The 71,042-nt window shown below is 41.6% G+C and overlaps 3 protein-coding genes across 6 annotated transcripts; 2 read left to right on the plus strand and 1 right to left on the minus strand.

Moving 5' to 3' along the window:
* Positions 1-799: 799 nt before the first annotated feature.
* Positions 800-5,171, minus strand: LOC144090674 (MOB kinase activator 1B). 2 transcript variants are annotated; one of them, XM_077622386.1, is made up of 7 exons: positions 5,034-5,171; positions 4,763-4,936; positions 3,417-3,583; positions 3,079-3,172; positions 2,807-2,940; positions 2,123-2,286; positions 800-2,054 (listed from the first exon to the last, which is right to left on the minus strand). In XM_077622386.1, the coding sequence occupies exons 1-7, from the start codon at positions 5,096-5,098 to the stop codon at positions 1,977-1,979; spliced, it is 876 nt and encodes a 291-aa protein (XP_077478512.1). In that variant the 5' UTR covers positions 5,099-5,171; the 3' UTR covers positions 800-1,976. The 2 variants fall into 2 exon arrangements, with proteins under 2 accessions (XP_077478512.1, XP_077478513.1); XM_077622387.1 differs by having other exon boundaries at positions 4,763-5,099.
* An 816-nt stretch (positions 5,172-5,987) lies between these two features.
* On the plus strand, positions 5,988-21,791 carry tnpo1 (transportin 1). The gene is made up of 24 exons (XM_077622388.1): positions 5,988-6,484; positions 7,642-7,717; positions 8,362-8,511; positions 8,592-8,698; positions 10,397-10,530; positions 11,218-11,299; positions 11,368-11,490; positions 11,558-11,676; positions 11,831-11,891; positions 12,120-12,294; positions 12,364-12,516; positions 12,689-12,914; positions 12,991-13,162; positions 13,299-13,385; positions 13,456-13,563; positions 13,705-13,863; positions 13,941-14,028; positions 14,115-14,213; positions 14,544-14,639; positions 16,758-16,833; positions 17,797-17,896; positions 17,971-18,045; positions 18,224-18,341; positions 20,002-21,791. Exons 1-23 carry the CDS (start codon positions 6,380-6,382, stop codon positions 18,329-18,331), a joined length of 2,679 nt encoding a protein of 892 aa, XP_077478514.1. The 5' UTR covers positions 5,988-6,379; the 3' UTR covers positions 18,332-18,341; positions 20,002-21,791.
* A 1,293-nt stretch (positions 21,792-23,084) lies between these two features.
* fcho2 (FCH and mu domain containing endocytic adaptor 2) lies at positions 23,085-48,039 on the plus strand. Of its 3 annotated transcripts, XM_077622693.1 has the most exons (28): positions 23,085-23,481; positions 26,126-26,217; positions 26,282-26,356; positions 26,425-26,566; positions 26,641-26,793; positions 26,867-26,971; positions 27,420-27,518; positions 28,831-28,927; positions 33,434-33,478; positions 33,555-33,624; positions 34,200-34,221; positions 34,459-34,515; positions 34,738-34,795; positions 35,406-35,581; positions 38,989-39,013; positions 39,571-39,610; positions 40,738-40,823; positions 41,644-42,033; positions 42,663-42,772; positions 42,844-42,973; positions 43,316-43,375; positions 43,834-43,945; positions 44,211-44,366; positions 45,201-45,333; positions 45,410-45,609; positions 45,808-45,872; positions 45,976-46,140; positions 46,837-48,039. In XM_077622693.1, exons 1-28 carry the CDS (start codon positions 23,449-23,451, stop codon positions 46,857-46,859), a joined length of 2,919 nt encoding a protein of 972 aa, XP_077478819.1. In that variant the 5' UTR covers positions 23,085-23,448; the 3' UTR covers positions 46,860-48,039. The 3 variants fall into 3 exon arrangements, with proteins under 3 accessions (XP_077478819.1, XP_077478817.1, XP_077478818.1); XM_077622691.1 differs by lacking the exon at positions 43,316-43,375; XM_077622692.1 differs by lacking the exons at positions 41,644-42,033; positions 43,316-43,375.
* Positions 48,040-71,042: the final 23,003 nt, after the last annotated feature.

Consider the following 71,042-nt stretch of genomic DNA (forward strand, 5'->3'; position numbering starts at 1 on the left):
ATAACACAAATAAAACCAGGCGGCCCAGTGGAGTGAGTGGTTAGCACATTGGCCTCATGATTCTGGGGTCCTGGGTTCAAATCCAGGTCACGTCCACCTGTGTGGAGTTTACATGCTCTCCTCGGGCCTGGGTGGGTTTCCTCTGGGTACTCTGGTTTCCTCCCACATACCAAAGACATGACTGGTAGGCTGATTGGACACTAAATTGCCCCTAGCTATGGGTGTGAGCTGGGAGTCAGCTGGGATAGGCTCCAGCACCCCCTGTGACCCGAATGAGGATAAAGTGGTTCAGTAAATGAGATGAGACACAGAAAAAAAACCTTGAAAAGAATTCAAAAGAGTCAACGCCACCTTTATTTGCCTCGTAAACAGCGTAATTCCTTTCAGCAGCATTGGAACATCCATACCGAGCTATTATGTACATACAATTCCTCAATAATACAGCCAACAAAGGAACAGGAGAGGAAAAGAAGGCAGCAAGGAGCCGGCCGGGCTGGGCTGGGCCATTCTTGAAACCACATTTTGCAAATTGTATGACTGAACACATTCATATTCAAGATCTAAGATAACAATGGGATGAAACCAAGACAAATTGAAGATCTGAAAATAGGGGAAATGAAGCTGCATCTTTAAACAAACAAACAACTCCATGCTTATAGAAAGTTTGAGCAAATAACGAAAGAGTATTATTTGGCAGTAAAGAAATAAAAGGTGTGGTATTGCAAAAAAAAAAAAGTACGTAATACGCTCATAGGTGACCAAGAAAAAGAACAAGCTTCAAATTTGGATAGTTTTTTGCTGTTGTTGTAATTTTGAAATAGAAAAAGACTGACACTAAAACTCGGTTATTTTTATGTGTAGGGAAAAAATACAGTATTTTGGCTACAGTCTATTTATATTAAATTCGTTTTAAATCACTTTTTAATGTATTTAAAAATACTTTTATAGTTGTAATCTTAAAATATTGCAGTGTATTAAAGGAAGGGAAAATATCAATGTATCTCAGCTTTAAATTATATTCAAAAAGACAAACCCCAGTGTAAAGTTAATTAAAGTGTAAATAGGAAAAAAAAATTCTCTTGGTATCCTTTCCTTTCCCTAATACTCCTTCGTAGAGCTCATTATATATTTACATGTTGTGCATTTTAGTATATCTTCAGGCAAACGAAAAAAAAAAAGCGCTTTAAACACTAATTCCAAGCTGAAGCAAAGCTATTCTTTTTTTAAAACCTGAATGTCGAACTAAAAACGATTCAGCATGAACGCGACCGCGGAATGACGCTCCTATTTGATATCTCACGCGATCCTTTGACAGTTAAGAAAGCTTAATTGCGTCAATTCGTATTGCATAGAAGACTTTTAGAGAGCGCGACATGTGCATGCAAAATAACAAGAGAGAAATATCTGGGTAATGCCTCGTGAGCAGAGCAGGCCGACATTCAGTTTTTGAGGAAGGAAAGAAAAAGCAAACCATCGCGTGACAAAGCACGAGTCGACATTCAGGCAAAGGGTCGGTCGGGAGAACTGATCGATCGCTAATATACGCGCTAGCTCGCTGTCTGAAAACGTTTTTTTTTGGGTTCGGTAATAACCTTTAATTGTCCGTAAATCAAAATCGAGTGAAATATTTGCAAAAGTTCTCGTTGCGGATGCCGGGTCAGGCACTTGGGATGCGGAGAAAAAGCAGCAAACCAAGAAAATACTGGAAATATTTTCAGCTCTTGGAACGGCACTATTTTTGTACGTAGCGACCACGACGACCGTCGCCCGAATAGAGTAGGTACGTAACGTTAACGAGAGTCCCGGTGCGTTTAAAACCCATCCAGACCCGCTCCGGCGTACCGGGTCTCGTTTAGAAACATTTCCCCAAATGGAAATATAGTTTATACTGCATACGTACAGCCAAGGAGGGACATAGGGGAGAAAAAGGGGGGTTTTCTGTGCAAAACTAGATGGTGACAAAAGGACGATGGCGTTTATCTGTCCTTCGTGGTCAGCTTTTCGATCAGCTCCTGAAGCGGCGCCAACTCTTTTCTGTCGATCAGGTTGAACTCCTGAGGGAAGACGGATGGAGTCAGGGGGGAGAGAAACGGGGGGCAAATGGGGGCGTGTCTTTTTCTACCTGGACGAAAAAGATGAAGTGTTTGAAGGACGTGTTGAGGTGGGCCTCCTCCTGCAGCTGCATGACGGAGTCAAAGTGCTGGTGGTAGATGTGGGCGTAGACGCGGAACAGACGCTTCAGGATGGTCTTGGCCACAGACATGAAGTTGCGCTTAAATGGGACGCCTTGACAAAAGACACAAGAACAGACGTTTTGTGGAATGGTCGATGTTTAAACAGTTTGTGTCAGGGGTGTCCAAAATAGCGCTAATTATAACCAGCGCGAAAAGCTTGAGTCTGGGCTACATTCAGTTGCAGTGCACAGCTTCACCAATAGAGGGAGCTAGTCGGGTTTTCACATCTGCCCTGTTTGGTCCAGGCTAAACTTCAAAAAGGGACATCCCTAGCACATTCTGAAAGCGGTCATTGGAGAAAACTAAAAGTTTGGACACCCCTGGTTTATGCCAATCCGAAAGGAAATGCGCAGTCATTTTTAGTTTGCACTGACACTGCCAAAGAGGCTCTTTTGAGTTACGAAAGCGCCGTTGCGCCATCGGAAAGCCGCCTTCTCGTCACCTACGACTTCTTCAAATGCGATAATGAACACGGTACTTTTGTCTGAGCTGGATGGCGTCCAGCTGCGACGGGTTCACACCCGTCTGAACAAGACTCGGCGGGTTTGTCTCGCTGCTTTTTAAACGCGTACCAATCTTGGAGGGGAAAAGCGTCTCGTCGTCCAGCTGGTCTTGGACCCACGTCATCAAGTAATCGATGTACTTGGGCGCGGAGCACTTGATGGGCTTTTTGATGTTGGTCCCGTCGGCCCAGTGGTATTCGTATCTGCAAGGCGAGAAGACGGATACATGCAACGGGAATCAAGCATTTCCACCCTGAGGCTGTTGGCAAACGACGTGTCAGAGCGCATCCAATGAAACAATAAAGCACAAGTGCGCTCCGAGCGTTTGGCCGCTGACTCACTTTGGACCGGCAGACATGACGGGGCAGCTCTCCTCCGTGCAGAAATCTGTGATGGTTCCGTACAGCATGTTGATCTGGTTGAAGAAGTCCACGGCTGGGAAATAAAAATGTGTTGCTCTTGGTATTTTAGTGGGAAATTCGCATTGCAACCCCACATAAGTCATATGTATTCATCATCCCTGCCCATATAGGCGCAGCGCTATATGCTATCCCAGCTAAATATGGGCAGTTAGTTGGCAAGGTACATCTGAATACCATAAAAAAAACAGGACTTGAACACGTTTGTGTGTCCCGGAATAAATAAACGGGATAAAAAGCAGATGGCGTCGGTGGCTTACTGTTGACAGCCACCCACTCGTTGAGGTCTTCGCCCTCGGGCAACATGACGGCCATGCGCAGGTTTCCGCTTCCCAGCGTGGCCTCGGCGTGTTTCAACAGCTCGTACTGGTGCGAGCCCTCGGGGATGTTTTTCTTGGGTTTAAACGTCTTGGACGAGCGACTTCCACTAGACGGAGAGAAAAATGGTCATTGTAAGTTGAAAGAAAAGTCGTATTCCGGTGACATTCAATGCTGTTCAGGGGACAATAAGTCATCATAAATGTTGGTTAACAAAAAGTGCTGACGAAAGAATTGATAGGACGGTCTGGCCGAGCAGAACAAAGTGTCTCTGTGTGACTAATGAGGCCGCTTGGAGTGTTCAACATCTCCCGTGGCCCCCACTAAACAAGAACTCGTTGCGTGAGTCATGGCAGAACGGAAGGACACGAGGATGGAGCTTGACAATTTCCAAAATGATGAAATTGCTCCAAACTCAAAAGCAGCTGAATGATGTGACTTTGCAAATGATTATTTTTGTAAATAATCACAGCTAACTTTTCTTAGCGTTTCACAACTATCATTTAAATCCCGCCGACACGTGATTAAAAACGGTCCTAAACTCAAATTAACTCGCTTCCTCACCCACAAAAAAAAGCAATAAAACCACCCACACACCAAACGAACTTCTCAAACAAAGTAGTAAAAGTAGCAAGGTCTTAAATTGACCAACCTGAAATTCCATTTCATGCAATGTTTGCACCTTTATTACTAAAAAATGTCTTCAGGGCATTGCTTAAAAAATAAGTATTTATTTAAATAATATTATAACAACCATTCCGATATTTTTGGCACCGATACGTCCCATTTAACTACTAACTGCTAAATTGCCATTTGTTTTGTCGGCTCAATAGTCACAAACGCACAGTGCAATTTTGCCTGTGTAAAAAAAACAACAAAATATGTCTCGTTCTGGAGTTACACTTGAATAATTGAGAAATAATAGTGAAAATACTCACAGAAACGCGCACACGCGCACGCACACACACACGCACAAAAACAACAACAAAAAACAACTATGAGGCTAACTGGCAACCGTACGTAACATTTTTTTCCCTTTTAAAGGTCTGATGTTTCTTGTAATGTGACATTTAGACAAATACACTATTCTGAAACATGGTTTTGACCTGACATACTATTTTGCAGTAGCCAGAAACAACGTTGATATGAAAGAGTCACTAGTCTTGCTAACCTGCTAGAGCTAGCATAACGGCTATCCTCGAGACGCTGTCCAAGTATGAAAACTAAAAGCGCAAAACGAGGCTTCGGCAGGTCACAGACGAACCAACGAGTAGTTAAAACAACTTACAATAGAAAACTCATGTTTCCCCAGGCGGTGCTTCTTTGTCTTGCTCTCGGGAAGTAATAAGAATGATAGCAGCAGCAGCAGAGGAGGAGGAAATGCGAGGAGGAGGCGGGAGGGATTGTTTGTCCAAGTCTCACAAGTCCTCGTCGTGACTTCTCGGCCTTTCTCGCGGTCCTCCTTCAGGCAAATTACGTGCAAGACCAAAGCAGATTGCAGAGATATACGTGTTATATCCACACTTAAAAAAGCTAGAATTAAATATGGGGTCTTTTACCAGAGAGCTGCTGGTCCACTGTATAATGTGCTGTGGCGACCGAGGAACCAGGACAACACTACCATAGATACCGCATATATATATGACTAGTCGGAGTAGTGTGGTAAATGAATGGCGGCCATACTTTGTCAGAAAACCTCGATGTGAGCTTTAATGAAGCGGTTATATGGTGATTTATTTATTTTCAGTCTAAAATTCTCTTAACTTGGTGAATTTTGACGCATTATAAATTGGTTTCTTGATAACAAACCGAGTAATCCTGGCCGTAATCAAGGGTGGGTATTGAATAAAAATATAAGTAAACTGTTAGTTTACTCCATCTTTTATATCAAGGGTGTGAAACTCGGGTTGGATTAAAAAAACTGTATCAAAAGCCCCAAATAGTCCATTTTTATAGACCTAAAGCAATGTTTATTTGAGCCTTTGACACCTGTGTTTTATATTGATTTAAAAATCATGTTTGCAAATGAGTTGAAAATCAACAAATGTATGTATTTTGATATTGACCACGTTGTGTCATACTTAAATTGCCCCGACGCAAAGCGGCCAGCAAGTGACGATTCCCAATCCCGTTAGTTCACAAGAGGCATCAGATATCTAGTTTTATATACACCATTTCTAGGAAAGCACCTGCCAAATCCAAGCTCGACTTCTTCGCGGGACCATGATCACCAAATTCTCTTTTGTGCTGACACCTAGTGGCTAATAATGTTACCTATAATCCAGGAGGTACCATCGTGTTAAAAATGAGAGGTGGAACAGAATGGAAGATAAACTCAAGTTTGAACTCCTTGTTCTATCAATGTTCACAATATTTTGCAATAAAATACGAAAACATAATTATTTGCGTAGTATAAAAATGAATTACTCTCGTTATCCTAGTAATTCTGCTGACCAGGTGACATTTTATTACAATTTCAGGAAGAAACCAAGGAATTCTTAAAGGTCATCTAGCACTTTATGTGTAAAGGGCGGGTGTTAGGACCGCGCAGCCACCCGTCATCTGCCCCCTTGAGCCAGTTAAAAGCGGCTGCAGCGCGCCCTTTCTCGGCCTGCCTGTCAAACCACCCTCATCCAGAACGGTTCTAATTTGACAGGCCCATGTCTGACACTCCAGTCACTCTTTCCCCCGTTCTTCAGCAGATATAAAAATAATAATAATAATTTGAATAGCTCACCTAAGCGAGAGAACCGAGAAAATTGAACCCCCCTCCCCGCCCTTTTCACTGGTCCTTCCGGGGGTTTCGTCGAGCGTGTTGTCCCCGCCTCTTGTGTCGTTCATGTGGGGTAAACCTCCCGTTAGCTCGGCGCGGTGTATTTTTTAAATAGGCGCAGTCACAACAAAGATGGAGTGTGCGTGGAAGCCGGACGAGCAAGGTCTCCAGCAGGTTCTACAGCTGCTTAAAGAGTCCCAATCCCCGGATACGTCCACGCAGAGATCGGTCCAGCAAGTATCCTTTTTTTGCCTTCATGTTGGGGTCGGCTAGCATTAGCCGTTGCTAATCTTTTTAACGTTAAACCGTGTTTACAAAATATACACAAATGTCGACTTTTTTCTTCTCAATAACGTTCATTTTAAAGCATAGGCGATATGGTAGTTGCGTACTTTACATATTTGAGAATATGCAACAATGGGAATATGACCCTGAAAATGTATGTTTTCAACGTGACACAGCCAAATTGCAGCCTTTCTTTTTATTTGATGGCTTTAGGCAATCAAAGTCACGGGGCCCTCCACAGCTTTGAATTGCAAAGATTTCATCAACATGAATTTTCGAAGATTCCACTACTTGCTAAGCTTATAATATCCAGTTTTGATGGACATGAGCTAATAAGTGAATAATCTTAACATTTTAGTAGAATTGGTGAGAACACGAATGAAAATAGATGCAGTGTGACACTAATACTTCAATCTTGACGTCATTAGCGTCAATTCATCCCTACTGGTTTAGTGGTGTCCAAATTACAACCTGGAACAAAATATGAAAATATTGTTGAATATGGCTTGCACAAGAAGTTTCAATTTAGCCTACATTCTTTTGCACTTTTCAGCTTTGACACTAGATGGAGCTACTCGCTTAAACAGTACCAGTCAATCTCTGTTCATTAGTTGTGTATGTATTATTGGATTGGATAACTTTATTCATCCCATATTGATTGCAAATATGTGGTTATTGGGACTATGGCTGACAAAATATATGGCCCAAAATATGACTAAAGTGAAAATCCCAAAATAGTCATGTAAGTTAAATTTCCAGACATTCTGAAGTTCTGTTATTGCTTTGTCGCTCAGTCGTTGTCATAGCTTGGTTGCGCTCGAGGGGATAATAACTTGAATATCTCCAGCAAACCTTTGCCGGCTCTCCGGGGCGAAAGGATATTAGATTTTGTGTATGTGTCTGAGAGGTTGGAGGAGGCGTGAAGACACAATTACCACCCCTGGGGTGTCCAAACTTTTTTTTTTTTTAATAAAAAAAAGGGCATCTGACTTTGGATTGAATGCACAACTAAATATCTTTTTAAATCCAATATACATACATGTACTATTTGCTGACACATGCCCTCCATTTTGTGCCGCTGCTGTGTTCCTCAACCAATTACTCCACAGAGACTGGAGCAGCTGAATCAGTTTCCCGACTTTAACAACTACTTGATATTTGTTTTGACCAAGTTCAAAACAGAAGGTAAGTTTTATTATTTTTTGTTCCTTGATCACCAAACGATGCTTTCTTCTTCCATTTTGTGTAAAAGCCCCGACGAGCGTGACTCCTGCACTGACCCGTCGACCGCAGATGAGGCGCTGGGGGAATATGGGTCGCGGTAATTTTAAACCCGATTCTTGGCAGCGCTCGGCTCGCCACGCCATGCCGCCGTCTGCACGGCGGATGACCTACATGCCCGTGGCTTCGTGACATTTGCTGCCATTTTGCCTGAAAATATTGTCGAAAAATAATCTTTCGCGTTCGTTAGTCGCAAAGCTTGAATAAATAATAAGCCTCCGCAAAACAGCTGTTTAAATGTAAACAAAAGTTCGGATTGACATTTTACTGGCTTTTTTTTCAAGAAAAAATATTCATGATAAATACAAAAAAGCTAATATTGGGATATTGGGTTGGGAAATGGTCATTAGATGATTAAATTCTGCAAAAGAAGGAATACAAAAAAGCTAATATTGGTATATTGGGTTGGGAAATGGTCATAAGATGATTAAATTCTGCAAAAGAAGGAAATGAAACTTTTGTTATTAGTAAAATGCAATTTTTCGCAGGCATAAACCGGGCAGCTAAAGGGTTAATTGCACTTTTTGTCCCCCCCTCTCCTCCCCAAGATGAGCCAACACGCTCCCTGAGTGGCTTGATACTGAAGAACAATGTGAAAGCTCACTATCAGAACTTCCCTCATGGCGTGTCTGATTTCATCAAGGACGAGTGCCTCCAAAGCATCGGCGATTCCTCGTCGTTCATCCGCGCCACCCTCGGTAGGTTTTTTTTCTTTTTAACTACCTACTCCATTTGCTGGAGCTCCCATGTCCAATCTTTCCCTTTCCTCCCCAAACAGGTATCTTGATCACCACAATTGCGTCGAAGGGAGAACTGCAAAATTGGCCTGAGCTTTTACCCAAACTGTGCCAGCTGCTGGATTCTGAAGATTACAACACGTGCGAGGTACGAGCAAGATGGGGCGCGTTATTGTGACCTGTGGGCGGAGCTTACCCGCAGAATTGGATGATTGGCAATGAAATAGAAAAGTAATAACTCAGCTGCACAAGGTTGGAGCGTGACCTCCCGTACGTCTTGTGCGTGATGAAGGTCTCGCCCTTGAGATTTAAAGGTCGCTACTATGACTATTTCTCATCGCGCAATGGCCTCATTTGACACCTGTGTCCTATGAAAATGAAAATACAGTCATACCTGGACACTTTTTTTCAATACATTGTGTCTTGGATCCGCCAAATATGTATAAATTATTGACTAAGGAATAATAAGACTACAAACATGAAACAAACACTATCCCTACATTGCGGTTGTTCACCTATCGGGGCAGGTTTTGGACGGCCATTGCCGTCATCGACGTGACTGGTCAGTGCCAGCCCTTTCAACTTCAAACGGATTGGACGGTCGTCACCACAGAAAAATGTCTCCTTCAAAGCGCCACGTTCTGCCTCGCCGGCGAAGCTTATTGGCGAGCGGAGATTTAGGTCAGGGCTAAGAATCGCAGCGTGCGCAAGGTTCGTAATGCGGCGGCAAATGTGGCAACTTCTCATAAGACTTCCTTGATTTTGAAAAGCAGCTTGGACGCGTTAAAGCCTCTTAGTTGGAACTAAAATGTCTGCTAACACGTTTTGATATTTCGTTTTGCATGAATAAACTTTACTCAATGTGGATTTTTTTTCTTCTTCCCGAGGTCGCTGACATTTTTCCCAGTCAAAATTGCCTGTCACTTGCTTGGGTTATTTCTTTTCCTAATCCCCCATGAGGAACATAGCTGGGCATTTTTCCCCATCTTTTATGTGTTACTTATTTTAAAATGTTCCTTGGTGGGGGGCTTGAAACAGAGAAATAAATTCCTTGCGTGTTCCCAATATACTTGGCCAATAAACCTCATTCTATTTCTCATTGGTTCCTTTTTTGTTTTAATCAAAACCCCATGTTCGATGCTGCTCAATATAAGCACATCTGTAGAATGGGAGTGCACAAAAGCCCTCAATAGTCAATTTTACTCGTCTAATTCCTTGTGAAATCCTGACCTAGTGGGTTTAAAGGGTTAAGCCATCCCCGAGGCAACACTTGAACGCTGCCTGGCTGGCATTCATCGCTATAAAAAGCGCCGAGCAGGTGACGCTGGTTTACTTTATTTAGATTGTCGGTTACGATGAAGACGGCGATCCGTCTCGGCGCTTGTTTCTTAACTCCTGTTACACATGATTGCCAGATGAGTCGACTTTCTGTGGATGAGAAAAAGCAGATGAAGTCAAGCACCCCGGGGTGCTTGACACTCAATCTTGTCGCTGGGCATTTTCTCTTTCTTTGCAAAGTTTGTTTCAGTATCGGAAATTTGAATTAAAATGTGCTTTTATTTATTTTTACAATATATCCATGGATTATATCGACCGCAATGGCGGCGAGCCATTCAGTTGGTTCATTTGTTTTCCGTTCCGCTTATCGTCAACGGTCGGGGGGTGCTGGAGCCCAGCCCATTGCAGGGCACAATGAGAAAACCATTTGTACTCGTACCGAATGGCAATTGAGTTCAACTCGCCTACCACCTAGAAAGTTGGGAAACATTGAAACTCCATACTGGAAGCCTAAAAAGCATGTAGCTCAAAATGGTGGCTGTCTCATGTGGTTTTTCTTGCTATACAGGGGGCTTTTGGAGCCCTACAGAAGATCTGCGAGGACTCTGCCGAGATCCTGGACAGCGACATTTTGGATCGCCCCCTCAACATCATGATCCCCAAGTTCTTGCAGTTTTTCAAGCATAGCAGCCCCAAAATCAGGTATACTCTTAACATCCAATCAAATCATTGTTCTTCCGCTAGGCCAAGGGTGTCAGACTCGGGGTGGTTCGCGGGCCGCTTTAACGTCAACTTGATTTCACGTGGGCCGGACCATTTTAGATACAATATTTAGATTTTTTTATAAATGGATTAAAAGAACTGGATTAAAAGCCCTGAATATTCTGTTTTTATAGATCTAAAACAATGTTTATTTGAGCTTTTAAAAAAAATATTTTTAGATTTTAAAAAATGATTTCTGAACTAAAAACACAGAAAAAATGGATTAGAAAATTACAATTATTGATTTAAAAGGGGGAAAATCAGGAAATTTAAAAAAACATCTATACTCTTCATTTTAATTTGATCCTAAAACAGAAAGTCGGCACTCATGATTTACTTTCCCGGGCCACACAAAATGATGTGGTGGGCCAGATTTGGCCCCCGGGCCGCCACTTTGACACATGTACGCTAGGCCAAACTACAGCCCATGGTGGGTCATATTTTAAAAACCCAACTTTTTTTTTGTACCCATTTTGAGAATGACTTCAAGTTGCCTCCTTGGATTTTTCTGAAAGCGGCCTTTTGAGCAAATGTCTGGACACCCCATCACACTGGCTGCTTTCAGCAGCCATTTAGCCTCCAGTGAGACACATGGCTCACAATTTGCTGGGCTTTGTGCATTTGTAGGTCCCACGCCATTGCCTGCGTCAACCAGTTCATCATCAGCCGGACTCAGGCGCTCATGCTGCACATCGATGCATTTATCGAGGCAAGCGCAAACCGCCGCGAGACTAAAATGACCGCAACCAGTAAGCAGCGCCTCTTTCCTGTCCGCAGAACCTGTTCGTGCTGGCCGCCGACGAGGAGCCCGAGGTGCGCAAAAACGTGTGCCGAGCGCTCGTCATGTTGCTGGAGGTGCGCTTGGACCGACTGCTGCCGCACATGCATCATATTGTTGAGGTGAGTGAATAAATGAAACTAAAAACGTAATCAAGGCTTAATGAATCAACTTTATTGTTGCATGCAGTACATGCTTCAGAGGACACAAGACCAGGATGAAAACGTGGCCTTGGAGGCCTGCGAATTCTGGCTGACGTTAGCCGAGCAGCCCGTGTGCAAGGAAGTGCTATGCGGCCACCTGTCCAAGTAAGGAGCAATCGCTAGATGGGTCGCGGCCTCGTTCCGCGACCCCGACAGCCGATTAAGACGGCGGCACTTGACCTCGGCCGTCACACCAACCCGCCGTCGTCGCTGAGTAATGAGGCGTCCTCGCCCTTATGTCACTTCCCGTCCCTCCCAGGCTCACGCCGGTGCTCGTCAACGGGATGAAGTACTCCGAGATAGACATCATCATGCTCAAGGTTAGATCGTGCGGCTCTGTTTGAACGGGAGTTGACCCGCCGACATGGGATGTGGCATTGGGCTGGAGCCATTATGTTGGTAAAATGTATGCATTGGTTAAAGGGCTGTTAGCCACCAGGAGAAAACGGACAGGAAAAAAAAAATCAATTATTATGAGGGGAGCTTGGGAACCCATCCCCACAATTGGGGGAAAAATAATAAGGCATAACATTTTTGTTTGTCACCAGGGCGATATCGAGGAGGACGAAGCCATCCCCGATAGCGAGCAAGACATCCGCCCTCGTTTCCACCGCTCCCGCACGGTGGCCCAACAGCACGAGGGCGACGGCATCGAGGATCAGGTCGACGACGACGATCTAGATGACGACGACGACGACGAAACCATTTCGGATTGGAACCTTCGTGAGTACCCGAACGAGGGGCTCTTTGGCGAATTTGGCGAGACTTGAGCTGGCCGTCACCAATTTTCAGGTAAATGTTCGGCAGCGGCCTTGGACATTCTGGCCAACGTGTTTCGGGACGAGCTGTTGCTGCACATTTTGCCGCTTCTCAAGGAGCTGCTCTTCCATCCCGAGTGGATCGTCAAGGAGTCGGGCATCCTCGTGCTGGGAGCCATCGCGGAAGGTCACCATTTTGTCTTAATGAAAATGTTTTCACGTGTAAAAGTTTGGTAAAAAAAAATTGAGTGGACGAGTAGTATTTTTTTCGCCATCAATGGCAGCCATCAAGTTGAAAACAAAACAATGGGTGCATGAAAGGATTAAAGTTAGCAGTCTTTTTCGCCCATTGCCCTTAGGCTGCATGCAGGGAATGATTCCGTACCTCCCCGAGTTGATTCCCCATCTGATCCAGTGTCTGTCGGACAAGAAGGCACTGGTGCGCTCCATCACCTGCTGGACGCTGAGCCGCTACGCCCACTGGGTGGTGAGCCAGCCCCCCGACGTCTATCTGAAGCCTCTCATGACCGAGCTCCTCAAGCGCATTCTGGACAGCAACAAGCGCGTGCAGGAGGCCGCTTGCAGGTAAGCCCTGACATTTTTTAAATTATTTTTTTAAATCATCATTACTGTGGAGAAAAATGTCGCCGTCTCCTTGCAGCGCCTTTGCCACCTTGGAGGAGGAGGCGTGCACAGAGTTGGTGCCCTACCTGGCTTTCATTCTGGACACGCTGGTGTTCGCCTTCCACAAATACCAGCACAAGAACCTTCTCATCCTTTACGACGCCATCGGAACGCTGGCCGACTCGGTGGGACACCACCTCAACAAACCGGTACAACTGGATTCACAACCTAGATAGAGCTTGGCGTCATGACAAAAAATATTACCACGATTTAAAAAAAAAAAAAAAAGATCAGTCAATATCAATAATTATCCCGATTTTTGTTCATCCAATGTTCTTTCGTCAGGAGTACATCCAGATGTTGATGCCACCTCTGATCCAGAAGTGGAACCAGCTCAAGGATGAAGACAAAGACCTTTTCCCTTTGTTAGAAGTGAGTCACGTCCAAGTGGGATTTCTCGTGTGTTCGATTTCTCGGTCCAACCCCGTCTGCTGTCCTTCAGTGCCTTTCGTCCGTAGCGACGGCTTTGCAGAGCGGCTTCTTGCCCTACTGCGAGCCCGTCTACCAACGATGCGTCAACCTCGTCCAGAAGACTCTTGCTCAGGCCATGGTGAGTGAGCACGCTAAATAAACACCAGGGGCAAACAAAACTAGCGCTTTTCCACTTGACACTCAACGCTGGTCTGAAAATTGTGGGTGATGCCGTAAGACTTGAGTGTCCAAAAAACAGGCTGTCTTGTCCATCCTCCAGCTTTACCAATCGCAACCAGAGCAGTACGAAGCACCGGACAAAGACTTCATGATCGTGGCTTTGGATCTTCTCAGCGGTCTGGCCGAAGGTTTGGGAGGCACCATCGAGCAACTGGTCGCCCGGAGCAACATCCTCACCCTGATGTACCAATGCATGCAGGTGAAATTCTGTCCTCCAAGTCAACCTTGCATCGAGTCAACAGCTGAATTGTTGTCCCCCTCCGGCCCTCTCCTTAGGACAAAATGCCTGAAGTACGTCAGAGTTCCTTCGCTTTGTTGGGGGATCTGACCAAGGCATGTTTCCAGCATGTCAAACCGTGCATCGGTATGTTTTTTAGTCCCGGTGAAACATGAAGGCAAGTACGAGCTCAGCTCGGCTGATTGGCTTGTATTTTTTTGTGTTTTTTCTAGCTGACTTTATGCCCATACTGGGTACTAATTTGAACCCAGAGTTTATTTCTGTGTGCAACAATGCAACATGGGCAATAGGAGCGATAGCCATACAAATGGGTGAGTACTTTATTTAATTTTTTTCTCTTCACTGCAGTGGACAACTACAGTAATCCCTCGATTATCGCGACTTCACTTATTGCGAATTCACTTATTGCGAATTCACTACTTTGCAATTTTTTTTCTGCTATTAATCTTTTTTTTTACTTCAGTGCACACACTTGTTGTAAGGATATGTTCACTATTATAGCCTGTCCAAAGCAATTGAAATATTATTTTTTCTTTCTTCGATAAAACGGCAAGAACTCATTGGCTATCATTGTTAGCAACAGATGTCCAATCCGTCTCACTACCCATTTTAAATGTCTTTTTTTGTTTGTTTTTGCCTAGGGCCTGAAATGCAGCCATATGTTGCGGTGGTGCTTCACCAACTAGTGGAAATCATTAACAGGCCCAATACGCCGAAAACACTTCTGGAAAACACAGGTACCACACTGTGGCGGTACTGAGCCGGGCCCACGGCGGCTGCCACACACGCAAACAGAATTGCAAAACACTTATTGGTCCTCTGCCTTCCATTTAGGTATGCTAACAATTTAAGCTAGAAAATTCAGAGCGGCGATTCCCTTAAACACGCCAAATCATTTTTCTAAAGCCAAGCGTCTCCCGAGAATCCACGTCCAATTTGTCTGCCTGCCTAGTTTTTACGTGCCCAAAGCGAAATAGAGGGTGCTGGAGCCTATCCCAGCCAGCAACGAGGAGTAGGCCGATTGTGTACCCTGAATTGGATTACTTCAGTATGTTGTTTTACATAACCGTATATACCGTAAATGACAAAAGTGAAATATTGCTTTTGAGTGCGTCTAGTCATGTTAGCGAACATTTTTGCCCATGCATAGTTGAACAGTATAAAGGAGCGGGCCCATGCATATAATTTGCTTAGTGGAAGCATACTAAGCACATTAGAAAGGTTACACTCTACCTCCATAAAATAGGAATTGCGTACGTGTTCCTGTCTGTTTGCCGTCACTTGATTTATTTAATTTCTTGCTCTCTAAATGTCAGTGCATTTCTTGCAATTGATGTTGTTTGGTGCAGGATGGCCATCAAGAACCAAAATGGTTACCTTCAAATCAGCTATTTTGGCTGGAGTTGAACTTGGAACTCCAAAGTTGAACGTGGTCTATTGTGAAATATTTGGCACTTTGTCAATTTGATCCCAGACTAAAAATATATATAAAAAACATATTTTTGTAGTGCCCCGAGACACTTTTGTTTAGCCCACATAGCATGTAAGATGCAACCATCCCTTCATGTCAAACCTCGCATATCAACATCATCTTTTAGCTATGCAGTTATGTTCAAAATATTTTTTATTCAAGAGCTGACATATTTAGCAGCAAAATTGTCATAAAGGTCAACATTGCTTTGAAATTTTTACTCGCTCAGGTAATGTGTCAAATGTGTAATCAATAATGTTTTAAATCAAATGGAGCCCGACTTTGAAATATCAGCCAATATTATATCAACGTCCAAAGAATTATCATACATTGGTCATTTACACTTGTAATATAAATCCAGATCATCGTTACACCCTAATTGCGCTTTATCATACATTTTCAGTCTCAAAAGACAGTAATGCTAATTATTGCCAAATCAATGTTGGTTCAACTTTGGAGCATCCTTTCTAATTTTTTTAAACAATCCTGCACTGAACTTGTTTAAAAAAAAAAGTTTCAAAAGTGGCATTATCATCTGCTTTCTGCATGTGCCATTTGACTTGTTCCCAAAATGTGCCTGCTCGTTTTAATGAGAATGTTGCATAGTTGTGTGTCTTCTTAAACGTAGGTCTCTTCTCTTCCACCTCCTCTCTACCTGGATAGCTCCTCCCTATCCTCCATGTTGTCGGACTCGTGTATTTTCTATTAAAAAAAAAAACGAGCGACAACGACACCCAAAAAAAAACGCACGCACAAACACACACACTCCTCTTTGTTGTGTACAATTAATATTGGTGAGTTTAAGGGAGAAATGTGCTTATGAGGCATGAGTCACCACATTGGATTCAATGACTCAAAAAAGGAACATTTGATTTAAAAAAAAAAATCTTGCATTGATTACATAATAACTTTGTCCTATTATTATTTACATGAGTGAAACTCAGGCAACATTTCATAAATGAATTCACTGCCATTGACTGCGATAGACGTCAATTTTTTTTTGAGCCCCTATCCGTGCATTTTGTATTAGACGTCTATTTCAGTCAATGGCGCCCAAACACCATCGCTCACTGCCGGGATAAGTCATTTCTTTTGGAAGACTGTCTTATGTCCTACTTGTCAATGTGTTCTCCCTTAAACGTGTTTTGTATGTCTTATTTTTTGCATTCTACCCTCCTCCACCGTAGGGGGCAGTAGCGTGCTAACGACGCCAAAGTGAAATCTTGTGTTTTTTTCAGATCATGGACAGATTTTTGTTGATTTCTATGTCTTGTGTGTTTTTCTTCATTTTTTTTTCTCCTCCCCACTCCCCCCTCCCCCCCTCCTCATTGCTCATGTCTTGGTTGGCGTTTGGTGGTGTGTAACCGTGATTGCGTTACCGTAGCAATAACAATTGGTCGTCTTGGTTACGTTTGTCCTCAAGAGGTGGCACCCATGCTACAGCAGTTTATAAGACCCTGGTGTGTATTATTCAATCTTTTTTTTCTTTTGTTTTTTTAATTCATTCATTTTTTTCTCTGTTACTCTTTTCTCTTCTTGCTGTCGCTTTCCTCTCAAAACAGTCTTTTTGAGTCATTTATTCTTGAGTTTTGTAATCATTGCCAACCATGTGACTAACCCTGTGCTCTTTTAGGTTCTGTTTTTTTTGGGGGGGGGCACTATTTCACCTGTATTTTTTATTTTTGTCTAGTTTTCAATTTTTTGTCGTCGTCCCACGTAGCCGATGCGCTAAAAGATGATATGAGACGGCCACGTGGCAGTCAGTTGCCAATTAACTGTTAATTGGAGTTAACCGTTGACCCACTTTGCAATCCGACTGCCAAGTGGCCACCTCCCTCTAAAGCACCCCTACAATCCACCCCCCCCCCCCAAAAAAAAGGCTAATCATACATTTTTGAGAGCAAAATGATGTAAGCAGACGGATGAGTAGTTTTGATATCAAACGTTTCTTTATTTTTGCATTGTAAGGAAGCCGTTACAGCCAATAATTAGTACTCCCACTACAAAAAATAGTGACTTCAATGAAATTGGTGCATTTATATTTTTTTGCATAGACTAACTAGGATATGGTAATATATTTAGCTTAGTCCTGTCATATTTATTTTGTAGGACAGGTTTCAAATGGAGAGGAAAAGGTTGTTTTTTTGTCATCTTAAAAATGTGGTTCTTTTTGTTGTCTAGGGAATCCAGTTGAACTGAAATTTCCATTTTTTTAAAAGATAGTCATTTTATTAGGTGCAGCATTTCGTATTTCCCTCATTGGCTGAAATGAGCTTCCTAACTAGTCATATACATGCTGGACTTATTTCTGCTTATTTTCCACTTGCCAATAAAAACGGTTAATCTCTGCTAGGACAAAGTTAGCCAAGTGACTATTTTGACTTGGCTGCATATTCAATACGCATTCCCTCCCCCGTCAACAGGTGCACCTCGTTGCGGAATATTCGAGATAACGAGGAGAAAGACTCTGCTTTTCGGGGGATTTGCACCATGATCAGCGTCAATCCAGGCGGAGTCGTGCAGGTAAAATGAAAAAGTATGTGTATGAGCCTCATTGAGAATGGCATTTGAGCATGTTTTTTTTTTTTTAAATAAAGGATTTTATCTTTTTCTGTGATGCCGTGGCCTCCTGGGTCAACCCTAAGGAAGATCTGCGAGACATGTTTTACAAGGTAAGGCAAAGGGCGGGAAATAATTAAGTTAAGATTGGTCATTAGTGTACATGCATTGAAGTTAGCATGATCTTAACCCATTAATTTGTGGTGGTAGTTTGTAATAGAGGGCAATCAATTAAATCAGTGCTTCCAGCTCCTCCCACTTGAAATGGAATGGGCGTCTTGTTTATTTCAGATCCTTCACGGCTTTCAAAACCAAGTGGGGGAGGAGAACTGGAGGCGCTTTTCTGACCAGTTCCCCATGCCGTTAAAAGACCGCCTGGCTGTCTTCTACGGGGTCTAAAATGGGCGGGGTCAGTTTACCAGTTCATCTTTCACAAACAATGAAATGCTTTAGCTTATTGATTTTTATTATTATATATTTTTTTAATCCTTTGAATCAGGGGTAGGGAACCTATGGCTCGGGAGCCACATGTGGCTCTTTTGATGGTTGAATATGCATACCTGTCAACCTCTGCCGATAACTGCCCTTATAAATGATTATGAGTCCCCTTACAAAGCCCCAAAAAAAACTTGCAAACACCGTACGAGTCGTACGCTGTTTGTAAGGTTTTTTGGGGGTTTGTAAGGGGAATCATAATCATTTATAAGGGCAGTTATCGCCAGAGGTTGACAGGTATGCTCCCATATCAATATATATTGTCACACCCGTATAAACGATACATGGATCTGACCATCCGATCAAATCATGACCCATTTTATAATACAGCAAATATTGTTCACTCGTCCAAAAAAAATCGGTGCTGTATTTTTTTTAGTCCTTGCTGACAAAATTTGTTATGCTTGCTTAAAAGTGGATAAAATTAACAAAGAAACAAACTTAATGGGGGCTGACAAATACGCACACAAAAAGAGGACACACCCCAAACAAAATGATACTCCCGTCAGGACGTAGTAAAACACGGGCTTTCGATACACAGGCGGGGGATGGTTAACGAGGCAATCACAAACACCTGGCTCACCTCATTAGGAGAGCCAAATAATACTCGACAAGTAAAACAGTTCATACCTGTCAACCTCTGCCGATAACTGCCCTTATAAATGATTATGATTCCCCTTACAAACCCCCCCAAAAAACTTACAAACACGGTGTTTGTAAGGTTTTTTGGGGGTTTGTAAGGGGAATCATAATCATTTATAAGGGCAGTTATCGGCAGAGGTTGACAGGTATGCTCCCATATCAATATATATTGTCACACCCGTATAAACGATACATGGATCTGACCATCCGATCAAATCATGACCCATTTTATAATACAGCAAATATTGTTCACTCGTCCCAAAAAAATCGGTGCTGTATTTTTTTTAGTCCTTGCTGACAAAATTTGTTATGATTGCTTAAAAGTGGATACAATTAACAAAGAAACAAACTTAATGGGGGCTGACAAATACGCACACAAAAAGAGGACACACCCCAAACAAAATGATACTCCTGTCAGGACGTAGTAAAACACGGGCTTTCGATACACAGGCGGGGGATGGTTAACGAGGCAATCACAAACACCTGGCTCACCTCATTAGGAGAGCCAAATAATACTCAACAAGTAAAAGTTCATACCTGTCAACCTCTGCTGATAACTGCCCTTATAAATGATTATGATTCCCCTTACAAACCCCCCAAAAACCTTACAAACACCGTACGAGTCGTACAGTGTTTGTAAGGTTTTTGGGGGGTTTGTCAGGGGAATCATAATCATTTATAAGGGCAGTTATCGGCAGAGGTTGACAGGTATGCATATGGCTCTGAGCTAAAATATGGAAACCGGTGGTGAAAGAGCCGAGTCCCGATGCACCAATAGGAACGTCACGTCGGCACTGGCATTGACTTTTTTTTCCATTAGTCTTCTGCATCTATTCTCTCATTGATACTCATTGATTAGCAACAGCGTAACAATGTTGTCAAGGTTGATTTGAAGTATGCCTATTAATTACAGACTTTTATTTTTCATACAGGTCTGGTGTCAGGAGACAACATAGGGAACCTCTTTTAAAACGGGGAAACATGTCGCCCTTGACCAGGGGGGAGGATTTGCCTGATGAGGGGAGGGGGTAGGGGTCCCCGGCCCCTTTCCTCCCTACCTGGTGGAAAAGGGGTGGGAAGGCGGCGGGACGGGGCCCCCATGGGTGGGCCCGCACGGGGGGGAAGCGGGTCGGAAACAATCGCGGGAGGAGTTAATAACCAAAAGTTGCAGTTCCTAATCACGACGTCATGATTTTGCTTTTTTCAATTCTGTAATTGTGACTCCTCGGACGGACTCCATTGTTCTGGAGAAACTGTCCGTGCGCGACCAGGCCAAAGAAAGTTTTGCCATTTTTCCTCCTCTTGTTGAAAGGATAGAGTTAGCAGAATGAAGTTGGAAATAACTCAATTCCTCGACCCAATTTCATGGAAATAGCTGTAATTATAGTCTGAATTAAATGTAAACATTGACTTCATTTGAACTACTAAAGTGGTTTAAAAAATATGAAGTTGGTGTTTAAACAAAAAAAAAATGTCATAATGTTAAGAGAATACTATTGTACTAATTTTAAAGCCATAATTTCACAAAAAATGGAAATTATATTTTTATGCCAAAAGTCAGTTTTGTGAGAAAATAAGCAGAATTTTACAACAACAACAAAATACACCTGGCGTTTTACAAGTTAATGGTTTTAAATTTTTACAAAATAAGACTTTTGTGAAAACTTTAAAAACTATTTGGCCAAAACATGCAAGTTGTCTAAAACTTAAATCAAGCCATTTTTCCACATTTGCAGGATTCCTAAATGTACAATTTTACCAAAATAAACTTGCAGTTATTCATTAATATAAAGCCATAATTTAAGAAAAACCTGGATGTTTTTTTTACAAAAAAAGGATGATATCACTTTGTATTTATAAAGAAATACAACAGCTGTGATTGTAATAATAGTCAGAATAGCATTTTTTTGGTCTTGGCGATAATCCAGGATTTCGTCTCGTAACATTATGACTTTTTTTTAAATTTGTGTTTTTTATTTTGGTACTATTCCCACTTTCTGTCAGTGTTCCGGAATGTTGGGACAGAATTGTGGAGAAATGCGATATAATGATTCGCCTTGAGTCTTTCCTGAAACTTTGTTTTATGTTGTCAATCTTACTTGACGTGTCTTGTGCATGGTTTTGAGGATAACTTAATTTTTTTTATTTTATTTTTTGCACTTGTCTCATGCATGTTGGTGGCCCTTGAACACTTTGGGGGGGATTTGATTGTTTTGGAAAAAAATAATAGAATAATGAGACCTCTTTTTGCTGCCCTCTACTTGCTCTGAAAATACTGTGAAACTCCATTTGTGTCATTTCAACAGCCTGAATGTATTCCAAATTCACAAATTGTGTTTTTGTTTTTGTTTTTTAATTCTTTTTCTCTGCTGGTCAGAGTCAAAATTGCAGTATTTTAACCCTGGAAATTGGAGCTTTTGTGAAGTGATGCTGCTAATGTTTTTTTTATATATAGGCAAACAAAAAATAAACAGTGGAGCCTTTAAAAGTACAATGCAAAAATATTTGGATTTTGGAAGGATTTTATTTCAAACTTTTACAGCATTGATCTTTAAAAAAACTGACTTTTAGGCAAACTTGGATTTTAGAAGCAATCTTCACGTGGATGTTCTTTTTTTGTCTGTCACATTCCGAGTGTCGCCGTCTCCGCTCAATTTACGCTCCCGTATGTCTTATTTGGGAATTTGGTTAATGAACAAACATCATTTTTATGAAGAGCAATGGAAGTAAATTTTGACTTTGTGAAATCGTAGAAGGAAAATAAAATTGTTTCTTTTAAATTGTCATTTTCCATATTGTTTCCGATAAAGCAGTTTCTTTATATTAACGTTGCCCTTGTAATGATAAATCATTTTTTTGTGATTAGAAAATATCATTTTATAAGATTAATCATGATCCTATGATAGAGGGGATTAAATGGGATTATGTATGAGAATAATATTGGAAGATTAGGATGTTGCAATGGTAAAAGAATATAAAAAATATTAAGTGTTTTGTATTTCATGAAGTATAAAACAATTTAGAATACAATTGTCATTTTTATGACAAGTTAATATTTAACATAATTATTGAATGATAATTTTTCACAAATAAATTTGCATATTACCCAATAGTTTAATATTGCGTTGCACTCAAGTTAGATTTGGAATTTGCACTTTTTTTGTGTCAAATGTGTGGTTGTTTTTTCTTAAGCACTGTTTTCACCAAGTTTTTTTTACCAGCTTGATTCATACAATGAGTTAAAGACTAAAAAATAACACTTGTTTCACCACTATTATATATTTTGGGAAAAAATATTTACTTCGAAAAAATATGTGCACTTCATTTAGTAGACGTTCTGCCTTTTTTTTCTTAAGGTGAGGAAATAAATGTAATAAAGTATTTGGAAATAATTCTGGGGCCACCTTGTGTTTTGAATCATGCCTAGAATATATGTACTATATATAAATACTGTACTGTTTTGTAATATTTGTAAAATGACTTAGTGGTGGCTGTGAGAGTGTGGTTACCATTGTTCCAATAAATTGTTTACATTACATTGTTTTTCATTTCCATTTATTGTATCAGAAGACCATTGTTGCAATGGTTAGCAACTCTGGCTAATTGTACACACTGCCACCTAGTGGAAGAGCACACAAAACAAAATAGAAAGCTGTTGACAGAATACAATTATGATATTTTATAATTTTTAAAAACTCAATACATCATTTTATGAGCGACTGGTGATTTCCCCCGAATTATGAAGTCATTTGGCAAGATAAAACTAAAATAATTTCACAAAATTAGACCACGAAAATCCACCACCTGTTAACAAAAACGCTCTCTTTGCTGTAACTTGAGAACAATAGTAGTTTTATTGGAGGAAATTGAATATTAATCACTAGGATGCGATTGTACAGAGTAAAAATGTTAGAAATGGGAGTTATTATTTGACCGTTATTCAACGAATTGTCGTGTTCCTAACTTTACTGAACACATCTAAGGTTTCCCCACCGTCCCTGAACGCCGCGTTTCCTGAACCCCTCGCGGTTCTGTTTGTTTAGTGTCCGCTTTTGGCAGCCTTATTTTGCCCCATTTCGGGCGGCTCCACTCGTTGCCTGACCCGGAGGAGGGAAAGACAACGGGGCGGCGAGGTAGAGTTTTGTCGGGTGGAGAAGCAGGGAGGGGAAGGGAAGAAGAAAGGGGGCAGAGACGGAGGCCAACCCGGACGGAACGGGGCGGGGCGGGGGTAGCAGGCGAAAGAAACGAAGCAGTGCACGACAAGCGGGCGGGCTCCAAACGAGGGCTAAGTGTTTTGGTTCAAATTGGCCATTTTTTTCTCCACGGAAGATCTAAGTTTCTTCACAAGTGTCCGTGGCGTAGAGGACGACAGCAACAAGATGATAACGCCATACTTCGTGGACAATTTCTGGGTAGGTTGTCTCATTTCGTGAGTATTTACACCGGGTGTTTGCACCTTCTCTTGTAGTGTCCGTGAAAAAAACAGGTTTTTCGTAAAATATCAGTGTCTCATTTACTATCAAACTCTAGTCATTTTTTAAAAAGAAATTATTTGACTTAGTATATTTCTCTCAGGCAAATTAGAAATTTATTAGGGCCTTTGATGGGAGAGAGAGGACCCACCAAGCTTGAAAAGCCAAAGGAAACGCCCCCTCGTTCGGTTTTGGTTACTGATTGGCCAGTGTGGCAGTCTAAGGAATGCTCGTCGCTTTGTGCGAAGACCCTATTGGCTGTTGTGATTGTCAATCAGGGGCTCTTTGGGGGGCCTTTAACGCGTCATTTTTCTTCCTTCCGTGAAGTTTCAGCGACAGGCCAGATGTTTAGAAAGTTACCTGAAGATAAAATGTCCGCCCTTCCACAGCCTTGTCAGTTTAAAGCGTCTTTATTTAAAATGAACGTCAGTTTTATGGCGTAAAATGTCTTCATTTCCCTTGCCCAGAATTGGTTTCCACACGAACATGATTTGACGTGGCTATGCTAGTTAGCTAAGACAAGTAGAGGCCTGACACTTGGTCGTAATTATTGTTTATACATAATATTCATGACGTTTTGACCTTTGTTGTGTCAACACTGTTGTTTTGTGAAAGGTGGAAAAACACGAATTGATTAAGACTAATGTTTTTAAACTGCCGAATACGAGACAATTTACTATGAATTCCTTTTTAAATCAACCATGGGCTGCAGATCTAATGATTAAAATAACGTTTTCATCCTGGTGTTTTGCTTATTATTAGTGTCGCTTAACCCAACGTATTAGAAAGTGCTACCATGTGTAATACATGTGAAAAGCAGAATTGCACAATGTACTTTAAATTTAACATTGCAAGTTCAGTAAAAGAATAAAAAAAAAGAATGTGCATGTGTTACATACTGAATGATACGTCGTTATGCAAATGAAAGGGAAATACTCTAAATATGGACATTAGGGGAACTAACACAACAATAACACTCAAGTAAAATATGGAAATCACAAACAATCGGTCTGGTGTGTGAATAATAACTTTTGGAGTCAATAGAAGGTGCTAAGAAGCCACCCCAACTGGCTGCTTAACTAAAAAGCAAGAAAGGAGTGGTGCTACTAGTCAGTCTGGCCTTTGTGCCTTGGCCACAAGCGAATCCAGTGATGGCAAAGATCAGCTGTGTGTTTAACATGCGCAGCGCGCGCACACACACACACGTTAGCGAAAGTCAGTTGACAATTAAGTGGAGTGAGTGCAAATCATCAACCAAAACACACAAACACACACAGGCCAATGTCAGAAGCAGTGCTCGTTGTTTCATTTTCCAACTGTAAATATTTAACAGGGATTCATACAGGAGCCGATAAGTCGACTCATGGCAAAATAAGGTCAGACATTAGAAACAAAAACTGAATATATATAATATATGTAACTAGCCACTGAATCGTTGTTTACCGCATTTACCTGACCATTTCCCCGTCTACTTCCTGGCTGGCCGGACATTAAACGACCAAATAAAAGTCCACTTAGTGCACCCGTGATACATTCAGCACCTTCCTGCGATCGAAGAAAGGCGGCCATCGACGGCCTCTAAAAAATGGTCTGGTCTTAAACCGGGGGTGTCCAACTCAATTTGGTTGGCAGGCCACATTAGTAAAAGTAACTGGATCTCATGTGGACCTGACCAGTTTATTTATGAACTCATTAGCTACTGCCGACCCTCCAATTCTAATGGATTTGGACGTCCTGTCACCACCAAAGCCACTGAAACGTTAGCGTTCACGTTATAATTTTACTGTGTGATGTTGGGCTGTCATTTTGTCCCCTATTGCCTAGCAATAATCCTTTTCCTGTCTTTGTGTTCATGTTTGTTTCGTGTTCTTTTCATCACTTCCTCTTTGTGTGGACACATTGTGTACTTTGATGAATTCAAAGTCTTATTTGATACTAAATTTGCAGTGCATACCAGTCACGTTTGCTGACTTGCCATGAGCGTAAAAAAAGGTTTAGCTAAGAATTTTTGGGGCTGGCAAAAAAAGGGGGAGCTTTCAAAGTGCTGAGTGTGGCGGTGCGTTCAGGAACAAGGAAATAGTTTCGCAAGAATGAGGATGCTTGATGGGAACACAGGAATGAATATGGATGGTTAGATTGCTGCGTTGATGTATTTTTTTTGTCATGTAATAACAGTGCAGCAGTGACTCAATAGAATTTCCCATTAAAAAAAAAAAGCAAAACAAGAGATGTTAACTTCACTGCCCTCTTGTGGATTGAGTAGGGTAGTACAGCAATGCAGCACCAGTTAGGACGTTCATTACTGAGGCTTAACAAGTTAACCGGTTAATTTACGCTCCATTTACTGTAAAATAAGCAACAAAACCACTTTCATTTTACAATATTCTGCTTTTCTCTTGTAAATTACATTTTTTTTAATATTACAAAGTATGACTTAATTTAATGCGCCACACCCGACTATCAATTTAACCAAAGTCAAATTGGATTGCTAATTAGTTCACACACAAAAATAAATGCATTTTAAAAATCTGATATTTTTTTGTTCCGAGAACATGCTCATACTTTGACCCATTTTTCTTAACAGGGTGAAAAGAACAATGGCTTCGATGTGCTGTACCACAATATGAAACATGGACAGATTTCCTCAAAAGAGCTGACAGACTTCATTCGGGAAAGGTAAGATGGCCACTCCCACTCCACCAATACGACGGAACAATCATTTTTTTCTTCTTGTCTCCAGGAGCGTCATTGAAGAGTCCTACGCCAGGTCCATGACCAAACTGGTTAAGACGGCGGGGAACTTTTCACAGCTCGGGTAAGTCGGTGCTAGTTTTGAGCCTGGGCAACCGGGACGAACTGACGTCGCCGGCCGGCTGACCACAGGACCTTTGCCCCGATGTGGGAGCTGTTCAAGGGCTCCACGGAGAAGCTAGCCATCTGCCACATGGAGCTGGTGCGCAAGCTGCAGGAACTCATCAAAGATGTCCACAAGTATGTGGAGGAGCAGGCCAAATCTCACAAAAAGGTCAGAGGAGAACCGCCACTGCGGTTCCAAGTCGCGGGAATAGCGGCGGGGCTAACACAATTTGCTTTGAAAAGACAAAAGAAGAAGTGGCGTCCACCTTGGAAGCGGTGCAAAACATCCAGAGCACCGGGCAGGCTTTGCAGAAATCCAAGGAGAACTACAACGCCAAAATGGTGGAGCAGGAGCGCCTGCGCAAGGAGGGCGCCGCCCAGAGAGACGCGGACAAGGTAGGGCGGCGAGGTAAACGACAAAAAAAAAGTCGAGTCGACCGAGGATGGACATTTTGTCGTTCTTACGCAGGCGGGGATAAAAGCCAAAAAAGCCACCGAGACCTACAAGTCGTACGTGGAAAAGTACGCCTACGCCAAGTCAGACTTTGAGCTCAAGATGGCGGAAACAGCACAGGTCAGAGGGCAATTTATTATATGTTACATTTTAGGCATTCTCTTCAAATTAAACCACAAGTCCGTAACATACACTTATTAGGTCTTTTGCCGATTAAACGTAGCTTATGGAGAAGCACCATCAATTTCGTCACACGCAGTTTCTGCGTGTGATGACAAGTAGGCTTTTTGTGTCGTGATAATGACGACAGGGCCTATGTCCGATTATTATTATTTATTATTATTATTATTAAATAAAATGTATTTTTGAAGGTGAATTTCATTTTTACACTGTGTATATTTATTAAACATTTAAGATGATTTATTTAAGGGATTTTTGTCCAATGATAAAATATAAGTTATGAGTGTGCAGATGAATATTTAGCACTTTTTTTTAATTAGCCCAAATGAGTGACCTGTCAATGGTTAAAAATATTTTTTCTTCTCTGTTTGGTGTTGATTTCTTGTAGAGATTTCAGAATATTGAAGAAAGCCACATCCTCCACATGAAGGACATCATCAAGTCGTACTCGCAGTCTGTGGACGAAACGCACGTCCAAATTGGAGAGGTCAGTGCACGCACACACACGTATATCCAAATGTCACCATTAGCAAGTCTGATTAGCATTGCCAAGATTTTTTTGGGATTCTAAATTGTTATTTAGTCCCAATGGGGGTTGAAAAAAGCTTTCAAAAATGCAAACGTATCACCGTTATCACTGTTCGATGATGTACTACTTTGGACGTCCGTGAGAGGGCGCTCTACTCCAGAAAAAGGTCTCTGGTACAGCTCCAGCTGTTTCTCTGTTTGTGGTTACACAAAAGTAAATCCATACCCCCAAAAAGGACAATTTTGGGAGTCAAATCACATGAAAAAAAATGACATAATTTATCAGCTTTTGTTTTCTTGATAGTCGTAATAGGAGTATCAAAAAGTATCCCCCCGAGGGGACAAAAGAATCCTTTTTTGAGTTGAAAAGCAGTTTGAGAAAATATAATAGTGGAGTGATTTGAAGCCAAACTAGAACTCGTGCGTCTCCACCCGGGAGAGTCAAAGCGTGAGAAGAGGAAGCAAAGAGTGTGATGGTGGGGGGGGAGGTGTCTGCGGCACAAAACGATGAAGAGGAAAATGCCTTTTTTTAAGGCTCAGAGTAGAAAGAAGTACCCAGTGTGTATTTACACGTTCATGTGTGTATACGGCGGGTGTATCTGTCCGTGCGCGTGCTTCTGTTTGTTTTTGTAAGTGAGCTCATGTGTGTGTGTGTGTGTGTGTGAGAGCGGGACGCCTCCGAGCGAGATGCACGGAGGCCAAAAACCTCAGTGGGTACGTGTGTGTCCTCACAGCAAGCAGCACCTGACAGCTTGCGTGAGCCCCCCACGGCCCCCCCACCGCCTCATCACTCCACCGCACACCTCGCCTCTCTGTCTAACATGCTCCACTCGCAAAGCTAATGCACTCCACCTCTCCGCGGGACCCTCAGGGCCAGGGCGCGCGCGCGCGGGGGTGCGTGCGGGAGAGTCACTCGCGCGGCGGATCACGCACATTTAAATGGCGCGGCGGCGGCGACACGACACGCAGGCGCTCCCCGCTCGGTAAACAAAGCCACCGGGCGGCAACGCGACCTGGAGAAAAATATTTTTTTTTAGGTCTTTGTAACGCGGGTGTCAAAGTCACCCACATCCGTGCCGGCTAGATTGGCCGGACTGGTTTATTTTGGGCCCAAAAAGTTCATGTGCTTGCCGCCATTGGCGACCAATCCATTTTTGACCGGGACTGAGTTTCTCCCAGTCAAAATTATTTTGTACCGCATCTGGTGTGTATGTGATATGGGTCCAGATTATAAATATTAATATGAAATGTTTTTTTGTGGGATTGTGCAGGTTCACAATGAATTTGTGAGAAATGTGGAGAACACTTCGGTGGAGAGCTTAATACAGAAATTAGCCGAAAGCAAAGGAACAGGCAAAGAAAGACCAGGTAAAGCATTTTTTTTTTTCGCCCCAACTTTATTTAAACTTTACTTGTGTATTTATTTATTCTTTTACTTTAGTTCAACTAAAGATCAGATGATAACAATTTTAATTTGTATTCATCCATATATATGAATAGAAGAAGAATAAATCAATAAAATATATGACAACAAATAATTTAACCCTTTATAGGGCAAGGGACTATTGCTAATTTAATCCAAATTTAAATATCTCATATTTTTCTAAATTAATTTTATTTTTTTCACTCTCCTTATGGCCCACAATAACACTCAAGTTCGTCATCTTAAATAAATAGCAATAATTACAAATAATACGTTTTATAATTTTGAAGAAAAATGTTTCAAAAAAAATAATTAAGAGAATAATTGCAATTTCATCTTTTCTTATACAAATTTTAAGTCACTATTAATTGTTTAACTCTATAAGAATGACAGCCAAATCGAGGCAATAGGCGTCCAATTTCATTGATGGCTTTCGGCCCCTCGGATTGGACGCCCGCCGCCATCGCTATTGGCCAACGTCTCGATTATGGCTTATAAAGTGTGAAGGATGGATTTATTTAACGTTGGCACTGGCGGTCCTCTGAAGGCGGGCCCGAGTCGTGGCCTGATACGGTAAAGCAATAATAAGGTCAGCTGTGCGTAAACAAAGGCGCCCCGGAGAGGGCCAATTAGAGTGAGGGAGCGAGCGAGCGGCCATCAGTCCCCGATGGTTTAATCTAGCGCATTCCGGTAAGCATGTGTCACATGGGGGGGCTTTGACTTAAGCGGCCAGAACACCAGCGAGCTTTTGCGCCCAGGTCAGGGCTCAACAATGACTCCTGTGTAAACTTTCCCCCGCCTGGCGGAGATACGCTTTCATCACGCAATTAAAAGCAGATTCTGTCACCGAAATGCTAATCGCGCCGCAAAAAAATGGGATTGGCGTGAATATTTAAAAGGGCCCCGGGGGCCCCGAGGTACGCCCCCCCCCCCCCCCCCCCCCCGCCCCACCTTCCGAGCCCCCGTCTCCGCTCACGCGTGGCGTTACGTCAGGCACGCAGGCGCTTCACCCCTGTCGTGTCTGCGTGCCAATGTGTGTAAACAATGCGTGAACCTGCCCTCGTGTGTCCATACACCGTTTCTTTGAACAGCGGAATGAATAAAAAAAGGAAAAATTATACCAAGCGAGGTCTATAATGGAATTTTATTTGAGTGGATTCATCTTAGATTGGGCAAAATGTGTTTCTTTTTGATTTGGGGGCTTTTCATGGTACAACAATCACTTTAAATGGATTACTAAAATTGGCCAAATTTAGTGTAATACACAGTGAGGAAGACCACATTTGTAGATGCAGATTTTGGGGACACAAGCAAACAATATTCTACAAATATTGAAGTATTGACATTAATAGTAAACTGGAGAATAGAAAACTAAAAAGGTAACTGTTAACGTGATACACGTGTCAAAGTGGCGGCTTGGGGGCCAAAGCTGGCCCGCCGCATCATTTTGTGTGGCCCGGGAAAGTAAATGATGAGTGCCGACTTTCTGTTTTAGGATCAAATTAAAATGAAGAGTATTGATGTATATTAAATATCCTGATTTTCCCCCTTTTAAATCAATAATTGTAATTTTTTAATCCATTTTTTCTGTGTTTTTAGTTCAAAAATCATTTTGTAAAATCTAAAAATATATTTTAAAAAGCTAAAATAAACATTGTTTTAGATGTATAAAAACGGAATATTCAGGGCTTTTAATCCAGTTCTTTTAATCCATTTATGTAATAAAAAAATCTAAATATTATATCTAAAATGGTCCAGCCCACGTGAAATCAAGTTGACGTTAAAGCGGCCCGCGAACCAACCCGAGTCTGACACCCCTGACGTAATATATGAATAGGTTTTCAGTGAACTGCAACCTAGTAAATAGTATAACATCTTGTCAGAGTGGCAAAAAAACATACAAGTCGCAGGTCAAGCCAAACTATGAAAATATGGTCCTATAGTCCAGAAAATGAACAAAAGAGGTGGTATTTTGTAACTAAAATAAACATCTTTAAATGTGTATGAATAGTTTTTCAAATGGTAAAATCATAATGATCTGCCTTATTTTTCCTTAAGCTTTTAATTAACTTAATGAGTCAACCTTAGCCACACAATTGATAACCAAACAACTTAATACAGTCAAAATCTTGTCATTTATTCACAATATTTTGCTTTAGTTGTTTAGAGAGTTTAAGTTGACAATTTATTTATTGGGATAAATGAATCGAAGCAAAAATACCTCATCGCTAGTCCAGAATTTTTGCTAACGGAAAGGCTCAGCGGTCCGGATAAAAAACCCAAGAAGGCCGCCTGTGGCCCCTCCACCGTACCTTTCCCACCACCAGGTTAGCGAGGTTGAATAAACTTTCTATTGCGGAAATGATCCTAAAGTGACACGCTGTGAAGGAGCTGGGGGTGGAGTGGAGTGGAGTGGGGGGCGCTGAGGGGCGCTGGGGGGGTTTGTTGGGAGTGTTCAACGATATCCAGCTGAGCTGTCAAACTGGCGGCTGGCCAGACACGCAAACGCTGCCCACCCTCGCGCCGCCCTGCCAAGCATAAGCCAGATAAACACAAGTCTCTATCGTGTTGAACTTCAAGTGGATTGGACGCTGATGGCCGCCAATATCTGCCAAGCTAATAATATATGATATATTCGGACATACTGTCATTTTATAAAAGAAAGCCATCCAAACTGTCACTTTAACGTGGCAACGGTTTTGAGTTCAACATCTGCCTGTCCTACCATGCGATGTGCTATTCTTGAATGTCAATTGCATTTTGATTGGCATGACGCACACAGTACACACACACAGACACACAAATACACAAATACAAACCGCCGCCATTGTGCAGCGGAGGGCCGATATTGCACAGTAGAGTAGATCAGTCATCGGTGCGCTTTATCCACTTGACTTGGCGTGACGGGCGCCTCTCGTGACTCGCCGCTTGCCTGCGCTTCAGCGCCGCACGCCAAACAATGCATCAATGGTCGCCGCCCCTCCCCTTCGCACGCCCTTACCCCGGAGGATGGCGGTCGGCGGGCGACGCGGCTAATGTATACGTTCCCAGTGAAAACACGGACGGCTTTTGTTCTTTTCAGGTCACGGCGTTTTGTGCCGTGTTGCCACGGGGGGGACGCCGACTCTTGTCGTATTCACGCACTTTTCGTCTTGAGCTGGGAAAAATGATTCGGTCGCCACGCCGTCCAATCGGTTCGCAATCGTGGGTCGAATATTGGCTGATATGCTCAATATCCAATATAGTGATTTTTTGCTTAGAATATATACATTCATATTAGAAGTGTTTCACTTGCTGTTTAAAAAAAAAGTATATTGGCGTCAGATAGCGGCTTTAAAAATCAGCTTTAGATATCGGCAATTGGCAGATTATATTTTTTTCATCGAAAAAATAATAATTTTGGTTCACCTTTTATTCACAATTCGTGCGATGTTATGACTGAGTACAACTTATTTATTTACCGTATTTCCCGGACTATAGAGATGCTCTTTTTAGGTTGACTGGATCTGCAATTTATACTCAGGTGCGACTTATATGTGCATTATAACGTTCAGTTAATTAACATGTTAAAAAATATCACCGTAAATGACATTCTAAACGCAAAACCTTTATCAACTTTTTGTCAGCGCCCAATTTTACAATACCGTGAATTAACTGATGCTCACTAAATTCAAAAAAGAGAAATACGGTTAAATAAAAATGCTGTGTATAACACCACTTTAATTTTTTTTTTTGAATAATCCCATTATGATGCGTCTCCACATTTCCCAGTTCTTATCCCGCCCAATCGAGGAGTAAAAATGACTGGCGCTGCAAGCTAATCACTCGGGATAATCTGACTGCGAAGCGTTGGCTGACTTTGATCAGATCAGGGATTAAATACTTAACCCGTTATACGCCACTGGCTGCCATTGATGGCGTTAGACGTCCAATCCAGCCAAATTGGGATGGCGGCAGCCAGTCAAAAAGGCTTGAGCGTTAAATAGAGGTCATTCCTTTTCATGCGAGTATGCAGTAATCAAGTATTAAAAGAAAAATGTGGATATTTACCCCCCAAAAAATTACTTTCTATACTGTTTTGGCATTTAGGCAGTTGTCGTGATAGAAATATTTAGCTGTCAATGGCATTGAGACAGTTTAAATGGATTGGATTTGACAGCAAGCATAAATATATATTGGAAGTCATAGCCTGGGAGTGTTGTTGTTGTTGTTGTTGTTGTTGTGTTTTGACTGGATCGCGACGGCTACCAGACGTCCCTTTTGACCGCGGCCGTCCGCCCCGTGGGATCAGCCTGGCCCTGTTTGCTTACACTCTGTGTGTGTCTTTATGTGTATATGTGTGCGATTATTGCGTGATGTACATTTGCAGCGCTGGCAGCGGCGGCTCGGTGACCCTTTGTGTGCCAAATGAACCTTATAAGATTTTTTTCTTCCTTTTTTTCTCTCATTAGGGCCCATTGAGTTTGAAGAGTGTAACACCGCCATTGCCACTGAAGGTAGGAAAGAAGGACCTTTGCATCAGCTATATGTAATATGGGATGTTGAATTTGCCTTTTTTTGGGTATTCCAAAGGTGCCAAACCTAGAAGGAGGAAGCCATTTGGCATCCCCGGACGCAGAAGAGACAAAGACACAGACTCCACGTAAGTTGAGAGGATTTTTCGGACTATAAGTCGCACTTGAGTGTGCAAAATGAGGGGGGAAAATACAGTGAGGCTTATTTTGAGAAGGCAATTTTATTTTTAGAAGCAAAGAACAAACATTATAGCTTAAATTTGGTTAAATGGAGACTAACAGGCTAAGTAGGCATATGTTAGCTTAACATAATAACAGTTTTTCAGATAGCTATAGTGTAAACAACATCATCTCAATCATAAAAAAATACATATATTTCTATAAATAGACACATATACTATTATTTTTGTCTGATTATAAATAAGCTAAATTATTTTTAATGAAAATAAAGTCATAATTACACTGTTTATGGCTTCAAGATACCTTTTTTTTTAAGTATTCACTAATTGACGCCAATACAAGTCCAATTCAATAAGACCGGCTCATCTTTCCGCGCCATTAACGGAACTATACGTCTAATGCATTCTGAATGGGAAGGACGGGGAAGGGAAATATATCGTGATTGGGGCGCATCCCTCGATTCTCTCCCAATTTAAGAATGAAGAGCGCTTTGTCACGCTGTCGTGTCTCCTTTGTCTTGCAGGGAATCAACAGAGGCAGAAAGTGTGAGTAAAACGCTTCCTCTTCTTCCTGGTCCTTGTTTGCTGGTGTTGTTGTTGTCGAGCAGCGGGGGAGGCGCTCATTTTCTGTCGCTTCTTACTACTTCAACATGTGACTCTCTCTCTCTTTCTCTCTGTTTCTGGCTCTCTCTCGCTCACTCGGTTGGCCTGCCTGTTTTCCTCTTGTTTGTTTTGCAGATTTGCTCATTCATTCATTCCCCTTGTCTTTGTTTATGCTCGTAGAACGCTGCCAACGGCGCTCCCCCCGGATACTACGGGGCCATAGACATTCAGAATGCTGTAAGCAAGCCAACACACACACACACACACACACACACTCACAGACACAGACACACACTTTTCGGTTTTCCAAGTCGCAGTCGTCTGTCATGAATAATGAAGTCTTCCACACCCAAACACTTGTAGAGTTATTGTACTTCCGCAAATAGCGGCTGGATTGATATTTACTCATTCACTTTAGGAAAAGAATTAAGAAGAATTAAGCGCCTTTTCTTTTTGCAGAATGTTCCACAAGTGGACGAAGAAGGTTTCTGCATCCGGCCGGAATCCATGGAGAATGATATCCTTGCATTTTCTCAATAGAAGGGACCAATTTTCCCTTTTTATATATATATTTTTATTTTTATATTAGTATGGATGGAAAATTCAGGGCTAAAACATGACTAAACCAGTTATTTTTCACCCAAATCACTTTTGTCTTTTTAAATCTCATTCCTGGTCTATTGTTTCTCAGGTGGTGCAAAAAAAAAAGAAAATACATTAGCCTTTGAAACCTTTTATGAAAATTTTATGATACTTTTTTTTAATTCATTAAAAAGGTATCAATTTTTCCCTTCAGTTCTGTCTGTTAATAACCTGAAAATGCAACTATTTTTGGGGGAAAACAGGCAACTTTAGATGAAATTACAGTTAGCTACAATTTCCATCCATGCAAAAAAAAATCACTAAAACTAAGCAGTAAAATAATAGCTTTTACAATGAAAAATATGTTTTGCACATCAGCAATTTTTCTCCCCATTTTTTTTGTCTCAGACACCCAGAAACGTCGATCACATTTAATTCCCATTGACGGCAACCGATGTCTGGTCCATTTTGACTGAATTGGACATCTATTGCCGTCAACAAACTTTTACCGAGATGCATATTATCCACCTTAACGGGCGTCCAACATGCCAAAGAGAACTCTTTCTACTCGTCCAGCGACTCGGAGGACGAGGACGAACCTCGCAAGTTCCACGTGGAGATCAAGCCGGTCCAAGCCAACAACGAGCCGCAGCAGAACCGCGCCACCCTCGACGAGCTCAAGGTCTCCATCAGCAACATCGTCTTGTCGCCGTCCGCCTCGGTACGTCTTTTCCCCGCCGCTTTGCACCACTAGAGGGCGCCAGGGAGGTATTTTAATGGGCCAGCCAGCGGCCCGGCATTCCTGGCCTTTCAAGGCATTTATTTTTATACTTAACAAAGAGTCTGAGCATTAGCTGCTGAGTCACATGCGGCTTTACGTGATTGCATTAGCCCCCCGCGCTACTTAACCGCACGCCAAATTAAATACAGTGTTTGCATACATTTCCCAAGATGTATTACCTCCATTTGGCTGATTTTTCAACTAAGGCTTCCGGGATACTTATTACAATTGTTTTACTTATTGCAGTTCAAGTCAAATAAACATGGGTGAAAAATATCCCACACAATATTAGATTGAATAATAAGTACATCTGTAATTTTTTTAAGAAATGGGAGTATATTTTAAAATTGAACTAGACATATGGAGAAGTTTTCTAGACTTTTAAAATCATTTATAGATTCTTAACTTTCATGTTTAGATTTAATAGGGAAAAAAGTAAAGAGATACAAAGACAAGTTCATTTAAACCGGCAGATAAATAAAAATCCGCAAATCTTTGACATAATTTACGAATGAGTCTGCACACATCTTTAATTCTGAAGTAAATAACAGTTTGGAAAAAGTTCCTAATATGACCCGTTTTGTTTACATCACTCGTAATTGAGAATATATTTAACATGTAAAAAGTTTTCAAAAATAAGGTGCTGAAAAGTTTAAGACAATTTCAGATGACTTTTTTTTTTTTTTAAACTTTTATTTTCATAATATCATCACACACACACACACACACACACACACTTGCACTTGAAACAATTACACACACATTTGCTCTGAAAATAAAGCATCGGCATTAAAATTTCAAGACGTGTGTGCGTGCGTGGCAAGCTTGGCGTGGCAAAGAGGGGGCACGCTCTCGTTCGCCCCTCTTCCTCCTCTCTCTTTGCAAACACACACACACACACACACACTATGACATGCACACAGCAGAAATGTTGCATTTAAAGGAAGTATTGGAGCCACGTTGTAGTTATGACCAAAATCACTGTTCCAAATGCTCCGAATAAAATCTTAGTTGACACTTCCAAAAATGTGCTTAAGCCTTTATAAGGGCAAGTGACTCATTTTTAGTCATAAAAAATAATTTAGAAAAAAACACAAGTACTTGGCAGTTACATTTTGGGTCGTGCAGGCCACAATATTAAAGTTAGTTCAGTACAAGTGACTCAAAATGTGATGTGGGCATATGTGGTTGCCAGATCTTAATCATAAATATATATTTATAATGATAATAAGGATAAATAATTATTTAATTTTAATTGTGTTTTTATAAATCCATCAGTGTTCATAAAAACAAAATGGATTCACTAAAAATTGAGCAATTGTTATGGCCCCACTAAAAGTGAAAAGTTTCTTATGATAGGATGTCAGTGTTCATTTTCCAGTCTTAAACGTCCAATCCATTTTGACTGGGACAGTGGCAGCGACCATTCACTTTCAACTTCTTCCAGTCACAACGGATTGAACTTCCAGTCATTCCATTTCTTTGTTTCCATTAAAAAAAACACACATTTCAAAAAGAATAATAGTCCCAATGACAATAACATAGATCATCAAATCGAACATTTACAAGGGGAAACAATTCTGAATCCTTTTCCCCAATGAAGTCATCTTCTTGAAAGCGCACCAAACTTTATTTTCTGAAGTCATTATCCCCTGGTTATATTAGCGTCGTCTTTTGCCCCGGAGTCTTAAGTTTGACACCCGTTGCGCATGCACCGTCACCCCGTGTCACTTCCTGTTTATATTGACAGGAGGTTTCTCCATTAAAACCACCATCCGTCATCCTCGCAGCTGCTGACACAATTGCGTCGTCTGGTGTCAATTATTGAAATGTCTTCTTTTTTTTTCTTCCTTCTTCTTCTTCCCCACCTCCTGTTTGGCTCTCCCTCCACCTCCTTTTTCTATTTATATATACACACACAACACAGACACACACACACTCAGTTTAGGCGCGTGTGTGTGGTCACCGAGCAAAGCAGTAATTGAACCCATTTGCCGCGGGACGGAACCTCGCCCGTTTTGCGTTCCTCTCAGCCATTTTGTTGGCTTTCTCACGGGATCTTGTATTACGCCGGCGAGAGAGACGCGACAGATTTACGAGTTAGTCCAGTCGCTGGAGAGTGATGGTCGCCGCGCGGCGTCCAATCCTCTGACAACACTCGGCTTCCAACAACATCAAGCGTGATTTAGTGGCACGTTCACGTTTCGGCCCGTCGGGAGTCGTTTTAGTTCAACTTTTTTTTATTTTTTTTCCCCTAAGTACTTACTTGAAAGTGTCTTTTACCAGCTCGTACTGGGCAGGTAAAAAAAAGGGGGGGAAAAAGTTGAAAGTTCAGAAGAAGTTGAGCTCATAAAAATGTCGGGAATGTTGTATGTATTTATTAGTCTTTATTTTAGTAGTTACTGCTGCTGCCGTTTGTCATTTCAAGCACTTGGTTGGCTGTATACGCCGCCTTTATTTATGTAGGATATAATATCACAAAATATACCTGTAAGCATAAATTCACAACATTTAAAAAAATACTTATTAGATTTTGTTTAAAAATCTGAATTGAGCTAAAAAAAAGTAATTCCAATAATGTAAAACAATAGCAGATTTTGGCTCTTCTTGATACAAACATTGTGTATTGTACATGAATATGATAATAATAAGATAACCTATATAAATGTTTTTTATTTTTATTTAATTAACTACTCCAATACATAATCTGTGAATACTATCGTCTACCTCAACTGGCAGTGAATCATTTTAAAATGAGTCTGTGTTGAGAAACTTTAATATTTACATGAATGGAAAAAAAGATTAATAAAAAAAAATCTAATTAGCAACTTTATAATTGATTCCGATTTTAGTCTCACAAAACCATTTCTCCCCAAAATATATGAAAGAAATGTGAAAGACTGAAGCAAACATACACAGGCACAAATATTGTTCATGCTTACTAAATGCTTTTAATAGGATTTACAAAAAAACAGAAAATATATCAATAGTAAGTGGGTTTTTTTGTATTTATGGTCTATGAAAACTGTGATGAAAAGTTACTCGATTTGAGTATAAAGTGTGATTAAAAAGTTTATTTTGCAACCATTTTTTTGGGTAACTATTTAAAGCCACCCCCTTAAAAAAATGTATACAAATGTGCACTTCACTTTATAGATGACACAATCGTTGCCAGCCATTGACGTTCAATCTATTTGGACAGGGAGGGCTGGCTAACAGCCATCCCCGATTGCTGCCTACCCTCCCAGACGGAATGGATTGGACATCTAGCCAGCCCATTCCAAGTTCAAATCAATCGTTGTTTTAAAAAAAAATATTCAGACTGATTTTCTCAATTTTTTTTTCAGGTCCAAATGCGAAGAAACCAATCCAGTAAGTATTTTTCCCACTTTTTTTCAGCCACGCTTGTCTTTCAAAGAAGCCGCTGGGAAAGCCCGTCCAAAAGCAACACGTCCCGGGGCAAAAAAAAGCAAATCTAGCCCTTCTTTTCCCGGGAACGTCGCCGTCCGCTCGCCTCCCGCCGACGCCAAAGGAAGATGAATTGCCTAATTGCCGCGAATATTTGAACATGTCACCCGTGATCCCTCTGCCTTTTCTGCTCCCGGTCGGGTTATCTGGCTTTGGAAAAACACTGGGCTATCAATCGGGAGCCTTTTTTTCTTTCTTTCTCGGCTCTCCGCAAGGTTATGTTTTGATTAGCCCGGCTTTCGAGCAGCTATTCATCACAGGATTAACTATTGGGGGAATTTGCACCATGATGATGTCAGGGAATATCATCCCAAAATAAACAGCACATTTTTTTGGGCCGCTACAATTTCCATCCATGGCCAACTCCGTTAAGGAATCGGAATCTGTTCGTTTAAGAAATGGATGAGACGTTTACGGGGGCCAATGTTAATGCTAAATGTTTTTGTTTTGTTTTTTTGCAGGTGACGAGCTGGTCAAAGCGAGGGTGCCGCCGTCATACGAGTGAGTCGCTACCTTCTTTTCTGCTGTTAAGAATTCATTGAAATAGAATTTGCAGGCTCATTATTACATCATAGTTCCTTCAAATATATTCCTCGACAAGGAAGTGAGTCTTTCAAAACAATGCAAAGTTTTGACAATGTGCATAATGCTAAACTTATTTAGAACAGACGTTACGTTGACAAATGAATCGTCATGCTATGTTAGAATGGCGAGCTAAATTTTTTTTTTTTCATGTTAATTGCTGGAATTTTTTGATAAAAAATTTGTATGTAGTAGTTTGGCGTAGTAAACTATGGGAGATCCATAGTATTTGGCATCTCTGATATAAATGCAGTCTTCCCTCGATTATCGCGACTTCACTTCTTGCGAATTCATAAAAATTAAAAAGTTCATAAAAATGTGAAAATCCACGCTGAAACTCTTAAGCGGAAGCCACTTGCTACTAGGACTCAGCATTGAAGAAAAAAATCTAAATGTAGTTATAATATGAGCCTACTTTGTGATTTTTCAATTATTGTGGCCATGTTTGGTCTACATCACATGTGTCAAAGTGGCGGCCCGGGGGCTAAATCTGGCCCACCGCATCATTTTGTGTGGCTCGGGAAAGTAAATGATGAGTGCCAACTTTCTGTTTTAGGATCAAATTCAAATGAAGAGTATACATGTATATTAAATTTCCTGTTTTTTCCCCCTTTTAAATCAATAATTGTAAATTTTTAATCCATTTTTTCTGTGTTTTTAGTTCAAAAATCATTTTGTAAAATCTAAAAATATATAAAAAAAAGCTAAAATAAACATTGTTTTAGATGTATAAAAACTGAATATTCAGGGCTTTTAATCCAGTTCTTTTAATCCATTTATTAAAAAAGAAATCTAAATATGATATCTAAAATGGTCTGGCCCACATGAAATTGAGTTGACGTTAACGCGGCCCGCGAACCAACCCGAGTCTGACACCCCTGGTCTACATTAATATTCGAGGGATTAGTGTACATATTTATTTATATTAGTGCTGCTCGATAAGACGATATGCTCGTTGAGTTTAAATAATGAAAGTCATCCTACTTTCTTGAAACTCTTATCCGTAAAAAAAAAGGATAACATGAGAATGTGTGTTTGTGTCGCAGTTTGAGTAACAACGACCTCCTGTCCCTTGACCCGTTGGGCCCCTTTTTGACCGCCGCCTCCTCCCAACCGGCTCCCACGTCAACAGGTAGCCTCTATCGATGAGTGATCTATCTATCTTTTTTTTTTTTCTTCTTTTTTTGGGGGGTAAACGCACGGAAGCGCTTTCTCCCGACCGAGCGCCTTTCCGTGCAGAGGCGTGACACCAACGCCGACCCACCGCCTAAGCTCGCCCGTAATCCGGCGTTAATTGGCGCCTCGTCGGGGTCGAGCGGGTCGCCCGTGAAAACCCTTCTAGCACGCATGTTGTCAAACAAGCTCTCGTTACTTACCAGGCTTCAAAGTCAAAAAGAGCATCGAGGATTAGGCCTGGAAAATTGCTGGCGTTTATTCATCTATTTATTTCTTGATTCATTATTCGTACTGTTTTTGTTGATTTTGAATGTGTCAATTGTTTTGTATATTTTGAGTCAACTAGAGAGAAGCCTTTTTCACATTTGGAGAATTTGAACCCTTTTCATTGAGAATATTTGTATTTATTTATTTTTTAAATCCTCACCCATTGGCTGCCATTGACAGCGGTGGACGTCCAATACATTTTGAATTTATATTTAAGTGAATTGGACAACTATGTCCGCCATTGGGATGCAATGAGACTTTATGAACTTAATTTTGATTAACAATATACTCTTGTGTAAGATGAAAACTATTCTATAAAAGATATGGATGAATAATGAAAAATATATATATCACAATAGTTGTCATGCCCGTCAATGGCATCCAATGTATGCTGGTAATCATCTAATGTCCCCTATTTAAAGTGGGTGTGCATACTTATGCAAGCACATGGTGTTTTCAAGGGTGTGTAGACTTTTTAGATGCCCAATTTTTTGGCTCGCTCCAAAAAGTTTGGGGCGAGCAGACTCCACAGCCCGAGCCCGAGCCCGAGCCCGAGCGCTCGCCGTCCAAAGACGCCTCGCCGGTCTCCTCGTCCATGTCGTCTCCGTGGGACTCCCCGGAATGGTCCTTCCAGTCTCCCCGCCCGCCGCCCGCCCGCGCCCACAGCGCCCCGTTGGCGCCGGCGGACGAAGGCGCCCCCCGCGCCGGCGGCTCCCAGAGCCGTTGGGCGGCCTTCGCGGAGGACGTGGCGCCCGGTCGGCGTCACCCGGCCAGGGCGGGGTCCGGACGGAGCTCTCGCTTTCTGTCGGACGACTCGGCCGAGGCGTACGGGAGAGCGGCGGAGGGGTTTTCCGACACTTTCTTCGGGTTGAGCGACGGGGCCACGCAAATATTCACGGGTAATTCCTGACTTTGATGCATGTGGGAAACCCCAATTAGCTTATAGACATTTTATTTGCCTTGTTTAATTCCGTTTGGTTGGATTTTATTGACTTGTTTTTCAATATTTGAGTTTGAGCTTCTCTGTTTTTGCTCTTGTGTGAGATTTGTGGATATTCTTTTGCCTGATTTTGCTCATTTCAAGGCAATATATTGCATTATTTTGCATTTATTTTATTTAGCGGACTAGTTTTGTTTTTAAAGCACGCTGTTTTGTTGTTCACCTAACTTTATTTTAAATGCCTGGTTGTCCTTTGGTATTTTAACTATTGTTTTTGCCAATGTGTTGATGTTGGCCTATTTTATTTTCAATTTGTGATGTTTTAATCTCAACCATTTCAACATATTTATGGATTTACAGACTTGGTTTTGTTTGTGTAACTTATTTTTGCCTCTTTTTTTTCTGACCTGCTTTTATTTGCTGTCTGACTGCCTTTCATTTTGTGTTTTTCTTATTGAGTATTCCGGTTTTTATGAAGCCTCCTGTTTATGTGTTTGATTGACGTTTGTTTTTGGAGTGGGTCAATTTGGTGTTTTTACGTCATGGTTCTTAACCAGCGACTTTTTCCTCTCGCCCCCCCCCCTTCAGCCACCAACCGTCCGACGACCCCTCTGGCGGCGGGCGTGCTGGTGCCGCCGCCTCGCCCTTCCTCCCGCCCCAAGCTCCCCACGGGCAAACTGAGCGGCATCAACGAGATCGTGAGTAGGAAAGAAATCCCTTTGGTGTGACTTTATCCATGTTTTATTTGTATTTCATTTTTTGATTGTAGGCGAGACCCTTCAGTCCACCCAAGGCGCCCGGCGCCAGCCCACCCCCTGGGGCCCCCCTGGCCCGCGCCGAGAGCTCCTCGTCCCTGTCGTCAAACGCTTCGCTCAGCGCCGCCAACACGCCGACCGTTGGTAAGAACAATTGTTTTCATTTTTAAAATTTTCCTTGGTCCATGACCTTTCCTGGTCTCCTCTTCCTCCTCCTCCTGCCGTTCCTCCTTTCCTCCCAGGCCTTGGTCACCTCCTTCTTCCCGATCACTTCTCTTGCGTGCCCGACGTTTTCTCCTCCTCTTCTTCATTCTTCCCTTTTAGTCTGAGTGAGTGTCCGTCCCATTGTAAAGCTTCCTCCTCTCCCGCACGCTACGTCCAATTCCTTAGCTCCGCCTCCATTGGTCAGTGGATAGAAAAGTGTTTGTAGTGCGTGCGTGTTTGTTCCCCCTCACGTTGGCGTCCTCCTCCTTCTTTCGAGCAAAGAAGACGACATGTTTGCGTCCAAGCTGCCCACTTTTGAGAGACGCCGTGAAACACCAGCAGGTATCCGGCGGGGGCGCTCTTCCAAATTCCAATGGCGTCTTTTTATTCTTTGCTGCCTAATTTCGTTTGGCCCAAACCATTCATTTGTTTGTCTCAATAATAACCACTGACTCATTGGTGGTGTCCAAACAACGGCCAAAATGGAATTGGCCCGCACAACAAGCTTGAGTTTTCGGAACGTTTTCAACACTAGATGAAAAATTGTTGAAACCAAACCTAACTTGTTCATAATCTTTACTCAATCTTCACCAATTGGTTTGGCCCTATGCTTCAAGTTTTTGGAAGAAAGTTTGGACACGCCAATGCTAGGCTCATTAATATGAAAGCGTAATGCTAACATGTAAACGGCATGGAACTAACTTTTTATACCACAAACATGATATTGAAGTTGACTCATTCAATCCAATTCCAATTTTGTTGTTTGAAATATTCAAGCCGTTGTTGATTTTGTCATCAAGGGTCATCACGCGGTCCAAGCCCTGTCACGCTGGCGTCCCAGGATGCTTTGCCCATCGCCGTGGCGTTCACCGAGTCGGTCAACGCCTACTTCAAAGGCGCCGATCCCAACAAGTGAGTCACCAGCACCACCACACAGACTTTGCACACAGAAAAAAAAATTGAATTCTATTTGTGCTGGTGTCTTTCTGATGCAGCAAAGTATGCGCCGTGCTAGTTTAGCCATCATTTGCGGCTAGTTCCTCCCAATTGGAATGGATGGGCTAAATGGATGGCACTTAATGACGCTAAAGCTTTCCCTTTGCCCATTTTGTCAAAGCTTGTTTTGTTTCCGAGCCTTAAAATTGACCATCCGTCGCCTCCTGGCGTGGTTCTCCAGGTGCATCGTGAAGATCACGGGCGACATGATGCTGTCCTTCCCCTCAGGCATTATCAAGGTGTTCACGAGCAATCCCTCGCCCGCCGTCCTCACCTTCAAGTTGAAGAAGACGGGTCGGCTGGAGCAGATCCTCCCCAACCAGCAGCTTCTATTCAGGTGAGCTTTTTCTTTTTCGGGATGTTTCGGAGAGGAACCGAATTGAAATGGCAAGCCGATCTGAAGGTGTCCTCACGATGCTGTCCATTGTTTTCTAATGGGTCGATTAAATGAATATAGAACAACCAATCTGAGGGCTGATGACCAGTTTAGAGATATTGTTGACCTTTTTCAAATATTCTGGTAATATGATGGCGCATTTGGATTTTTTTTGTTAATTCTGATATTGTTAAAAGCTAACAATGTCCTCCTAAGAGTAAAAAAATCCTTCCTGCACGGCTTCAAAATAACATGCAGCCAACTTGTCGACATTTTTTTCCAATTAAATGCTGTTAATGGAAGTCCATTCCAGTCACATATAGTTGTTAATTATATATTGTCCACCTCAATTGTTTGATTTGTTTGGCTACGGCTGAAAAAAACAATAGAAAAATGGTGAGGATAGATATCGTTTTGTTGATTTAAAATGGGAAAAAAACTTCATTTATGTCATTTGATCCATTTTTAACATGGAAAAAGTACCCCAAAAAACAGTAAACAATGAAGATGAACGTTTAAAAAGAACTATATCAAGTGTACGCAACCGGGAATGATAGTGATGATCCATTCCAAGCTTTAATTTAGAAAAGCTCTCCTATTGGACGTGTTCCTGTATATGAGTCAGTCTTTCCTTACTTTCACCTCAATTGAACTCCTCGAATTTAGCAGTTGGTAGGGCACCATTGCACCATTGGAACTGGGCACCCAAAGCGCACATGTGAGCGAGCAATGAATAATTGAGCAGCATTCCTTCTAAACACGCGAGCGTCTTCTGACTTTGGCCGTGTGGCGCAGCGATCCGTCTCAGAGCGACTCGGAGTCCAAGGACTTCTGGTTCAACATGCAAGCGCTGACCGCCTACCTCAGGAAATCCGCCGAGCAAAACCCCACTGCCTCTTACTACAACGTGGACATCCTCAAGTACCAGGTGAGTAAGCTCCGCCCCACCCGGATCACTTCTCCAAGTAGAATGGCCTGACTGCTCGGGGTGGCGTTGCGTTCAGGTGCAGTCGGACGGCGTCCGCTCCACGCCGCTCAACCTGGCCGTATACTGGAAGTGCACGCCGGCCTCCACCGACCTGCGCGTGGACTACCGCTACAACCCCGACTCCATGTCGGCGCCGGGGTCGCTGGGAAACGTGCAGATCGTGGTGCCCGTCGACGGCGGCGTCACCGGCGTGCAGTCGCTGCCTGATGCCGTCTGGTGAGATGTGCATATCTGGCAACGCATATGTTTTTCCCGTATTTTAAGATGTTTTGTGATCATTTCAAATTGTGTATAGCTATAAGAAATCAAATCAAATGCGCATTGACTTCATGTTTCTCACTAAGAAGGTTTTTAGCCGTCTTTTGTTGCCAGCTTCTCCCGCTTGACCCTTTGAATGACCCCTTGTTCTTCCAGGAATGCGGAACAGAATAAATGTCTTTGGAGGTTGAGCGACATTTCGGAAAAATCTGAAAACGAAGGTGACGTCGATAAATTAGCCGTTTTTCCAAATGAAAGAAATAGCGCTAAAATGTTTTGTCGTACATAAGAAATGCCTCACAGTTTTTTATTTCTTTTTTAAAGGCGCCGGCTCCCTGCGGGCTAAATTCGACGTGTCCGACGGTCCTTCCAACCCGTCCACACTGGCGGTCCAGTTCATGAGCGAGAGCACCACGCTTTCCGGCGTGGTCATGGAGCTGCAGGGCAGCGGATACAGGTTGTCGCTTAGCAAGAAGAGGTTCGCTACAGGTAAACAAATACATTCGCCAAAAATAACCTTTTGCTGTAGGGATATCCCCATCACATTTTTTGGCACGAGTCAGAAAATGACGCTACCGAGAAATTATATTAAGACCCGGGTCTCAAATTTTATTTTCCCACCCAATTTGAATAAGTCTATCCCATCATTATAATCATATAAAACGATCAGGGCAAAAAAATCCCTTTTCGTAGCTGTACAACACCAAAATGAGCTTGCATTTTACCTAAATAAACTTACACAGTGAATATACATAACCAATAAAGATGCAACAAACCAATCATAAATTAGATTACATTAGATTAGATGACTTCATCCCGTATTTTCTTATATATAATATAATGACAGCTGCCAACGAATGCCGTCCAGATGTTTGTTTCTTCATTTTATTAATGTATCCTCATATGAAACCACACATTTATTTATGCTACTTATTTTGCCGTTCATTATTGCAAACACACACGCCAAGTTATCACTTAAAAAATATGTATCACACTTTAGAGATTTAGATTAGATTAGAACTTTATTTCATCCCGTATTCGAGATATTTGGTTGCAGTAGCAAGACAGACACAGAAGACATTGTAGACCTAGTTAAAAGTTACTATTGCTTTCTCACGATTTCCTCGTAGGAGCACCAAAGCACCCCCATAAATGGTGTTCGGCTAACTATTCTTTTTTCCTCAGGTCGGTACATGGCAGACTGCTGAGTCCGTGCCCAGAAAACAAAAAAAATGGAAATTGCCTTATCTCGCTTTAAACAAAAAGACACCCGGAAAAACCCACCGCCGGCGGGAATCACTACAATTGCAGCAGCACTGAGTACCGAACACTGTTTAACGGAGAAATAAAAAAAAGCAACATAAAGGTGAGCTTTTGGGGACACGCGTAGCTAGTCATGCCTTAATTGACGTGTTCTAAGGATGTTTCAATTTCATCAGTGTATATTTGAAATCCCAAAAAATAAGAAGAAGAAGAAAAGAAAAGGAAAAAAAACACATGCACTAACATTTTATACGGGCTCTTTTTTTCCCACCGTAATTCCGCACACTGTGTTAAAAGAGTATCGGCGAAAAAAAATGTTTCCGATCATTTCCTTCCGCTTTTATTGTGAAAGGCGCGCAATGAAGGAAGAGTCGTTCTCATAAGCACAAAAATAGAGAAAGAAAAACAGGACCTCAGTGCCTCCTCCAAAAACTCTTGTTTTATTTTTATTTTTTTTAAATGCACGTTGGGTTTTCAGGGCTTTTTTTTGTCAATGTCCTTTTTTAAATGTTTTTTAAAACGACTGTAAAAGCGTCGCCGTGCTTTAAAAAGGATCCAAATTAACTCGTAGCCTTTCGACGAAACTTGAAAATGTGTTTTTCTTCCGACTTTTCGTGTCCACGGTCTGCCGAGAAACAAAAAACGTGCCTGAACGATAGCGATAGTTTTTGCAAGGATTCCGAAAGGGAAGTCGCGACTTGCCGATTGGAAGCTTTTCTTCTTTTTTTTTTTTCAAAAATGGATGCCACGTGGTATGATCTGAATATTTTGGAGAGCTAGCTTTGTCCGCTTTGGACAAGAAAATCAAATCGCCCGACATTTTCAAGCGCCACTTTTTAGCAAGCTGGTTCTTGCTCGTCCTCAAACGACAAAAAAAAAATAAACGGGGGAAAAAAGACGTTCTATTAAACGAGCCTTCATCTCTGGTCACTTTTTTCTCGGTGTTTGTATTTAACGTGTTTTCTTTTTTAAGCAAATTTGTGTAAATGATTCTCATAATTTGTACGTTTTTTAACAAGTATCAGCCACTTTTTTTGTCTCTACGTAATGAATTCTCACTGTGCCTGTATTAAATGTGGTAATATATGAATATATACAAATATAAGAATGACTACTTCAAGAGAACTTGTCATTTTTCTTTGGTCATATTTTGGAGCAATATTAGCAGCGAAAATGTGTATTTTGTCTCTTTTCAAAGAAGTTTTAACAACTAAAACTGATGACCATTCACTTTAGATGTCAAACCTAGATTGACTGGAAATATGAGAATATATCAAATAACTTTTTTTCTTCCTATTACTGCAGGTTTCATTTTTTTTCTTAAAAATAAGTCCATAAAATTCAACAAATTCCCTCTAGGAAATCTTCCTCTTTACCATTCCAATATGGAAATTTGACAATTTTTTGACCCGTTATTCTTCTTTGCTGATTTGTCTTAAATCTGTAATTGATTGACTTTTTCCCCAACTGTTATTTTCAGTTGCGTTGCACCGATATTCTGATTCTAATATCGGGAGGAGACCCGATACAGCCTTAAAATGCAGGTATTGGTATTGGTGTGTATGCTAAGAAATAATGCGCAATATGTACACTTGACGAATTTGTTTTCAAAAAACGGATGCCCCACCCAAGATGGCCGCCGATCACAAACGCCACAGAAGAAGACAAAGAAGAAGAAAACAAAGAAAGATGCACTGAAGGTAGATGTTGTTTCATATTTCTTTATAAGATGGTAAATGATCATAAAGTCCTCTTGCGTTTTGAATTTCAAATTTTGAATGTTAAAGCTTATATTACTTTAATTGGTGTATAAATGTATGTATATATGTCAAAAAGTAATACCAGTAAAAGTACGTTAGAGGGCTTTTCTATTGATTAGCGCGTTAGCTAAGATAACTAGCATGGTGTAATGGCATTGGCTATGTTTTTTGATAGCAATTGTCTTACATAATATTGAGTCATTTAGTATTAGTTATTTATTGAATTTGTCAATGTTTAAATTGAAATTTGAGTGCTTTTATTGTCATTATATAGTCACTTATAATGAGATTTTTAAGCTAACCACTTCGTGTTAACTCAAGCGCTGCCATTAGCGATGCTAAACGTCCAATCCGTAGCTTTTCTGGACACGATACATTTTCAAAGAGCGCCATTGTTTTCACCGCAAGTTGTTAACAACTATTTAACAAAGTCAACTTTGAACTTCCCCCGGTCTGGTGTCGATTTGACGGTCCGACGGGCGGGAGGGTCTCCGACGTCTTTGTTGTGGGTGTTTGTCCAAAATCCCCGGCGGAGTCTCCGGCCTGCCGGTCGGCCGGCTTCCCCCCCACATCACTGACTTTTACGGACCATTTACAATTGATGTGGCCGTTGGCTCGGGGCGAACAGAACCATCTGAACAAACACGCCGTTGCCGTAACTCAATTGCGCCAATATGGACTCCCCGCGGGACCTCTTGGGGAATCATATTTTCCACCCAGACAATCGTCAATCTATCGACTAACCAATCAAATCGCGGGCCACAACTAGGCCAAACTTTTTTCTTCGAAAGAGCCTTTCAAAAAAAAAAATGGGGTGAAAAGCCAACTTGAGAGGCACGGTTTAAATGACTAAATCCAACAGAGTGTAGGCTGAACTCAAGCTTGTCGTGCTGGCCATATTCAATGATGTTTTTTGCTTTAAGTTCTGGGCCTCGGGACACGATTGGCCCGCGGTCTCTATAGCCAGGACACCCCCGGTCGTGGAAACTGAGTTATCGTCTTTTAATTGTTTCTCAAACAAAAGCCAAAACAATCAAATGGGCCTAGTTAGTGTCCGGCCTGGGGAGAGGGAGCGGACAATTCCGTGCCAGCCTCACGCAGACGTGTCACATACTATTTTGTCATGGGAAGGGGAGCGCAAGCGTGGGTGTGTGGGTGGGTGTGTGTCCAGGAAGAAAAAATGCTTGGGTCTTAACTTCAATCCGAGTTTGTTGAGTTTGTGAGGTTGCACATTTAACACATTGGATGTTATTGAGGATCCTCGCTTGGGTCAATTCGACCATTTTCAGATTTGAAGTTAAGAATTTGGCCCAAAAAGACACGCAAAGGCAGCCATTTTGGATGGAGCTCACACACACACACACTTGGGAGAGGAAATGTCCATTTGATAAATATTTGGAGTTAGCTAATTGAAATTGAATGTGCGCCGCTTCAATTCTGGGAGGTCACTAAACACATATGGACACGTTGTGCACTTATCTGATCTACACACACACACACATACAAACACAGAAGTACTCTTAAAGTATTCAGGAAACACGTCTGTGTGTGTGTGTGTGTGTCTCCGGGAACCCACGTAGAATAGCATGTTTGCTTGTCACTTTGTTGGCATGAACAATTTATGAACATACGTGCAGGTTGTGCAGACCGCAGATGGTTGTCGCTCGTGTTCTTTGCCGTGTTCAGCCTACACGCGTGTGCGTAGCGTGTCACATATCACGGGTGAGGCGTTAGCTTAGTCAAGTCATTTTGTCTTATTGATAGCCAAAGTGTTCGCAATCGAAATGGATCAAATTCATGAAGGAAAAATCGGCGCTTTTTACGGTTTTAGGAGCACATGTGGTCCTCGTTTTTTTTTTCTTCGCTCGGGCCTGGATAGCCCGAATCTCAAGGATGACCCGTGACCCTCGGCTCCTCGGAGTGACATGATTCCGCCCGTCTCGCTCCCCGGGTCCGGAGGTTCAAAGGTCACCCGCGGGGAGCAGCAAATTAACCCAATGTGTCAAAGGCACTATGACACCATGTTCACATTGGAAGGTCCAAATGATTACGCCTTTCTGGGCTTTTTCAAAACTCAAAAGCGCTCACAACCTCAACGTGAAATATGTTTTGCTAATATTTAAGATTTTTTTAATGACCAAAACTAGCCACTTGCCTTATAAAGGGTTAAAAGTCCTTCCATAAGTTTTTTTAAATGACCGTTTTTAAATGTCTTAAGCGTTGACTTTTGAATAGCTTTCTCCACTTTAGTGACCACTAGTATTCCTTAAATCGCCAAAATAGCGACGTTTCTATTTTACTGTGAACTTTATAACGTGAATGTAGTGCTAGTTGCATGAATTTTTCGAGCTATTTTGAACAAGTGGAAAAAACGTACGAGAATTGATCCCTTTAAAAACAGGAATTTAGCCATTTTTCTTGGAGTCGGCCATCTTGGACTCCCTTCAAAAACACATAATTGTGTGAAATTTAATAGATGACAACGACAAAATTAAAAAAAATGGCTCACGGACCCGCATGTAAAACAACACAGGACGTCAAACATTGGTTTCCGCTTTCTACTTTTCACCGGGAATGATCCCTGCCAGCCCACCCACTTTAACCTGATTGGACAATATCGTACCTATCCCTCTAACTCCGCCCCCATTCCCGGGGAAGATCACCTTCTGCGGTTAAAGACGTTTCAGTTCAGCTGTCACAAATTATGTTGGCCTGCCCAGCTGTCAAAACAGGGCGGGGGGGTCTTTGTGTGTGCATTGGGGAGGGGGGGACGTCCCTTTCATTCCGGCTCCCATGCCATGAAAGGACACGGGGAGGGGGACGCTCTTTAAACGTGGTGTTTGGACACAAGCAATTATCTCTAATTATTGTTTTTCTTTTCAGTTTGCCTGTCCCGACGGAGGTCCGACATGCAATAATCCGCTCCGGTCGGGCCCGATCGGGCCCGGGCCCGGGCCCGGGCCCGGGCGGGGTTCCCCGCGGGGTCCCCGCGGGACCTGGGCGGCTTTCATCTCAATGTGAGTCAGGAGTGATTCAAACGTGGGCTGATGGGAGAATTAACCCCCGAGACCCGGCTTTCAATGGGCTCAGCCCGGAGATTACGTGTGTTGATGGCAGCCTTTTGTACGCCACGCAATTTTAGCCTCTGTCCACACTTACGCCGCCGTTATTTGGGAAAGTACGCCAGAGCGGCAGGGGGCGCTCTAATGCGCGACCTAAGCCTTTTTTAAATACGCTGGATAGCTATTCAAAAGTTGACACTTGAGACCCTTTTATAGAGCCAGTGACTATTTTTGGTCATTAAAAAATGGCAATAAATTTAAAAAAATGATTACTATACTTCCTATATTATTTGATATAATTATAAATACATTTAAAAACGATTGCAATGTTAATAAAAAAGTTAATTAATTTTAGACTGCCTAAAAACTAGTTAAATTCATTTAATGAATGAAAAAATGGGAGCCGCAAAATATTGTCCCCTGGCCATAATTAGCCCCCGGGCCGCAGGTTTGGGACCACTGTGTTAAATCAATTTATTCAAAAAAAATTGGGTTAAACATAAGCATGCTTATTGTTTTTTTTTCTTTTTAACACCTGGGGCATAGGCTAACTTGTCCTAAAAATGTAGTTCAATTGCGACACAATGTGAATAATGTGTGTACTTATTATGGGCAGACGGTTAACACTCAATTACATATTGTTTTCATCTCCGTATTGGTGGGAGGGGGGTCATCAAATGAGGCATCAAAGACACAAGAAGTGTCTTGTGTGTGTGTACACATGTTTGCGTGAGAGAGGTCTTTGTTTCGGGGGGTGGTCCACGTCTGGGTTTGATTTTGGACTCATTGAAACCCAAAACTCGGTAAAAGCTGACAAAACAGGCCGTCCTGTTCCCAGGTGGTTAATGAGTGGGTAGAAATGACCAGTTGACCAGCGTCGTATTGACGACCTTTCACTGATGCGCCCCAAACTAAACCTCAGTCCGCCACTCGGACCCCCCCATCTGTAAGATATTACCCCCCACCACCAAAGAAAAAAATTGGTGTTTGTTGAACATATGTAACAGATGGGTGGTCCCGTGATGATGCCGCCATACGTCTTCATCATGTCTCTGAGTTGGTGCTCTTGATTTCATATGTATATGTATATGTATGTGTATATATATATATATATATATATATATATATATATATATATATATATATATATTTATATATTTATATGTATATGTGTATATATCTATATATATATGTGTATATGTGTATATATATGTATATGTATGTATATATGTATATATATGTATGTGTGCATATATGTATGTATGTATATGTATATTTGTGCATATATATACATATTTATGTGTATATATATATGTATGTGTGTATATATATGTATATGTATATATATATTTATATATATATATATATATATATATATATATATATATATATATATATATATTTATATATATATATAAAAAGCAAAAAAATACAATTTTAACAAAATAAACCCAAATATACAGCACAACCTTTTATATATATCAAAAACGTTAAAGCTTTATAGTAAAAAAAAGTTTTAACATTAGAACCACACAAGACATGACTAATGCATCAAAATGTCAATATCACAATATACATTATATTAGACAAATTGTGAACAAGTAAGCATTAAAATGACGGAACAATATTTGAAGAAGATATCTCACTTTCTTTTCAGAAGTAGACTCATTTTAAGCATCCAGATAGCATCATTTTTGACATTTGGCAACAATATGAGTCTCAAAGCACATTGTAATCCTTACACGCCGGTTACATTTTTTCCCGATTGACTCTTTTAAAACCTCCGTTGATTTTCCACCGTCGCTCCGTACACGCCAAAGAGACAAGTCCGCTCCAATTTGAGCCAAGTTGCAGGTGTCAGGGGTGATAGGTCGTAGGTCCCGCCAGTGTGGGTGGCTCCGATGGAGCCCCGTTAGCGCCTAATGAGGCCTCCCTCCGCAGACACGCCCACGGACCCTTGTCGCCGTGCGGGTCGGGGGCGCTAATCGGCCAATATTCCCCTTTGACAAGAGAGATTACACGCCGGCACAATGGAGATTTACTCGGTCGCCACTAAAGAGCCGCCGCACAAAAAGATGCCGCGTCAGTCCGTCACGGAGGCCAATTAAGGGTGCCGTGGGGGGGGGGGGGGGGGGGTGACGTGACACCAATGTACAATGAGGATGGGGGGCTTTAGGGTTAGCACAGTGGTGAAATTACAACCTTAATTTGAGCAATTCAACATTTTTTTATGTATACCTAGGGACAATTTAGCACCCGATTAGCCTAGCATGCATGATTTGGCCAGGTGGGAGGAAACCGGAGTTCCCGGAGAAAACCCACGCAAGCTCCGCTGGTGTGGAGTTAGGCCAGGAAATTGGAAAAAGGCCCCGGCATGGGACGGAAAGCTCATAATGTGGCATATTTGCGGTTTGTAGTCACATCGATGACTTTTACAGACGCACACGCACATATGTATCATAAAATTGAAATACATATAGCGCGCCGGTGCCCCGGTGGTCCGTGTCATGCACATTTGTAGCACATGCGGGCTGAGGTTTGGCAGCGTTCCCGCGCGTCCAGACGGGAAAGCTCGCAAGGCTTTCTTCTGGTGTGGAAGCGACGGGTAATGTTTAACGGCGACAGACGTCGACGTCCAATCCGTTTTGAGTGGAATTCGTAAATGAGTCACGAAAATGGATCTGATGTAAAATTATTTCATCCAATTTGTCACCACTGAGTAAGCGATCACTAGTGGACAAATGTCATGTTTTTGCGTCGAGTGGACAGAGTATTCGACGGAAGTCATTGATTGGTCGCAAAATTCCGGGACAGTAACAGATCTGGCAGTCCTGGATTTCATAAATGAATCGCAAAATAAGATTAAATGTAAAATTAGTCGTCAGATTATTCCATTCCTTTTGTCAACCATTTACAAAAACACTCATTGATCAAAATGGCCATCCTTGAAAAGACACTAGTTTTCTCCCTTCACTTTGACGTGCAGACACCCCCGCGCGCGCGCCACTCGCCGCGGACCACCCGTCCTCCGGGCCCTCCGGATCGATGACGCTAGTAAAATGTTACAATGCGGCTAATTGTCCTCTCGTACTTCAGATCTGGTTGCCAGCGTACGAAAGTCAATAAAAATGTGGTATTTGCGGCCTTCGGGGTGGGGGGGCCACGGGTAAATCCACTTTCAGCCTGTCCCCCCGCTTCCCCGTCCCCCCGCTTCCCTGCCGCCCCGATTTTCTTGCGTTTTCACCGGGCGTTCCTTCTGTCGTCATGTGCGCCGTGCGTTGTAATCAGATGTTTGGGTACAAACCACCATGCGAGCGGGGGGGCATGTGGTGACGAACCGACCACCCGTGAGCGTCAATCCCCCCCCCCAAAAAAAAGTTCAGTCACTCAACATAACCAACCCACCGCCCTGGCTTGCAGCTGGAAGTAGCAACACGGTGGTGTAGTGGAATGAATCAGGACCGCCCTAAAAAAAAACGTTTTAAAATGATTTTTAAGGGCGATAGACATCCAATTTTGTCAAATTGGATTGGACGTCTATCACCGTCAATGGCAGTGGAAAGGTGATCACTCAATGGGACTGAAATTGTTTTGAGGGCTGGAATGCTCAATAGGAGTGAATGAGTTAACTAGTGACATCATAATTCAGAGTAAAAAAAAAAATCCAATATGGAAGCCAAGTTAGTAAAAGCTAGAAAATGTCAAAAGTGGTAAAAAAGTCAAGAAATGCAAAACCACCATAGCACAATTTATCCCATTGAAAAAAAAGTAAACAACATTTATGTTGTTTGTGGCTGTCTGTCTGATTAGGCTTTCGTTTTCACCTGTGTGACCTTCCGGAACCATCCCTGCCTCCCTCCCGCCTGTGAGCCAATCAACCCATGTCATGCCCAGGTGCTCTATGTTGTGTTTGTATGCTGGCTACCATCTCACTGCATTGTTTTGCCTATTCTGCTGTCTGTTTTAATTCTTTGTGTATAGTTTATTAATCTTAGCTGTCTCCCCAGGCTTTAATTTGCACTTTATTTAGAAGATTTGCTCACTGAAGTACATTCCCAACTGAAACTTGACTTGCTGGGGATTGGACAATAAAGCTGAAGTGAGCTATGAGATCTACTAGCCTCAACTTCATCCACCACAATTTAGGAATTGGAAAAAGTTTCCATCTTCTGCATTCTAGGAAGTCAAGGTCAGTGAGTTTTTGTTTTTCTTAGTGACTGTAGTCACCTGGTTTTTAGACTTAAATGTTCTTGTGGTTTCAGGCAGGCTGTGACCTTCTTTTGGATTCGTATGAATATGAGGATGGAAGTCGCCATCTTGACGTCAATCTGGTAGGAAACATGTTTATTGCTTAAACTGATCTTTTTAGGAATATGTTAGTATTTCATTTTGATATAGAAAACTCTGGTTAGGCTTATTTTCTATTACAAATGGCTGCTGTGGTTAATAGTCACTTATAGTTAGTGTATCAAAACAATCCCCCTTTTGGATAGTATGGAAATGATCCATGTGTAAACTTTCCCCTTAGAAAATTGTCTTTGAATAAGCTTAATGTAAACAGATGAATCATAACCGCATCTCAAAGGTCCCCAAATTTGATAAAATAGAAATATCTCTGCACTTGTGGAATGCTCCTCAAAAACCACAATCAGAACGCTCCCGTTTCATTTTTTTTTCTCGGCGATGTCTCGCATTTTTGCGGACCAAAGTTACTTTTTCAAAAGTTTAGGGGAGATTTTTGGCCACGCGCTTGTTTTCCAGCATTAAAAAAAAAAGAAGCCGCGGCAAGAATGCGTCTCGCCGACTCTTAAAGAGACGGACGGCGTGGATTACGCGGCGCGTTTAACCTCGCTCACCTCGCGGCTCGCTAAAGCAAACAAATGGTAAAAGCGTGCAAAATGTCTGCAATGAAAGCCAGGCTGAGTCAACGGAGCAAAGTTTACAAGATGGCGGCCGGCGTTAATGCTAAACAGCTGACAGAAAAATGGCTTTAAAAAGCGTGTCGGGGGCAGAAAAAAAGATAATTTAATTATCGGGACGCCGAAATTGCGTTCGGGGGGGCTCGTCCACGGAGGTCGGGGTCTCAAAAATGATTGTATTGTATTACGAGTGACGGGGAGAGTTAAAAAATTAACAGTTTATTTGAATATGGGTCGATTTTTTTTTAGTTATTAACTGTAGAAGTCATTTTTGTCCCTTTATTAAATAAATTAAACTCAATTTGGAACATGTGAAGATGCGAATTAAGTTAAAAATAACTTCAGGATTAAAAAGTCGAATGGCTGGGCATTTTATGAAGAAGAAAAAACATTATGAATAGGTTTAAACTTGTCAGGTTTTGACCTTGAAGTGCTGTTTGATCGGACTGGCTCCATCTAGCGTTGAATTTGAGAAGTACAACTAAATGTAGGCTGGACTGAAGATCCCGGTTCTTTCCCTCTTCACTTTTGATTTGCCGCGAGCCACAGTTTGTTGTTTTACGACAACCCGACGGCACCTCGGACCCCCCGACAGATGTAGGGCAAGCACCCTCGCTTTTTTTTTATCCCAATCTCACGGCGGAGGACATTAAATGCCCCCGATTGATCGCCCAAATACAATTTTCCGCGTTATTATGCGGTTAAGCGCGCCCGGGCGTAATGGTTTCCTGGGGATATTGAAAACAAACACATTAGGCCCCGAGGAATCCAGCAGGTGTCGGCGGCCATGACGGCGGGCCCGTTTGATGGGCTTTTGGCGCGTCCGCGACGGGCCGTGTTTACTCAGTGGCCCGCTTCACACGCGGGCTTCTGGCGAGCGGCGCGGTGGTCCCGTGATCCGCCTGACCCGCGCCATGTGTTTTCACTTTGAGTCTGTGATCCGGGGCGCCCCGCCCCGCCCCGCCGACAGGGGGTTTGGGGGGGCGCACGTACAAATTGAACGCTAACCATTTGCAGGCCCCCTCGAGAAAATATGCCGTCAAAATTGGCCACGCCGCAGTAGAGTGTCCGTCGCTGACGAGTTTGAGCCCCGGACCACCGTCGACCGGTTTTAAAGGGTCCGACGTCTGTTGCGGTCGAGGGCGCCGAAATGCGCTTCTAAGGGATTGGACGTTTATTGTCGTCAGTGACAGAAAATGAGTTCAATTGAGGCTATGAGAGGAAAACATGTTAATATAACGTCAATTTAATGATTACAATTGATTTCAAGGTCATGAATTTCAAAATTTTAATATGTTCATTGATCATATGAATTTCACATACCGTTTTAATGTGTAGTCGTTAATGAAGAATTGAACATGATTAATTTCACATCACTATAATGTCATTAATTTAAGGGCTTAACTTGACAACTCGTGTTATGACTTAAAGCATTTCACTTTTAGTGATCAATGTCATGTTATAACTTGATGCGTAATCATAATTTAAGCGCCTTCACATTACAAATTTCACAACATGATAAACGATATCTAACAATATAGGATGTAAAATAAATTTTAATCCGAGGTTTAAATGTAAGATGTGCGTTTTATATTGAAACTGCCACATTGTGATATTTTTCAGGCCTAGCTTACATCATAATGTCAATATTTTTGAAAAATCTAACTCGTCCTACTCCTGTTTTGATTGGTCGCCGACCAGGAAATCATAGCTGCGATTTCGTCTGTTTTTCTTTCCGTACGTTTGACGATGACATGAAAACGTGACCGTAGACGCCCAATTATTTAGAATTGGGAAGCAGTCCAAATGGATTGGACGTCTATGGCAGTCATTGGCACTGACTGGACGTCGTCCCATCGCGTCGCCTCGCTGCCTTTTTGCCGTGTTTGCTTTGATGGGCCTTGGCGGCGGCGCAGCGCTTATTTGCCCAGCAGCTGGGAAAACACGCCAAGCTCGACTGCATTAGTGAGTGCTCATTTTGAAACATTTACACAAGACGGGTGGGTGGGTGTCTGCGTTCTTCTTTATGTCACGTGTCCACACACACGCACACACACACACACACGCACACACACTTAATATGATGTGCTCATATCAGAAGACATTTGATATTTGTGTAGCTCGCAAGTCCAATTCGAACAAAATCTAGATGAAATATTTATTAGATGAGAGGGCAAAAAGGAAAAGTGAAGAAAAAGTAATTGATCAAAAATATTCATTCAAATATTGAATAAAATATATGTAACTAATTGTCGACAAAAAAAATTTGCACGGGAACTTTACTTTTAAAAAAAATATATATCAATCATAAAAATAAAAAAAATTAGAATAATGTTATGCCTTATTCATCTTTAATTTAAATGTTTCCAAAAGTATATTTGTTATAAATAATGATTATAATGATAATTGCCGGAGGACTTTGAGATGTCATTTTTAATCATCTCAAGCTTCTTTTCTTGTGTCACAAATGTTTTGTCATCCATGATAAAAAAAAACAGGGCACAAAATGTGGTTCGCATCTTTCCGCCATTTTCTGTGGCCGCAAGCTATTTTCAGAACTTTTCTTTTTTGCGGTCCCCTTTTTTGCCTTTGTCAACCGTTTCCCTTTTTTTCGGGGCCACCGTCTTTGCGACACCGCCTTCTACTTTTGACTTACGAGCCGTCGACGCGGCGCTAACCGCCACTCATCCGGCGCGTCCCTCAACTTGGCGTAAAGCGTAATGGGCCGCCGCCAAGATGGGAGCATCCGTCAGCGTCGGCGTGTCGAGCGCCTTCAAAACAACCCCAAAAAATGCTGCAAACACGAGAGGATGTGTCATTCATTTATTTCCTTCCGCAAAAAACCTATCAATGTACGCTATGATTTGCGGCGCGACGCCGTCCCTTCTGCTTTTTAGCCGCATCTTTTCAACGTTAGCACTTTTGCATGATGTCATCATCCTGCTGTTGGTTTGATCTAAAGCACATGTGTCAAAGTGGCGGCCCGGGGGCCAAATCTGGCCCGCCGCATCATTTTGTGTGGCCCGGGAAATTAAATCATGAGTGCCGACTTTCTGTTTTAGGATCAAATTAAAATGAAGAGTATAGATGTATATTAAATTTCCTGATTTTCCCCCTTTTAAATCAATAATTGTCATTTTTAATCTATTTTTTCTGTGTTTTTAGTTCAAAAATCATTTTGTAAAATCTAAAAATATATTTAAAAAAAAAGCTAAAATGAACATTGTTTTAGATCTATAAAAAATGGAATATTCAGGGCTTTTAATCCAGTTCTTTTAATCCATTTATAAAAAAAATCTACATATATCTAAAATGTTCCGGCCCACGTGAAATCGAGTTGACGTTAACGCGGCCCGCGAGTCTGACACCCCTGATCTAAAGAGACGCTCAGATCATAAGGCGCCATCCTTGGGTGCAAATTCCCCAAATCTGTTATACACCGTTTACTAGAAATAAACCAGGAGAGATGAATTCATTAAATATAATTTTTTAAAAACGTAATTAGACTGAGGCTGGTTGCTTGCAGTGCCACTGAGGGCTTTAGACGTCCAATCCATTTGAACTTCCTAGCATGTCGGTTCAAGGTTTTGGTAAATAGACAATGCTATAGCAATTCTATCGCGCCAATTTCAAAATAAAATGCAGCGTGTTTCAAGTGTACTGCCACGAAATCTGGATTTAGCTCATGTCGAACAACTGATAAATGCCTTAAAGATATTTTAATTTTTAAACTGAAGAAAAAGTTTGATGGGCAAAAATAAACAAAAAAAAGCGGCGACCATTCTTCACGGGCGTATTTAGCCGTGATTAAAGGCGCTGGGACGCCAGCCATCGCTCACTGTCGGCGCGCTCGGACCTCAAAGCCGATCCGGCGCAACCTCCCGACACCGGGCATTTCCCCGCGGGGGTGCCGCCGCCCCGTGATGCATGTTCCCGGCCGGGATAGGCAGGTTGGCTTTCCCCCTTGGGGACCAGGCGCTAACGATGGCGTGATTGGGCTCCAAACGACTGGGATCAAAGCCACCTCCGGGGAAAACGCCTTTGGCTTTTTATTTTAGCTCATCGGCTACGTTTGACAGGTCGCCAAACCGTGGCGTTTGCAGGCGACAGACGGCCGATCCATTTCAAGCGTAATGTGATAGACGGAACATTTTAACATGGCGGCATTCAAATGTTACATTTATCACATGGAATGACTTCTTTTTGTTCAGACATTCAATTCTGTGTCATGTTGCAATGTTAAATTTATCACATCCTAGCGTAGAAGTTGATGTGTTTGATTCATCAGGTTATGTTTAATTTATCGGGATATACAGTAAAATATTCAGTGTCGCACTAAAAAGTGAAGTCGCGTTTTGACATAAAAGGGAATTCATTAGTCAATTTGTGAACTCGCGTTAAAACACGGTGACATAAAATTGTGACATTAATCACACAGTTACATTGATATAATCAATTTATAATGATATTTTGTGGCATTATCGCATGAAATTGTTTAATTTGTTACCCCTAACGAGAGCAAAGAAACGCAATTTAAATCAATGACATTATTTTATTATTTTCCAATTTTCTAACTCTTTACAAATAGCAATCTGTAGTTATGATATGAAGATTTTCATTAGATTTCTACACTGAATGGAAGGTTTAAAAAAAAAAATGTTGTTGTTCTTGGGAGGAACCTCACTAAAGTTGCTATTTCTTCCTTAATGGCAGGCGTATCAAAATGACATTTTGTACATATATTCTAGCCATGCATATGCAATTATCCCTGGAGCCAGATTTCTTTATTTTATTCACCTCCAGAACCCTCCCACTTTAAATAGATTGGACGCCTCGAGTGTAGCAAAATGAACATTTATCGTCAATCAAAACGGACAAATGAAAGTCATTCGTTGGACGACGGCGACCCGTGAAAGCGAGACGTACTCCGCGCTAGAATAATAAACCTGGGGAGCGATGCATGCTGGGAGGATTAGTCATATTTCTGCGTCTAATTGGGACAATACATCACCGGGGGGCCCCAAAATCTGGACGGGGGGGCTTTCTCCGCATTGTGAAGCCGCCTTTTAATCATGCGTGTAACTTATAGCTTTAAGAGTAAATAAACGGGAGCGTGTTTGCCATATTGCAGGTGTGTGTGCGTGTGTGTGTATGTGCGTGTGCGTGTGTGGTCTCCTAGCGGTGGTCTTTGGAGGGAGTGGAAGCGTCCCTCTCAGGGTTAATATCTGTTTTCCATCTTTCCCAAGTGGCTCTTGAGTAAGTGCGGCTTTTCCCCATTTTCTTCTTTAAAAAGGCCCCCGCCTCTGGGACCCTTGTTCTGCACCCCCAAACCTCCCCCCCCACACTCCACTACCCCCATCTTATGAAATTACAAGCACTTGAAAAGATCTAATGTGCTCTTAATTGTCTCGCGCCGGCTGCCGAGGGGAAGCGGTGGGCTCGCTTTTTTCTCCCTTCTCCTCGACAGTGTGTTTCACATTAACAATAGCCAGACGCACTCACACTGAGAATTTGCCACCAAAAGTGCTTTTAACGCGGCGGCCGCGATCGAACGGGATTGGACGGCGGTGGCCGTCACTGGCGCCGAAATGGGATTATCCGCTGAGAGGCTTCACGGTTAGAAATATGCGTGACCGGTCGTTTGGTCGCCGGTCTTTTGGTCGCTGGACTTTTGGTCAGGGTCTTTTGGTTGCCTGGACCCAAACAACGGGCAACCAAAAGACTGGCGACAAAACAAGGTAAAAACAAGACGGTCTACGCATGAATAAAAGCCAACAATGGCCCTGAGCAGTTTCACTGAGCGGACGTGTGAGTGTAGAAGAGTTTGTATGTACATGCATTGTCCCTTTAAGAAGCGACGTCAGTCAGTGTCAAGAACAAGTTCTCCAACAAAAAACAATAAAAGTATGGGAAATTTGGAGCTTTTCTTTAGCCTAATAATTAATAGGGCATTAAGTATGACTAAATAGTAATTGGCAGTTTGTATTCAGGGAATTTGAGCAATGATTTAAATGGTAATTATCAATAACCTTCCGGGCGACCAAAAGACCGAGTACCAGAAATAAGTTTTAATTTTTTGGGCTAAATTGTTAACTTTGCTTTTTAAACGTGTGGATATTGCACCCAAGGATGACCTAAGAGGCTCATTTAAGTGCGAGCTTCTCCATTAAATTGAAAGCTTCTGATTGGTTGATGACTTTTGAATTCATTTGGGAAAAACTAACAGAAAAATTCGGTCCCTAACGCAGACCCCGCACAAGTCGAGTTCATCCTTGGATGCAATTTCCATGAGGTACACAAAATCAAATGCCAACCAACGAGTTAATACGGCCACTTGAGCAACAATTTGACAGTCAATAACGACTGATAATTTATTTTTTTTGCTCCCTTCTTCAATGGGGTTTTCCTATTTAACTAATTAGACCGTTTTAATAGCATAATTTGCACAATATTTTCTTCTTTCAAAGCCAATGACGTCATTTTCTGCCGATTTCCTGGCTCGCGTGAGTGGCGGCCATGTCACCCCGACCTCAGAAGGGCAAAAAAAAAAAAGCATCGCCATGGTAACAGCTGAGCCGAGCCTCCTGACTGACGGCCCGGGAAAACACCTCAGCAACCCAAACCCCCCCACCCCCCACCGCCCACCGATATCCTCCCTCTCGCTCTTGCGCTCACACCATCGCCGCGGTAACCCTTGCGTGCGGAGGCAGCACCGAGAGCGCCGCATTTTGGCCCCGCTACCTTCCGCATGAGTAGGCTTGGGAGGGGCCGGCGGGCGGGGTGGGGGGGGGGCTATTTGGGGTCGAGGTTGCCCCCACGGAAGGCACACACACAACAAGGTCAACCAATACTGCAGGAGGAATTTTAACCCCCCCAAAAAACAATGAGAAGCATTTTTTTCTTACCTGTTTTGTAATTGGGGAGACATGACAATAAATACAATTAAAATAATAATAAGGTTTTTACCTGGCAGTGACCTCGCCAGATGTCCAATTATTTTAAGAGCGAGGGTCGGCAGCAAACGTTGATCTGCTAGTTTTCCACGGCACTAACAAAAGTTTTTTTTTTTTTTTAGTTTAATTGAATTGGTTATGTTGTAGGAAACTAGGAACCTTAACTAGTGTAATTGATATTCATAATCACTTAAATTTAGTTGTATTCAGTTTGTTTTATGTATTTTTTTTTATTTTCATTGAAATATATAGCATGTATAAAATAATAAAATAGTAAGTGCCATTTTTGGACTACAAATTGTTAAACCACAGTCCACAATATGTTGTGGAATAATTAAAGCAAAAGGCATGTAGTAAATCAAACTTAATAAATTCCATAAGCTGCAGGGTTTAAAGTGGTAGAAGAAAAAATGTGTTTTATACTATGCAAATTACGGTAATTATAATTTACAATGCATTGTTAACTTGAAAAAGTGGATCAGTAAGTAAAGTCAATAATAAAGTAAAGCGAGGACTCCATCTTTCCTGAATGGCAGTTTATCATTTGCAAATGCTAAATCAAAGATAATAAAACAATAAGTTGAGGAAATCATTTTCTAACGACAATAATTGAAGTGAAGAATGAATTTTGGTCTGGAGTGCAATGATCTTATTTCTTAATGAGAGCTGTCTGCGATCATTTAAATGTCTTGTGGCACACACACACACACACACACACACACACACACACACACACACACTTACACACACACTTACACACACACTTAGACGTAAAAACAGAATCATGGCAGACAAGATGCAGAAGAAACAAACAACACATGCTTCCCCTCTCCTCCTCCTCCATGACTCCAAAATACACAAATACAATACAACAGCGTACAAAAACAAGCCTTCCACCCCGATGACAAAATAACTCAAGAATGTGTTTATAGGGTTAGATTTTGTCATCATGAATTAAACATCAGAACATTCCTAAAGGTAGACTTTTTCAAAACGCCTCCATCAAAAACATGCACTCATTTTGGAAGGAGGAAAATATAAGAAAGTAATCAAACACACCAAAGTGAACTCCACATGTTAAATGTTTGAAACTTGTCTTTAATTTAAACTGAGGTTTAAATGGTTGATGGTCAATCAGAAGAAAACAAAGAAGTTGAGTGTCATATTTTCCAAGTTGTCATCATAATTTTTGAATGAATATGTTTTATATAGAGTTGGTTTTTCTATAAAGTTGCATTGTGGAGTTCACAATGCAACTTTATAGAAAAAACAACTCTATAAAACATATTCATTCAAAAATTTTGATGACAACTTGGAAAATATGACAACTTCTTTGTCTTCTGATTGACCGTCAACTATTTAAACCTCAGTTTAAATTAAAGACAAGTTTCAAACATTTACGACATTTGTGCTAAATCATCCTTTGAAAACGTCTCCATTCAAGCATTTTCTGTCTCCCCAGTCACCTAATATAGATTTTTTTTAAAAATGAGGAAAACAAGTTGCCTTTTTTCCCTGCCTTTTGCTCATACTTTTGTTTTTATTTTTCTTGTTCAAGCATGCATGCGAATTGACATAAAAGCGTGTTATCGGCAGCGTGAAGAATGCCACAATGACTTGCTCGCACGTTTCTTAAGTTAGGAAATGGTCTTGAAAATTGGCCCGGCCTGCGTAGTGTTCTTTTGCTCCGTGTGTGTGTGTGTGTGTGTGTGTGTGTGTGTGTGTGTGTGTGTGTGTGTGTGTGTGTGTGTGTGTGTGTGTGTGCGCTGTCAAATGTCAGAGCATAACGTAAACCCATTTGAAAGCAGCGTTCCTCTTTTAACCCGGTTAAATAACAATAACAAAGTCAAGCGGGGGGGTTCAAAAATGGCCTTGAAGCACTTTTCACAAAAACTTTTAAGTGTATAAATTGCAAAAATGCCTCTTTTTTTTTTTCCAAATTCAAGAATGACAATAGACGTTCAATTCATTTGAAGTGGGAGGGTCGGCAGCAAATGAGTCCAGTTCAAATGGATTGGACGTCTAGTAGTGTTAAATGTCACTTTTAATCACTTTGTTAAATAACAATACAAAATGTGAAAGGGTCGTGGAAAAGGTTTTTGCAAAATTGCTTTGAAAACTTTTTTTAAAGGCCCAGGATTAAAATTTGTAACATTAGGCATTGCTAAAAACTATTTTGTTCAAACTGCATAAACATTTAATCAGGCCAACAATGTTTTTGTAAATTGACCATGTGATTATTACTTGGTCAATTAAGCCAGATGAAGAGTTATTCGTAACTTTTAGTTTAAAATTCGTCACGGCAGTCACGAACAATCCATATTTTCTGGACTATAAGTCACAGTTTTTTGTAGTTTGGCTGAACCTGCGACTTATACTCGAGTTTATTTGTTTGTTTTTTTCACTCTGACATCTGCGACATTTTGTTTTTTCCGCCTAGTTACCCGAAAACTGCAATATTTCAGGTTCTCGATTTCACAATCATTTCTTTAACGTCTAATGTTAGCTCTTGTTTTCTGCTAAATTAGGTCCCAAAAGTGATTTGTACTCCTGTGCGACTTTTTGGGGGGGCATTTTTTGGCAAATGCGACTTATATGCCAATTATAGCCCTAAAAAATTGTCATTTTCGTAGAAGTTTTGAGCCATGTCGTCAAAATTGCGCTTCGTAAAACTCAAACTCATCAAATCCATACTTTTGCATACTTAGACCTGGCCAACGAAGTACAAAATGGCATATATATTTTTTTTTGCCACGTCAAACCGTTGACATTCTTTCGCCAGCACGTCATTGTTTCCCCAAACGCCAACGAAAAACCGTAAAAAGTAATCGGAGCTTGCCCTCGCCGACCACTCGTACGTTTTTCTCCAAAGCCAAGTCGGCGCGGTGTTTGTCGGCGAATCGAGCGACGTGTTTGACATGGCGCGTATACAACCCGCCCGCCGCGGCTCTGCTTATTGTAGCGCGCCCGCCGCTTGTTTACCGCCCCGGGCCCGTCGGGAAGGCTTTCCAGTCAAAGAACAAATGCCGCGCATGATGTCATTGAACGCAACACGCCAGCCCTGAAACTTATCGACAAATGAGAGGGGTTTTGTAGTAGGGCCACCAGAGCAATCTGCTTCTCCTCAGCGTTTGAAAGTAGTTTGCCCGCCACGTACGTTTCGCCATCAATCCATCCGTGGCGTGACGTGACATCAAAGTAGGCGGCAAGGATGATATAGAGAGTGGCGTGGTCGCCGTGTCTGTAATTATTCGAGTAGAAATAAAGCTGGGGTGAAGATGTGCTGGTTTCACGAGACAGGTGCTTCCCATGTTGGATTGTTTCAATTGTGGATGTCTGTAAAACTTTTCATGGCTAGGATGAACTTTTTTTGTAAGATCTCCAACCATGGGATGACTGCACAAAATCTGGATGGAAATGGAAATGGCTAGCCATGTGTTAGCATTAGCATCATAAATTGCATATAGTTGTTTGTTATAAGGGCTCATTTAAAAATGCCACAAGTGGATTTAAAGTGATAGCAGACCAATTTTTGACACAATTCCATTTTAAAAAGTCTCCTAGAAATGGTGACTGTGTAAAAAAAAAAAAAGCATTTTTGATGTAGAAAACTAATTTGCCGCTCATGTGTTTTTTTTTTTTACCGTTTTATAGTTATTCCAGTCAAAACAAGGCAATTCTGGTTGTGACATCACCACCAAAATGGATGACATCACAGAAGAGAAAATAAAAGCTTGTGGATAATATGCCGGACTGAAAAAATATACAGCTCATGTTTCTGTTTGGAGATTTTTTAAGAGCATTTAAGATCCACTTTCTTTATAAAATATGGATTTGTATTCAAAATATGGTCTGCTCTAATTTGAAAGTCACTCCCTATAGTACTGCATTACATCTTTTAATAATTGACCAACTTGCTTTCAGTTCAAATGGATTAGATTGGATGTCTACAATTAGCACAGAAAGATGTTTTTACAGCCGGCCCTTGCAGTTTAAATGAATTGGACATCTATCATCTTCAATAGCATGTATTGAGTTAAACACTGTTAACTAGGGTGTATTTCTATTTAATTTGACTTTCACTTGACATAGTATTTAAAGTTATCAAAGATATATCTGAAAAATCCAATCTTGGTTATTCAAAAAATACGAATCATCATCATTGTAAGTTTTTTTTTTGTAATGCAAAGTTGAAAACGGCCGTCTGGAAAAGTACCGCATTTTCCCCCCAATTTCTTTTTCAATTTTTCACCTCATTCACATCATTAGCGGCTGTTGGAGAAAGCTTTTTGTGCGTGGCGGGTCTTCATGTAACGTAAAAAAAAAAAGAAATAAAAAGAGGAAAACCACCTAAAAGGCTTGGGAAACACAATGACACATCAAAAGAACAAGCTGAAAACTTCAGAGGATAATAAAACTCATGAATATGCTCCCAGCCCAAAGGAACAATGCGTTTAAAAGTGTGTGTGGCACTGACAAGTGTGTGTGTGTGTGTGGTGGTCTTAAAGTTTGCGGTTAAAAGCGGGGACAAAAGCAGAGGAGCGCTCATTCATTCCGCACGTTCATTATTCCGCCGCCATGTCACATCATCGTGCGCTGCCACTTGAAACGCTGCTTTTATGCTGGAAAATGTAAAAAAAAAAAGAAGAATTTAGGACAGATGTTTCTACTACTTCACTTGCTACTTATTTACGCGGGTTTCTCCACGTAGGGTAAACTCGTCAAGATGGCGAGGCGGTTGGTAACTACTTGGCTGCCATTAATGTCACAGTCCCAATAGATTGGAAGTGTATTGGCACTGAAACGTGATCGTAAAATGATTGGCGGGTCAAAGTCATCTTTTGCATTTTTGGTGTCCTTCTCCTACTTGCCCATAAATAATACATTTTTCAAATGAAAAGACACTTGGAAACTTTTTTTAAAACCTAGAAATGGTCAAAATCCTGTTTCGTTAAACCTGTTGCCAATATTATTTTCTATTTTATTTTGAAAGTAACTTATTTCATGTTATTCATTCATCTTCTCTACCGCTTAGGGGTGCTGGAGCCCGGCTCAAACACTCTGGACTAGTCGCCAGGCAGTCGTGTGACACATAGAGACAGACAACCATTCCCCCTCGCAATGCCACCAAGCGGGAATCGAACCCACGCTTCTCTGCACCTGAGCCAGGCAAGTGAACCACCACACACTCAAATATCCCTTATTTTATTTAGAAATGAACAAGAACTAAATATTCCTAGTTCAAAATAACAGTTTATTCATTTTAAATTCTAAAAGAAAGGGAAAAATGTTATTTTCGCGATAAACAGTCAATGCGCAATTTACTTTCGCGGTCCGTAAACAAGAACGTGGTGGGCCACTTCTGGTCCCGGGGCCTTCAGTTTGACACCTGCGACCCTCTGTTTCTCCTTTCATTAAACCCCCCGCCCCCCAAAACATTTGTCTCGGTGGTCTCCACTCGTAGACACCCCGCAAGTGGGCGCTTCTGGTCTCCTCGGAGGTCCGCGCGTTTTCCGCCGCTTTTGCCGTCGGCGCAATGAGGTCTCGTGACCAAAAGGAGGCACTTGAGAGCGCGCTAAGTCTCCTGAAGTGGGCGCCCAATTAACGCGGACGAGGTGTTGCGGCGGGCGAATGGCGCGAGACGGCCATTTGCAAGAGGGAGGTGAAGATGGCTAGTTTACTTGGTTTTGCTAGTCGTGCTAGTAGTAGTAGCTGTGTTTACTGTCGTAGTAGTTGCAGTATTGTCAACAGTAGAATTTCACCCGGTAACAGTCATCATTATTTATTTATTTTAATTCATATTGTGTGATCTTGATTATTTTCCACCCGTAATTTTTCCTTAACTCGTTTTCATAAGCCTACAGAGTGGTTGAATTTTTTTTTTACTGTGGTAGGATTTCAATATCAACACTTTGTACTTACTATTTAAAGCCAAAATGACAATTGAGTCATCAAAATAAATAGAAAATAAAAATGGCCAATGTAACAAACTGAAAATATATTGCGTGCATTCAACAAGGGAAGAAACATGTAAAGATGGGCTCAAAAAATGAGCGTCTCTATTGGAGCTATGCATAAAAAAATAATTAAAAATAACCTTGGAGGCACTTGAATTTGATAGAAAAGCAGCACGTGTAGAAGGAAGAGGCTGACCTTTCTCTTACGATCACTTCTTTGCCTGAGAGCCTTGTTCTATTTCTCAGCTGTGATTTCCTGCGGCGGTTGCGCATTAATATTCATTTTAACATTAAATACCACAGTGCCAATTTTCGTCAGTGCGTGAACGGCACCTGCAAATTAGCATTCAAAACAACCAAAATATGAATGATTTTCTTTTTCTTTGCCAGCCTTGTTCTCCATCTAGTTTGAATGATTTTTAAAAAAATAGAATGATCATGTTTCAGTACCATTGACAGCAAAAAAAAAACAAATAAACACCAGTCTATATTGACCTGGAGGGGTCCTAATTCAAAATGGATTTGACATCCATCGCTGTCAATGGCCGCCATTGTAGTTATTTAGCCATTGATTCCATTTTTTTTATGGAAAGCAGCTTCCTCTTCTTATTCCTCCTCCTCCTCCTAGACCCTTAAAGAAGTGTGTGTGTGTGTGTGTGTGTGTGTGTGTGTGTGTGTGTGTGTTTGGCCGTGTCCCACTTTCGCGGGCCTCCCCGCGGACACTCGGCTGGGTGAACCTGACCGGTCAATTAGCCCGAGCGGCCCAACGTAAACATCGCGTGCGTCGGTGCGCCCACTGTCATCTCTACATCCTTCCATCCACACACACACACACACACATATGCTGCAGTAATTCCATTTAATGCAAAGAGCACTCCATTTGAATGAATATCCACGCAAAGAATGATTCCATTAAGTAAAAGCCTCCCGTCGACACGCCACCCAGAAATTGTCATTTAAAAAAAATTAATTAAAATGCACGTGCAAATATCAAATTTAGGTCAGATGGCATTTTAAAAGCCCACTTGACAACTTATTGCTGTAAAAAAGAAAAGTCACTATAAAATATGTCGTCAAATGCTCCTTTTCATTTGGAAAAAAATGAATTTACTACAGAAAAGCAAGTTCAAATAAACTACGACCGCCTGGCTTGCATCAGCCCTCTACTGGCTACCTTGGAATCTACAGACAACAATAAGTCCGTAATCAATGATTAAACCCAATCATCAAGCTTTTGATATATATTAATAAAATATAATGTAAATAAATTAAGACTCAAACTGCTAATGGATTTTGCTAAATGCACTTGTTGGTCATATACTAAGATATTGAGTGCTCTTATTTTGAAAGGCTCTCTTAGAATGTACCTTGAAAGCAAGCTTCTCTTAGCAAACATCAGATTTGGAGTGAAATATTATTCCGAGATATGATTTTATGCGTGCAAACAAAAGTGTTCCATTTTTGAACAGGCAAGGTT

Source organism: Stigmatopora argus, chromosome 16, assembly GCF_051989625.1.
Source record: "Stigmatopora argus isolate UIUO_Sarg chromosome 16, RoL_Sarg_1.0, whole genome shotgun sequence".
In the NCBI taxonomy this organism is placed as follows: domain Eukaryota; kingdom Metazoa; phylum Chordata; class Actinopteri; order Syngnathiformes; family Syngnathidae; genus Stigmatopora; species Stigmatopora argus.

Coding starts and splice junctions, on each gene's coding strand:
- tnpo1 (XM_077622388.1), top strand. CDS start 6,380: ATGGAGTGTGCGTGGAAGCCGGACGAGCAAGGTCTCCAGCAGGTTCTA. Junction 7,718..8,361: donor GACCAAGTTCAAAACAGAAG/GTAAGTTTTATT, acceptor CTCCTCCCCAAG/ATGAGCCAACACGCTCCCTG. Junction 17,897..17,970: donor ATCCAGGCGGAGTCGTGCAG/GTAAAATGAAAA, acceptor TTTTAAATAAAG/GATTTTATCTTTTTCTGTGA.
- LOC144090674 (XM_077622386.1), bottom strand. CDS start 5,098: ATGGTAGTGTTGTCCTGGTTCCTCGGTCGCCACAGCACATTATACAGT. Junction 3,173..3,416: donor CGAGTGGGTGGCTGTCAACA/GTAAGCCACCGA, acceptor TTTATTTCCCAG/CCGTGGACTTCTTCAACCAG. Junction 2,055..2,122: donor ACTTCATCTTTTTCGTCCAG/GTAGAAAAAGAC, acceptor GTCTTCCCTCAG/GAGTTCAACCTGATCGACAG.
- fcho2 (XM_077622693.1), top strand. CDS start 23,449: ATGATAACGCCATACTTCGTGGACAATTTCTGG. Junction 34,796..35,405: donor GCCGGAATCCATGGAGAATG/ATATCCTTGCAT, acceptor CGGGCGTCCAAC/ATGCCAAAGAGAACTCTTTC. Junction 43,376..43,833: donor ACGCCGTGAAACACCAGCAG/GTATCCGGCGGG, acceptor TTTGTCATCAAG/GGTCATCACGCGGTCCAAGC.